The sequence below is a fragment of the Pavona decussata genome, unplaced genomic scaffold (assembly GCF_977016875.1).
Source record: "Pavona decussata unplaced genomic scaffold, jaPavDecu1.1 SCAFFOLD_476, whole genome shotgun sequence".
NCBI lineage: Eukaryota > Metazoa > Cnidaria > Anthozoa > Scleractinia > Agariciidae > Pavona > Pavona decussata.
Genome location: NW_028145812.1, coordinates 1 through 71778, shown reverse-complemented (window position 1 = coordinate 71778; position 71778 = coordinate 1). Strand labels below are relative to the sequence as shown.

Genomic DNA, 71778 nt, shown 5'->3' with positions numbered 1-71778 from the left:
GCTAGAGTTGCATCTTTTTTTTTTTCCACTTTAGAGTTCACATTTTTATATATTGGTTGAGTTCTTTGCTTTTTGAGACCATTTTGATTGATTTTCAAGCCTGCCGACCAAAACCTGCTTGCTAAGAGATCCAAGGAAGACCTTGTTCGAAAATTGGTTTTACAATAAGGGAAAATTCCATCTCCCGTTCTAGGCAGGAGAAGCCGAAAATTTGTGGATGAGCTATATTTTTCGAACATACTTCAAACCCAGACCCTATACTACTTGAGTAAGTTAAGTGTCTAGTAAGGGTGGATCTCTTCTCATAGTGTCACAACATCTAGCATAAAACAACAACAACATCCAGTGTTGTGATAAAATTTGAAGCAAGTAGAAATTAGATAAATGAACTTGTTTTTATTCTCAGGAGATAATGTAAAACTTTGCTTACTTAACATAGCAAAGTTAAAGAAAGTACCTCAACCCAGCTGGCAATTGCGTCACATCCAGATCCAGCAGACAGACGCGAATTGTTATAACTGCGTGTAGGCGTCACCACTACCACGGGAGGAACAAAGAATGGATCTGTAAAGTTGATTTTCTATAAGAGAAATAAATAAATAAATATGCATAAACGTATAGGATGATGATGAAAGTTAGTAATTTTGCTTATTTACTTTCCTTACCTGACAGAAAGCATAGTTATCTCTGTGAGATGGTGAGGTAATGTTTGCAAACAACAGACTGTTCGTAAGGGTAAAATTGTCCAAATTGAGGTTAGTAAATGCCAACCAGTTCTGCAAGAAAGCAAAATAAATGAATGCTCAAGTCAACCTTTTCTTTAATCGAATATAACCCTCTTATTTCAGTTTTTAAGATCTTTTGGGTATTTGACTAGACTGTCTGACAGGCTACTACTCCAGTTTAGACATGCCACATTGGTGTTTCTTTTCAGCTCTGCTGTTGTTTGTACTTTCCTATTCCCCTTTTACCTTTCTCCTCTTAGCCTACGCCTTTTTTATCTGGATTAATGCATTAATTCCAAAACTGTCTCTTAATTTATGTTTTCAAAATGGGACAATGGACTGAAATGGCCTGGGATTTAAGCCATTAATCTTAAGTGCCGCCTTTCTGGATTCACTATCTCATTTGGATTTTTCAGGTTTTCCAACACATCATCAATACATCCAAGAATTGACCTAACAATAAATAAAACCATGGGCTATAGTAAACATGGGTTTCGACTAAATAAAGATAACATTTTATCTCAAATAAAGTTGAATTACTCACAATAAAGTATTCTTTTGTCTTTACTGGTCTTCTCTCCTCATTATTTCTTTTAGAATAGTCCTAACAACGCGCCATTACGATTCAGAACTACATCGCAAGCATTCGTTGAGTCTTGGTAACCGAGCGTCCTAATCAAATCTAAGGCGCGGGTGCTAAGCGCGCGAGTGTTAACTCATAAGGGTTAACGCTTGCGCGCTTAGCGCCCGCGCCTGGGATTGGAATACGACGCGCGGTTACCCAAGACTTAACGAACGCTTGCAGGATATTTTTGAATTAAACGCAGGGTTTTAGAGCTATTCTACTTGACATAAATGGAGAGCAACGATCAGAAAAGACAAAAGACTGCTTCACTATGAGTAATTCAACTTTATTTGAGATAAAATGTAATCTTTATTTAGCCGAAACCCTGTTTCCTATAGCCCTTGATAAAGCTAACAAAATGTAAAAGGAGAAAAGTTCCATAAACGCAATGTTTCATAATCAAAGCACAAAGACATTTTAGAGGAAGAAGCCACATCGTTGTTAAAATCGTTCTTCGATTTATTTCTAAGAGAATCACTTCGCAATAAAGGTTTTAAAACCAAAGTGTCCTTAGATTAATTTAAAGAAAAGTCACAAAGTGTGCTTATTGCTACGTTCACTCCAATAGGCACGAATGTCAAAGTTAAGTTCGGACACTTTCTATTCCCGTCCAACTCACCCTTGAAAAGGGCGAGTTTATTTCTTTATAAGATAAAGAATTACGCTACAGAAGACAAAGGCAATACCTTAAAAAACAATAATAATAATAATAATAATAATAATAATAATAATAATAATAATAAAAAGTAATTACTCACAATTTTTATGTTTTGGTGTAGCCCATCAAAAAGCTTGGTTTCACGGACACAAAGATTGAAATTGTCCACGCTCGGATGTTGGATCCACAGCGCCATGGCATCCTGGGGTCTTTTGGCTAACTTGTGAGAAGGGGTTACTAGAACAGTTGGTGGAGTCATAAAACGCTAAAAAATCAAATAGAAAACAAGATGAAATTAAAAATAATCTAACAGTACTTGGTATCACCATTTAACAATATATAAGTTCAAAAAGTAACTCACTCACTCTCTAACTCACTAACTCACTCACTCACTCACTCACACACTCACTCACTCACTCCCTCACTCACTCACTCACTCACTCACTCACTCACTCACTCACTCACTCACTCACTCACTCACTCACTCACTCACTCACTCACTCACTCACTCACTCACTCGCCCGCCCGCCCGCCCGCCCGCCCGCCCGCTCACTCACTCACTCACCCACCCACCCACCCACTCACTCACTCACTCACTCACTCACTCACTCACTCACTCACTCACTCACTCACTCACTCACTCACTCACTCACTCACTCACTCACTCACTCACTCACTCACTCACTCAATAACATTAGAAATGAACTGCACTCTCTCGTTTCAACATGCGATGTTTTTTTCAAAAACCTAAATGATGAGGATAAGATACGGTATTAACTTACTCTAGAAAACTAAACCACTTCAAACATAGTAGGTAAATACACCTATTTAATGTTTCAGAAGAAAAAAGACATCCTAAATTCAAAATATAATTAAATATAAAAATTTTATACCAAAATGAGGACAATGGAGCCATAACATATCTTTGATAGACAGACAAACATACTTAGGGATATATAAATGACTTGATCTGGTCGTTATATCTCACGCATTCGTATTAGTAAAAAAGCTTACAAAGTTCTTATTAATCTTCAACTTAAACTTTCAAGTTTATTTGGTGCTTGCATAAATATACATGTGCAATTTATCGGCGCCACAGGTAACAAAGCTAATCTAGGCGAGCCAGTATGACAAAAAGAAAGAATGACTTTTACTGCTAAGTATGAAGGCAGACTGAGCTATAATATCAAAGATACAAGAATAAGGAAAGGTTTTTGAGAGGGCTAATAACAACAATAATATAACGGTCGTCCTCTAATTCCGATACGACCACAATTACAATTAAGAATAAACTTTTTTATGCTCTTGTGAAACTTATACTATTATATGAATGCGAAGCAAAAGCACTGTTGAACAAGTCCATATTGAGTTCTGCAAAGCGACAATAAATACACCATGGTACACATAAAACATATCCTGTAGGGCAGAACTTGGACGGAACCCCTTAACTATAGACATAAAGGCTTCAACTTTTAGTTAGTGACAAAGCCTACTACATAAAACAAACAATCCTCTCTTAAATAAAGCTTCTTGTTACGCAAGATTTTTTGATGTATTAAATAGTGATACTTAATACGAATGCCCACCACAAGCAATATAGTGAAGCGACAAAATATCAAGAAGTAAATATACCAAACACGAGGAAGAGTGTTTCATCAGATATCCAAACACTGAGAAGTAGCTTGAAAAAACGAGGCGCAGCCGAGTTTTTTTAAACGACTTCGATGAGTTTAGATATCTGATGAAACACACTTTCGAGTGTTTGATATGGCTTCTCAAATGATCAATAATTCTTGGAGAAATTCAAGGCTAAAGTTGGCAAAATGTTATGGTAATTAGGATCACATATCCAAACCACGGTCACGGTAGTGATTTTCTTTGTTTTCTCTTGATGAACTATTAATGAGTTTGAGAATACTCGTTCCTTCCTTAAGACGCAACTAAGAAAAAAACTATTTTCAAAATTGTCCAAAGACCCGCAGTAACAGTTCTGAAGACTCTAGATAACAATTTACGGACAGAAAATTAAAAACGACTACCAACTAGAAGACTGTCTCAAGATCATCAGAAGCCCAGCACACAGAATAAGTATTACGAAATTGCGACTAAGGGTTCATTCATTGAGTATACAAACTGGGAAATAAGAAAATAAAGGGGCATTAACCTCGGTAGAAAAAAGAACCTGCTTAACATGCAAATTTCATAGAGGACAAACGGCTTTCTTGTTGTGTTTCCAAGAGCATGATAAAATTAGACATGAACTCCATTCTCTCATTTCCAAAAATAACCCTGTTATCGCCAACTTAAGTGATGAAGACAAAATTAGTTACCCCAGACAAGGAAAATACTAAAACAGTAGCTAAATATACTAGTTTAATGTTCCAGAAGAGTAAGAAGCATGTAAATAATAAATTGTTTCACTGTTTTCATATCAATTATTCTATCTTGTAATCTGCTTGTTTTCAAGTTAAGTCGTTATTCTAGTTAACATCGAAACCTTTATTGTAACTAGACCAATATCTCTCTTTAGAGAGTAAGGCGCAATAAAGATACCTTATCACTATCACCATCGCTCACTCACTCACCAACTCTCTCTCTCTCTCTCTCTCTCTCTCTCTCTCTCTCTCTCTCTCTCTCTCTCTCTCTCTCTCTCTCTCTCTCTCTCTCTCTCTCTCTCTCTCTCTCTCTCTCTCTCTCTCTCTCTCTCTCTCTCTCTCTCTCTCTCTCTCTCTCTCTCTCTCTCTCTCTCTCTCTCACTCACTCACTCTCTCAAACATTTGCCATCTCACCTCCCACTCACCTACCCACCCACCCACTCAGCAACTCACTCACGCACGCATTATTCACTCACTCACTCACTCAATCACTCACTCACTCACTCACTCACCCACTGACTCACTCATTCACCCATCCACCCACTCACCAACTCACTCAGTCACAAACTCACTCACTCACAGACTCACTCAAACCCTCAATCACACACTCACTCAATCACTCATTGACACATTCACCCACTCACCAACTGACTCACGCACGCACGCATTATTCACTTACTCAGTCACCCACTAATCCAATCAACCACTCACGCACCCACCTAACCACTCACTCGCTCATTCATTCACTCACTCACTCACTCACTCACTCACTCACTCACTCACTCACTCACTCACTCACTCACTCACTCACTCACTCACTCACTCACTCACTCACTCAAAACCCTAACGTTTCATTGATTTTGTGCCAGCATTGTCTGAAAAGTAGATTAGTAGCTCATGAACTTTTGGACCTGTGTCTGGGTGCTTATGGTTTAGAACAGTGAGAAAAACCAAAAACTATGATTTAGAACTTCTTGCATGAACCCCTCGATAAAACAACTGGAATTGTTAACTAAGTTGATACCGAGCCTAAGCTTCTTTAATTTTTTAAGCATCAGTTAAACAAAATATCGATAACTGAGAGGACAAATAAATTTGATTAAAAAAGTCTTGATTGCTCACTTTGAAATTGACGTCCTGTAAGCGAGAAATTATTTTGGAAAATAAGGTTGGAAATACTGTCCGTCAAACTTTTGGCAAGGAAAGGAAATTGTCTTAATTGACCGACGGTTTCTTTTTCTAAAACTTCTTAAGTTAAAAACTGAAGCGAAAGGCCGTTACTTTTAAGAACCTCTTTTAAAATTTGAACTCTGATTACAAATGAAGCTAGCAGGAGGAGGTCTTTCTACTTTTTTTTTTTTTTTTGCTAAACGAAATTTCATGAAATAAATACTAACATAAATACTAATTATGCTAACCTGTGGGAAGTCAATCCTTTTGCATTGTGTCCCAGTAGTCCAAGAATCCAAGTCGGCAGTTCCTGTTTGAGCCCCAGAAGGAACGGATTGGACAGCAATCCAATTCACGTCTGCTGTTCCATTAGAACCTTCACCGTATTCAGAAACACAAGTGGTGAATTGATTTTGATCTTCTGATTCAACCCAAATAGCTGCACCGTTACCACGAGTTAGGCTTCTTTCCACCGAATGACCAAATGAGGCAAACACTTTCACTTTCTTTCCGCCATTGAAAGGTGGAGAAAACGATATTTTCTTGCAAGCGAACAGTCCTGGACTGGATGTTGCTACGTTTTCTTTTCCGACCTTAAAACTGGCGGCTATGAAAGGAGACAATAGACAAATACTGACTAGGACTGAAGACTTTTTTGTCGTCAGTAAATTAATCCACAAAACTATTTTGCTTGACTGTATAGTCCATCCATGAGCACTCAACCAAGAATTGCTGTTCAAATTAACTCAAACCGCCAAGAAAGCTATGCAGGTGACTTTTAATTTTAAAAAGTGCAATATTTGCTTTCAAAAAAGGTTTAAAGACCTGAAACTATCTTTGAAAATACTATTTTATCTGTTAAAGTCCACAGCGATCTACTTCCGCCCCACCCTCGAATCTTTGTTACTCTTTTAGCTTTAATTAAGAGACAAAATTACGAAAAATACCAGGAAAATGTTAAAATTAAAGCAAATCGATTTTTCAAGTTACCTTCGTTGCCTCGGGTTAGCAGCACAACTGTAAATAACACAAAGCACAGGTGCAGGGGGAGATGGCGCTTGTCAGACATCTTGCCTCAGCTGAAGAAAAACCTTTGTGCGGCAATGTTAAATGCAACACGTTTTCGTGATCATCATATTTATCTGGCTCCATTTAAAGTGTTTTTCTAATAGAAATCCTTTATGTATCGGTTAAGATGTATCCCTTACACGTCAGATTTAAAAGGCTCCTTTCAGTTTAATATATTTTTTTTAATGCCTCTTTAACCCCCAGACATTCACGGGGGATGACGTATTTCCCCACCTTCCCCTCCAACATCGGAATTATTGGTTCATTTTTATTTTTATTTTTCATTATTTAATTTTATTATTTGAAGGAAATTATTAACTGCACTTAGCTTACCGAAATTCCAGCAATTAATCATTTTAGAACAATCATCCTTTGGCCAAAAATTATTGTTTTGCAATTTATTTACATAATAGTTAAGTTATTACTTTCAGTGGAAATAAATAAACCGTAAAGGAAACTATGATTTAATAAAAGAAAAGAATGGAATTAGATAAATCATTTTTGGGGGGAATGACTTTCGGCTAGAGGAATTATATAGCTAGATGGAAAATAAATACATGGCCCAACAGTGAACAACTGCTAAGCATAACTTAAATCGAACGAACATCTGGACATCCACTCTGGGCGTTCATATCCAATGAAAGTCATTGTCTGAAATTTCTAATGATTCATGTTAGATGAGACTGAGGGCTTTATATGTTTTGTAACATTGCAACCGTATATTAGAATACTTATCGATAAGTATTAAAAGCCAAATAATTCACTTTTGTTCATTGAAAGACTTCCCATTCTTCCGGCATTTTTAAAAATCAGAATCAGAGATCTCCAATTTTTCCTAGATTAACCCCCTTCCCCTCCCATCCCTCTTCTCTATTGTGATAAAAAGCGTCCATGCTCTCGCAAGATTGCGTGCTGGTCCAAGTGTTAAGCCGTTTAATCTGTAATTTGTTGACTTTTTGTGGTCGTTTGTTCTTTGTCATTTGATTAATTGCAATTTTTTGTGCTTAAAATAGGTGAAAGTAGAGTATGGTTGTGTCCTCTCTGTGGATGACGCTTAATCTAACCTTCTCCCATATGTTACACCTACCAACCAGTAAGAACTTGTATTTGCGAGCGATCGTCGCTAGGGTTTTTTGTTTGGCACGGAAAAAAACGGTTCCTTCGTTATCCGAACCCCCTTGAAGGACGAAATCAGTTTTGATTAAACGTAACTGTGAGTGTGAGAAAACTTGATCGGCAAGTGATAACTTTGACCTGTATTTTTCAAAGAAAAAGTAAAAGGGTTATGTAAGTGGATATTAAAAGAAAGTAGACGCTCTTTTAGAAACTCAATTATCTTATGTTTAAATTGAGGACAACTGCTTTTTTTCTGGAGTTGTGACCCGCCGATCAAGCTCCGCGCAATCGGTTGTGCAAAACACGTCACGTGGTACCCAATGGGACTTTGGCTATCAGACGATAAGCGGTCGTCCGATTTGATAACAGTCGCCACAAAAGTTTCGACTATAAAAACATACAAACAATTGGTAAACTAGTTAGCGTACTGGGTTATTGGCTGCAATCAAGCAGAGGCCGTCACTGGCTGTTTTGCCTTTTCCACAGTAAAGTAACGATTCAGTGGAGTGGGTCCTCTCGGGATTGCAGGCATATCCGGCGGGAGATAATGCCCTTAGCTGAACGATTAACCTCAAAGTTTTACAGTTGTCATCGGAGGTTTTCGTCTCTGTTCAATGTTATTTTTTCGGACAATCTTTCAGCCTTGGACATTTTCCTCAGATAGCCCGGTCTCCTGATTGCGTTTGTTGGTTTATTCATGTATACAGTTTTCCCTCAGTTTGTTTGTAAAACCATTGCTGTTTCGCAACTTTACAGGCCGACCCAAAAGCCATGCAGTGAGCGGATGAGTGCATTCCTTCAAGAAACGCTTGTTAATCCCGTTCTGGGAGAATTTAACCGTTAAAATTAAGAGTTATGCAAAGACATTAGACATTGTGCACACGTTGGCGTAAGAATCTTTAATGTGTTATTATTAGTAGAGCACCTACTTTTTTATGTCGATTTCATTTTCATGCATGATGACTGAAACGAACGGGGCGATAGCCTATGAGAAAAGGCTATGGCGTCAGCTCTGACAGGCCAGCGGCGTGGTAGGGGGACCCCTGGGAATGTCCTCCTGAATATGAAATCGAAATGGCCCCCTTTTTAACCTGACTTCTAAAATTCAGTTCCCTTAAACTCCAGTCTTATGTTTCAATATTTTCCACATTGAGAATCAGAGGTCCTGCTTCTTTATACAAACAGTTTCCTCTAGATAACCTCCTTCCCTCCCTCCCCTCCCTTGAATTGTGTCATAATGGGAAAAAAAGCTTACGTGTTCGACCGAGGGTCAAGCCGCTTAACTTTTATTTATTTATTGCTTTTCTTTCTGGTGGGATGTTCTTTGTCATTTACGTAATTATAATTAACTTCAGGTCGTTTCCGGTCTTGAAATATGTAGAAACAGAATATGATTGTGTCTTCTCAGTTGATGGCTTTAAATGAACATTGTCCCAATTATGACGCTAACTCTAACCTTCAACGATATGTTAAGGTTTCCAAGAATTGTGAACTTAATCGTCGCAAGGGTTTTGTTGGACACGAAATAAACGATCGCTTGGAAATGTTTTAGATGTTTAAACCCCCATGAACGGACGAAAGGGAAAGTAAAATAATTTTTGATAAAACGCAGCTGTGAAAACATTTGATCAGCAAGTGACGACCTCTTCCATTCTCTTCTTAAAAAAAAAAAAAGCACTGAAAAAAGGCCACATAAGCGAATATTACAAGAAAGTAGAAGCTGTTTGGACAACTCTACTATTGTTATGTTTAAAACAAGAAAAAGTGGAGATATAACCCACTGATTAATTACGCGCGTTGTCATTGGACAAAACACGTCACATGATACAGTATGGGACTTTGGTAAACAGACGGTTAATAACAGTCGTCCGATTTGATAACAGTGGCCCAAACTTTTTTTTATCGAGGAAACAAAGAAACAACTATCAAACAAGATAGCTTGGATGTGTTTAGCTGCAATCACACAGAGGCCATCACTAGCTGTTTTGTCTTTTCCTAAGTAAAGCAATGATTCTGTAAGGGAAGCCTTTTCGGGATTGCTGGTATATCCAGCAGGACATAATGCCCTCGGCTTAAAGATTATCATCAAAGTTTAGCAGTTGCCCTCGGAGGTTTGCTTCTCTGCCAACTGGTTATTTTTCAGACAATCTTCAGCCTTGGTGATTTTCCTGCGACATACCAGTCTCCTGAAGGGGTTTATTTAAAAATTCATTACACACAGCTTTCTCGAAGTTTGTTTGTAAAACCATTTCTGCTTCGCAAATTTGCAGGTCGACCTGAAGGCCATGCAGTGAGTGAATGAGTTTATTCTTTCCCGAGACCCTTATAAATCTCATTTTGGAATAATTTAACCGCGAAAAATATGAGAATGAAAAGTTTTGCTCGACTTTTAATTTATGATGGCGGAAACGAACAAGGCAATAGCCTGCGAGAGACGGCAATGGTATAAGCTTTCACAGGCTAGTGGCGTGGTAGGTGGATTCATTGGAATTGTTTGTTCTCTGGAAAAAAGAATAATAAAAAGCTTCCGTGCTCGATCAAGTGCTAAGGCGTTTAATCCCTTGATCTAATCCTTTTAATCCTTTCTAAAATTCAGTTCCTTTTAGTTTGCACTGGCACGGGGAACAGCAGAGCAACTGGCTTCTTTCAAGAGGTACCGCAAGTATCTGGGATATTGAACAAAGGCAACACTAACAACTACAAGTTCTTCCATAAGTTCCAATTTATTTCATGTTCAACGCATCCTTTTTGTAATCTAACTCACAGGAGGTTTCTTAAACCTATTACATCAAGCTAAACTAGGCTACAACCTACCCCTTAAGTTTGAATCCTATGCAACGAAGCCGTGGAGAACTATTGCATGTGACTCAGCAAAAGTTAAGTAATAATTTAGGAGGCTTTGTTTAGTTCTATTGGTACAGGGGAAGAAAAGGGAACTAGCTAGGAAAAGGGGCACTGAGATTTGGAAGCCGTGAAAACTCAGTGAAGGGTCTGATCTAATGTAATTTTTATTATAATTAGCATGAGTTGTAAGTCTCCTAAGCGGAAACAGAAAACAATCAGAAGAACAGATATAACAGGTGGAAGCGTTTCCCGCGCAAACTTAGAATGAAGGAACTAAATAAATTGAGCCACGAAAATTTATTATTGGCTTCGCGTGCCTAAATCTTAAAATAAAGTATGACTAAACTAAAATATTTAACGTCACAAGTTCACACTAATATCCCAGTATTTTTCACATCAAAGATTCTGCTTCCTCATACAAACAGTTTCCCTTAGATTACCCCCTTGCCTCGTTTCCCTCCCCTCCCATGCACCGTAACGGAAAAAAAGCTTTCGTGCTCGACCAAGTGTTAAGCCGTTTAATCCTTTGTTTATTGATTTTTTTTTTCTGGTCGTATGTCCTTTTCCATTTGATTAATTTCATGTCGATTCCGCTCTTAAAATAGGTGAAAGTAGAATATAGTTGTACCTTCTCGGTTGATGGCTTTAAATGAACATTGTTCCAATCAGGACACTCACTCTAGCCTTCACTGATATGTTAAGGTTTCCAAGAATTGTGAACTTGATCGTCGCTAGAGTGTTTTTGGACAAGAAATAAACAATGGCTTTGTAATGTTTTTTTTTTTTTTAACCCTCTTGAAGGACAAAAGGGAAAGTAAAATTTATATTTTATATTTTTGATAAAACGCAGCTATGGAAACATTTGATCAGCAAGTGACGACCTCTTCCATTCTCTTTCTAAAAAAGAGCAAAACGGCCACGTAACTGAATATTACAAGAAAGCATACAGAGGCTGTTTGGACAACTATACTATTGTTATGTTTATAACAAGGAAAAGTGGAGATATAACCCACTGATTAATTACGCGCGTTGTCATTGGACAAACACGTCACATGATACAGTATGGGACTTTGGTAATCAGACGGTTAATAAAAGTCGTCCGATTTGATAACAGTGGCCCAAACTTTTTTCACCCGGAAAACAAAGAAACGACAGGAAACTAATTAGCTTGTATTTATTTTGCTGCAATCACAAAGAGGAGGCCATCACTAGCTGTTTTGTCTTTTCCAAAGTAAAGTAATGAATCTGTAAAGGAAGCCCTTGTGGCATTGCTTTCATATCCGGCATGAGATAATGCCCTCGCATTAGAGAGTATCCTCAAAGTTTCCCAGTTGGCTCGGAGGTTTTTTTCTCGGTCAATCTTTTAGCCTTGCATGGACATTTTCCTCTGATATACCAGTTCCCCGATGGGCTTTGTTGACTTATTCCTTATAGAGAGCTTTCTCTCAGTTTGTTTGTAAAACCATTACTGTTTCGCAATTGTACAGGTCGACCCGAAGGCCATGCAGTAAGCGGATGAGTGCATTCCTTCAAGAAAACCTTATTAATCTCTTTTTGGGGAGAATTTAACTGCAAAAATTAAGAGATTGCAAACATCTTAGCTCTAAACTAAACATACAGAATACACTGTGCACACTTTGACGTGCGAAGATGAAAAATGCGTTATTGTTAGTAGAGCGCCTATTGTTTAATGTTGATATATAAAATCACGTATAATTTGATCCGCTTCTTGTTATGTTCTTGTTCCTTTTTTATAAAGCCATGATCAACTCAGCTCTTTTAACTGGTAACAGCAGTGGGGGGATTCCATGGAATTTCTATGCCCCCCCCCCCCCCCCCCTGACTGATAGGAAGTTCTAAATGGCTCCCCTTTTCAACTGACCTGGCTTCTAAAATTCAGTTCGCTTTCAATACAGTCCAGACCTGGTTAGTGTTTAAGAATCATAACCGCTTTCAAATGTTCAGACCAAAATTTTACGATCCATATCATTTCTCAAGAAGAAAATTCGCAAACCCATCGCTTATCTGAGGGATTGCTACCCTCCCTTCCCCTCCTTCAAATCCCTTTTAGGGGGGCAAAATAGCGTACTCAGTAACAGCCCGATAATTATTGACATATTTAGACAGAGTTTGTAATCTTCTAGTTAGTATAACAATAATAGTAAAAGTTTAAACTAAATTGAAACTTGCAACAAACTAAATGTAGCCCAAAATTAACACTGTTGTAAATCACGGTTCTTTGAAATAATTTCAATAATTTCATCCAAATGGTCTGCCCTGCAGTATAATTTTGAAATCCACTTCAAGTTCTGATTGGGTCACGACTAATTCCGCCGTTTTAACAAATTTTCTTGTTTAACCATGTGGAGGGAATATTCGGCCCCTGTTCAATACGAAAACAAAAAGCCCCACAAACCTCAATATCTTATTGATTTTCGCACTGAAAGAAACCTTAAGTTTCATACTGTTTGCAATTGTCTGTTTAAAGTGAAAGAGTAGTCAATTGCGTTACATCTGATGGATTTTGTACGTTTTCACTGTTACACAAGCCAGTAAGCGCCTTATGTTAAACGTTTTTACTTCCTGTTTGGTATGTGGATGTTATTCAGTCCTTTGTACGAGCGTCGAGAAAAGTGGTACTGTAGCCACGAAAAGCTTTTGTTCTATTAAAACTGAAATGAACGACCGAGTGAATTTTTGTCGATCCACTTTGCTCGTACGTCTGCGGCTTAAATTTTTTTTTTTTTTTTTTTCGAGGCTGCTTGCGCAGACTTATATTCCACATAATTATTATCGGCAGTGCTGCAAGACTGAATGTCGAGTTTCTATGTGAATCGCCTATCCACTCTTCTGTGTTAGACGTTTCACAACTAAGAGTAAACCATCTCTTAGAATATATACTTTACTGCTGTTCCCAATATGCACAAGCTCACGTTTTTGCGGGGTATGGCATGACCCAAGTGAGGACTTATGTTAAGTGGGCTTTGGCAGTCGAACGACACATTTATCTTCGGTACTTTGATAAATGAAAAATATGCAGTTATAATACTCTATACAGAGAAATAAAATTTTGAAATAAGTAATAATAATACAGACGCGAACAAATTTTTAATACATGGTCTGTCGGTTTCTTTCAATCAACGGCTGGATGTTTGAAGGTGGCTGATTGTTACTTCTGCTGATTTTTTTTTTTTTTTTTTCTATTTTAAGCTCTGGTAAGCGAGCACGTGAAACGTAAACCAATTTCTTTACGGCATAGATTAGATAATGTGCATTCTTCAAATGGGAGAAAAATTAATTTATTGTTATATTAATAATTTCGTGCCGGAAATAACACACGCATATTTGACTGTTTCTTTTTCATCTTAAGTCACCCATTATGTGTTGGCCATTTTCAGGTCCTGAAAATTCAGTTTCCTGTCTGACAGATTATCAATCTTGAACGTGTTACGCGTCTGTAAGTGAGGAGTCGCTTATAATTTAAACGGGCAATTCTTTTAATTTTATAAGCCCATTATCCATCTATATGGATGGATTTGAGGACAAACTATCCTTCTAAGAGTGTGGGCTCTTCAACAACCAAGTGCCGTCGTGTTATCACTTTTTTTAGAGGGATAATTTTTCGGACAAATTAATTCTCCTGAGCCATTGCGGAGAGAAAAGGTAGTCGCTTGTACTGTGCCATAATGGAAAAAAAAGCCTGCATGCACGACTAAGCGTCAATCCGCTTAATTTTTATTTAATATTGATTTATTTTCGTTTTGGTCGAATGTCGTTCTTTGTCATTTACGTAATTAATTGCAGGACGTTTCCGGTCTCAAAATATGCAGAAGCAGAATATGATTGTGTCTTCTCAGTTGATGGCGCTCACTCTTACCTTCACCGATATGTTAAGGTTTCCAAGGATTGTGAACTTGATCGTCGCTAGAGTTTTATTGGACACGGAATAAACGATGAGTTAAATGTGTAAACTCCCTTGAAGGACGAAAGGGAAAGTAAAATCATTCTTGATAAAACGCAGCTGTGAAAACATTTGATCAGCAAGTGACGAACCTCTTCCATTCTCGTTCTAAAAACAAGAAACGAAAAAAGCAAAAAGGCCGAGTGAGTAAACATTACAAGAAAGTACGAAGAAGCTGTTTGGACAACTCTACTAGCTTCTTTCAAGAGGTACCGCAAGTATCTGGGAACTTGAACAAAGGCAACACCAATTTCATGCTCTCTCTACAAGTTCCAATTCGTTTTAAGTTCAACGCATCCTTTTTGTAAGCTAACTAACAGGAGGTTTCCCGCGCAAAATTAGAATAAAGGAACTAAATGAACTGAGTCACGAAAATTTATTATTTGCTTCGCGCGCCTAAATCTTACAATAAAATATGACTTAACTAAAATATTTAACGTATTTTTCACATCAAAGATCCTGCTTCCTCATACAAACAGTTTCCCTTAGATTACCCCATTCCTCTCCTTTCCCTCCCCTCTTTGATATACCGTAACGGCAAATTAAAAAGCTTTCGTGCTCGACCAAGTGTTAAGCGGTTTAATCCTTATTTATTAATTTTCTGTCTGGTCGCATGTTCTTTGTCATTTGATTATTTCATGTCGATTCCTCTCTTAAAATAGGTGAAAGTAGAATATGGTTGTACCTTCTCAGTTGGTGATGGTTTTAAATGAACACTGTTCCAGTCATGACGCTCACTATATCATGGCCTTCACCGATATGTTAAGGTTTCCAAAAATTGTGAACTTGATTGTCGCTAGAGTGTTTTTGGACACAGAATAGACGATGGCTTGGTAATGTTTTGGTTGTGTTTTCTCGGCCAACTGTTTTTTTTTTTTTTTCGGACTATTTTTAAGCGTTGGGCAGTTTCCTCTGATATACCAGTCCCCTGAGTGGGATTATTGACAAATTAATTACACACAGCTTTCTCGAAGTTTGTTTGTAAAACCATTACTGCCTCGAAAATTGGCAGGTCGACCCGAAGGAAATGCATTGAGCGGATGAACGCATTCTTTCAAGAGACCCTTATAAATCTCGTTTTGGAAGAATTTAACCGCGAAAATTAATTGACTATAAAGGTGTTAGCTCTCATTTTCATGCACGAATGCGAAAACGAACAAGGCAATAGCCTACGAGAGAAGGCAGTGGCGTCAGCATTCGCAGGGTAGTGGTGGGGTAGGGGGATTCATTTGAATTGATATGTCCTCCCGACGAAAAAAAAAAATAAAAGCACGCTTGCGTGCTCGACCAAGTGCTAAGCCGTTTAATCCTCTGTTTATCCATTTTGGTTCTGGTCGCATGTTCTTTCTCATTTAATTAATTTCATGTCAAGAGAGGATCGATCCTCTCTTGTTTCATGTCAATTCTGGTTTTAAAATAGCTGACTGATAGAATACAGTTGCGTCTTCTCAATTAACGGCGTTAAATGAACATGTTTACAACTATGACGCTCACTCTAACCTTCACCGATATGTTAAAGCATCAAAGCGTTGTGAACTTGTTTTACAATCGAACGTCTCTAGAGTGTTTTTTTTTTTTTTTTTAGAGACTAGACGATTGGTTGTCAAGCAACCCCTGAATGTACAAAGGAAACTGAAAACATTTTTGTTAAAGTGCAGCTGGACAAATATTTGATCAGCTAGTGACAACTTGGCCCTGTCTTTTTCATAAGGAAAGTGAAAGGGCCATGTAAACGAATATTAGAGGAAAGTATAAACTGTTTTGATATTTCTCCTTATGTTAGGTTTATAACAAGGAAAACTTAAAATTTTGTCTGCTGTTACAAACCGCCAATTAATTTACGCGCGGTAGCAGTGGACAAAACACGTCACGTGATACGAAATCGGACATTGGTTGCGAGACGATAACAGTCGTCTAATTTGATATATAGCAGCTGCCTGATATTTTGGAAGAGAGAAACAAAGAAACAACGTAACAGTTTTAGGTCCTAAACGGCTGTAATTGGATAACAGTCTAATGAAGTCTTGTAAACCAAATAAGCTTTCAGTTATTAGGCTGCACTGGCTGTTTTGTCTTCTGTACACTAAAGCACGCGTGTTGCAGTGTGATCACAGGCTAACCAAGCGCACTATTAGTAATCACGGACGTGACTCTTGCTGATAAGCGGTGTTGTGTTACAAGTATTTCGAAATATTCGATCTATAAGGGTTTGTATGGGAACTCAACGGTTTTGCTTCGAAAATTCATAAAAGTGTATATTTTGCAAATAAAATCAACTTACCCTTTTCCCTTGTGTATTACTTGGCGTTTGCTGGCTCCTCAGGTCGATCTGGTGCGATTTCAGCGAGTTATCGTCATTTTAGTTTTCACTGCCGATACTGTCCACTATAAAAGAAGGGAAGGCTGGAGACCTCTGAGCGAACCCTCGCCACGCGAAAGCCAATAAATTCTAAACAATTCAGCTTCAGCTCCCAGAATTGCCACCAGTGAGGCCGCAGGTTAAAGGTCTACCCGTGAGATTCGTGCTAGCGTCCAAATTCCCTTTCACGGGCTCTAAAAGGGCTCCGTTTTGGAGCGATTCTGACTATCTTCGCTTCGCCATTATGCGCGCTCCCAACGGCTGTCCTACGAAATTCGAACACTCAAGCTTAGCAACCGCGTCACAGAGACAAAATGGCATTCACCCGAGGGGAGGGTCGTTACTTCTGCCCTCGTGCAAATTGACACCGTCGGGGAGCCGGTGCGTGTAATTCGAACGTGTAATTGCAGAGTGTTGACGTTATTATCTGGGATGAGGCAAGTATGTCTAGTGCACGAATGCTGGAGCTCGCAAATGCCGCACATCACGCAACTTCTGAAGGATGTAATTTTCCGTTCGCTGGTACACAAATGATCGTAGTTGGCGAGTTCCTGCAATTGCGGCCAGTGCCAAATATTTTTGATGCCGGTGAACTGATGTTTCTTTCTAATGTCTTTAAACATGCAATACCGCACCGATTCCAGCTTACCAAATTGTTGCGACAGTCGGAAGGCAACAGCAGTTTTTTAAAGGCGTCTAGAGGAATTGATTATCTGCGAGAGATAATTTGAACAGTGTCTGAACCGTTGAAACCGTTAACGAGTTGCTTAAATCCGTGACAGAGGAATAAAACCTTTTGCGGTTTCAAGTTAACTTTCAAGTGACAGGTCACGCGTGTGGTCTCCGTTCGAATTACACGCACCGGCTCCCCGACGGTGTCAATTTGCACGAGGGCAGAAGTAACGACCCTCCCCTCGGGTGAATGCCATTTTGTCTCTGTGACGCGGTTGCTAAGCTTGAGTGTTCGAATTTCGTAGGACAGCCGTTGGGAGCGCGCATAATGGCGAAGCGAAGATAGTCAGAATCGCTCCAAAACGGAGCCCTTTTAGAGCCCGTGAAAGGGAATTTGGACGCTAGCACGAATCTCACGGGTAGACCTTTAACCTGCGGCCTCACTGGTGGCAATTCTGGGAGCTGAAGCTGAATTGTTTAGAATTTATTGGCTTTCGCGTGGCGAGGGTTCGCTCAGAGGTCTCCAGCCTTCCCTTCTTTTATAGTGGACAGTATCGGCAGTGAAAACTAAAATGACGATAACTCGCTGAAATCGCACCAGATCGACCTGAGGAGCCAGCAAACGCCAAGTTATACACAAGGGAAAAGGGTAAGTTGATTTTATTTGCAAAATATACACTTTTATGAATTTTCGAAGCAAAACCGTTGAGTTCCCATACAAACCCTTATAGATCGAATATTTCGAAATACTTGTAACACAACACCGCTTATCAGCAAGAGTCACGTCCGTGATTACTAATAGTGCGCTTGGTTAGCCTGTGGTGTGATAAAATAAATAATCCTCTTTCCGGCTCGGCTGGTATATCGGATGATATATTTCATCAGGTTAAATATTGTCCTTAAAGGTTTCAATGCCACCCTCGAAGCTTAACTGTTCGTTTCTCTGCCAACTGTTCTTTTTAGGACAATATTTCACCCTTGGTCTTTTTTCTTCGGTATCAGTACCAGCTGCCTGAAAGGATTTAATTACTAATGAATCAAATACAACTTTCTCTCAGTTGCTTTGTAAACAATTGCTGTTTTCACTACTTCGTAGGTAGCCTGCGCAGCATACAATTCTTTTTGGGCGTTTATCGCTGTTTGACCGCGCGGAAATTGCGCGCATTCAAAATACGGAAAGCAGAAAACTTCACGGAAACGTTTGCTTCGCAGGTTACTTCGCCGGTCAACCCGAATGACATGCATAGAGCAGATGAGTGCGTTCTTTCAGACCTTTATCAATTTTGTTTTGGGAGAATTTACCTACGAAAATTAAGAGGATACAAATTTACTAGACTTGTGCACACGTCGGCGTAAGGATCTTCAATGTGTTATTATTAGTAGAGCACCTACTGTTTTTATGTCGATTACATTTTCATGCATGATGACTGAAACGAACGGGGCGATAGCCTACGAGAGAATGCAATGGCGTCAGCTCTGACAGGCCAGCGGCGGGGTAGGGGGATTCCCGGGAATGTCCTCCTTTTTTTTTAATACCAAATTTAAGAGGATACAAATCTATTAGCTCTAACTTAAATTGACAGTATGCATTGTGATACGCTGGCGTAGGATGAAGATCGTAAAGGCGTTAGCATTAGTAGAGCGCGTTTTGCTTTTAATTATGCGTATTTATAAAATCCACCTGTTTATCTGGTTACTCTCTTGTCTATATATACTTTTACAAATCTGTGATCAATGCCCTTTAGGTCGTTTAACTAGTATCAGTTCAGCATTGTTCAACAGCCTAATGCTTCGCGTTTCCTGTTGTTGCAACATCGCTGGTTAGCATAGCTGACAGTTTTCATGCATGATGACGGAAACGAGAGTGAAGATAACCTACGAAAGAAGGGCTGACGGTGGGTGGGGTGGGTTGGAGGTATTCATTTGAATTGCTATGCACCCTGAATATGAAATCCTACATGGCCCACCTTTTAATCAGACTTCTAATATTCACTTCGACTTTAGATAAATTCTGATCAGTCATTACATTTCATACTCGTTTTGGACTTCCAGACCAAATGTTTTGAGATCTATAAACCTTTCGTAGCAGGCGTAATTGGGGAGGGAGGTGGGCGGGGGAATGGGGAGCGAGAAAAAGTGAAAGAACAAAGCAGACTGGAGAGAGGGGGAAGGGAACGCCTAGCAAAAAGGCCCCCTTCGATTGATTTCTCCGTTCGCTGCCGAACGCATATTTCTGATTGGTAAATTTTCGACAGAAATTAACGTCTATTGACAATTGAAGCAATTTCTGACAGAATAATATGGCGTGCGACGAGTACATCAAGTTATCGAAGGCTTTTACAAGCTTATCTTTACTTGTTTGTCAGGTTGAAATGGGAGCTAGAGGTGGAAGTAAGAGCTCTTTTAGAGGGAAAGGATGTGCTGCCGGTTTTGCGGACCGGTTATGGTAAGAGCCTCATCTATTAAATGTTCGGACTATGAACTGGGTGGTCAGGCAGCCATTCTCGTGATTCCCACGTTTATCAACATCATCAAGAATCGAATAAGTAAAATGAGACCACTTGGATATTCAGCGATTACGATCACCTCCATTGTGTGGAATACTAGAATGCACCGAGCACGTGATTAGCTGAGGGTTTCATATTCTTCAGCGCCAAATTTGTAATTTGGGATTTCGCCGATTTCTCAAATGATTTTCTAACAGCGACGTTATCATTAGGATACATATTTACTACATTAATATGAGTTTCTGGTTTCTCCGAAATATCTTCTACATTACAGTTGCTATTTAGAATATCTTTATCTTGTTTATTGTATATTGTTTCTTGTTCTGGTCAGAGCATAATTTTGATTGAAAGGAGCTGTATTTTTTCTTCGATTCTGCTGATTCTGCTGCTTCATATCTTCAGTTGCAGAAAACAGTTTCTTGGCAAACCGGTAAAATTCTGCTGCATTTCTCAGTTCATGACTTCATTGTTTTGCACACTCAGACAAAATTTTTGTTGTCGTTGTTTTTAACTCGGGAAGCCCGATTGTGCTAAACATTCGGCCAAAATCGGAGTGGCACTTTCCTCCCTCGTTGTCACGAATTAAAGCAAATTTTGAAACAACATTGTTCTTCCCACGACTCAAATTTTATGCCACAAAGTCTACAGTGCTTGTTTCGATTCCCTCTCTTGAGGGCCTCCGCCCTCTCTTACAAACTTTTGTTGGCATTAGCGAGATTATGTTTTTTACACTATTCTCATAATTTTCTGGTCGTGGTTTCTGAATTTACAGTTCCAGCATAAATATTGTATTTTTATACTGGAATATTGGTATCTGATGTACTCTTCAACAGCAGAATACACTGAAAATGCGTTCTTCCACCATCATAGCTATTCTTAGTTTCAGGAAAGATAGTGAGGGTTGGGGCGAGCTAAAAGTGGATTCCTGTTTTACTCGCCCCATTTCACGGTCAGTTTTCGATAATAGAGAGGTTTAGCTTCGCGTTTACGGCAAACGCCAAACGGCAAGGGTCAAACCGCTGTTTGTTCTAAAATGCATGGTTTCTGAATTTCCATGTCACTTGAGAGAAGCGACAGCCGGATTTTACGTTTCCGTTCCCAGGCTAGGTAAAATAGGCCCTGGCTCTGGCAATGGTTAAGGGGGCAGCTTAGGGTTTGTACTTAATAAAGTGTTTTTTGAATTAATAGTTGTAACATTTAAGTCAGTTTACAAATACGTAGGTTAGAAAAAGCGCGGATTTCAGTTGCTAAATTTATATTATATGTTTATATCATTTTTTACAATAGGAAAACTCGTCTTAAGACGGAATTACCGTCTGACGGGTATTTAGTAAAGAAAGGTCACCACTTCACAGCTTCTTTCCCGAAATTCGTTAAATACGAAAATAAACTGAGAGGTGCTTTAAGAATTTTCCGCTTTTAAGGTTACCCGGTACCTTCAGAGGTGTCTTCAGAGGTGTCTCGCGTCCAAGCAATGTAGCGCGTCCGGTTTAAACTGTAGATACCTGAACCCTTATATCAAATTAAAGCTTATAAAACTAAAAGAATTTTGAAATAAAATGAATTGCCTAATTTTTTTTGCGCTGTTTTCTCCAATAAATTTTTTTCACTTGAAGGAGCCATTTCAAAGAGCTAAAACTCAAAAGGAATTTGTTCGTTTGCCTTCAAATTCAGACAGTAGCTAGTTTAACATATAAACAACAAAAACCTTTCTGCGAATTTTTTATTTCGAAATATTTTTTCTCCGAGAGCGATTTTTGTACGATTACTCCACATTTTTTTCATCCTAATTCGAAAATGCTTTTTAACTTTTGACTACGATTCAATATGGCAAAACGCAGACACGTTTTTTTAGCGCTTTGGGTCCGGAAACTGAGGAGCAAATTAAATTAACAAAAAACAAAATTCACTTTGACTTGTAGCTTTAGAGAGGTGATTCGGACGCTCGCAATTAGAGGTCGTGAAAAATTCGACAATTCATTTTATTTCAAAATTCTTGGTATAGTTTTAATAGCCAGCTCTATAAGCTTTAATTTGATATGGGATTTTACGTATTTACAGTTTAAACTAGACGCGCTACATCGCTTAAACGCGAGACACCTCTGGAGGTACCGGGTAACCTTAACAAGCTTTGCGTCTTGGTCCTTATTTTAAAGTAATGTCTCTTTGCTTAGTTTGGGATCGTCAGCAGCTTTGACAGCATGGCGATGGCAACGAGAGCGTTACAAATGAAAGGATTACTTAGCAAAACAATGGCAGTGTTAGGGCTGGTAATGAATTTAGTCAAGAGAGGATGATTTAGTACATTTCTCCAATAGACATTAGGGTCCTTTAGATTCGAGCACTATGTTTCCTTGTTTAGCGAGAGCCAGAGTCCTGGGAACCTGAGTGGTTTGAAGTTTTGAAAGTCTTGCTCGTACTCAGTCCTGTACTTCCACACAAATCTAAATGAGCCCAGTGGCGTGGCATGACCATTAGCAATCTTTTGGAGAGCGCGAGCATTTGAGTGAGTTTCAACTCATCTCGTTGGTGGCTCTCCCACGATGAAAAAGTTGAACGAGTTAAAACACTCGCAAAAAATGCGATTTACACGGTACGACTTTGTCGCATGCGACGAGCTTACGACAGGCCTACGACATGAATTGTTTCGTTTAAATCAAACCTACAACTCGCTTACGACTGTCGTGTACGTCACAAAAAAAAGGTGTCGTAAGATTTTAAAACATGTTTTAAAATCCTACAACAATCGTAGGTATAGGCAAGAGGGTTGTGTGCGATTTGCTTTGCATGCATGACACGAGCAGCGCGCGCTCCAGAAACCGCATGCGACAGTCGTAAGCAAAAGTTGCACAGTCTAAATTGGCTTAAAGAAGTCTAAACAGCGCGACTCTCTCGTTGGCGCTACCTTTGCTGTTACTTCTTAAGCTGATAGGTCCCAATATTACTGTTTCTTGTATATTAATTTATGACACCAGAACGTCTTTTAATTTGGAAAAATTTTACTTAAAATGATATATACTTTTTTTTAGTTTCGTGACCTCCATTTTTATTAAGTAATACTGTATGGAGAGTTGAAATCTTGGTCACCATAGACGATTTTTAATACAGTCGAACCTGTATATAACGGCCACCTTCGGGACTTGAGTAACTGGCCGCTTAATACAGGTGGCCGCTTAATACAGGATCCCTAAAAATGCTCACTGGGCGTGGTCTAATGTCAATTTTAATGGCGTATCATACAAAAACACTTCATGCAAGGAAGCAAAAGGACCATTAACACTCTTTCAAGTGATCAATACTTTAAACAAAGTTCATTGCCAACTTGTAACTTAACGGTATAATATACGTAACGTTGTGTAAAAGTACTATACAATAAATTGTCCTCTACTCTTCTAAGGTATACAGTGCTCTATTTCTATGACTTACAGTTCACAACAAAATATCTCACTCCGTCATTTCATAATTGTTACGCTCAATGTTCAATGTCACATGGCTGAAGAGCAAGTTAATTAAAGAGGAATTTCTTGCTAAAGAGTGAAGCATATTCAAAACAAACGTTCTTAGCGTTCGTGATATGGTACTGTACTTCAGCACATTGCGGACGTCTGAAAAGCGTTAACTATATTAAACGGCCGAGTATCAGCTTACAGTAGCTTTGTACATGTCATTTCTTTATAGTGATGCTGGATCGCATTTTACACACGATAAAATACCACATAAAATAACATATGGCCCAGTTTCCGTTCAAGGGTGGCCGCTTAATACAGGTAAGAATAACAAAGAAGGACAAACATGGGACTGCTACAGGATGGCCGCGGCCGCTTAATAGAGGTGGCCGCCTAATACAGGTAACAAATGCAGCGTTTGTATGAGCAAACAATCGGGACTTTGAAAACTGGCCCCTTAATAGAGGGTGGCCGCTTAATACAGAGCCGTTATATACAGGTTCGACTGTATAACATCATTTTGTTAACACTACAAGAATCATTTTTTTTCGTTTTTTGTCTAGACTTCGAGCATTCCCCCTTTTGCTAAAACAAATTGGCGGGAAGAACGAAAAAAAAAAAGGTGAGCGGGTACGACTTATTCGTGAGGCGAGCGGCTAACTTTGTAAGCGCGCTCGCCTTCCGGTTCCCGCACTACTCGCGGATTCGCCACTCGCCCCTCAAATATCGTGTCGTTCAGCTTTATGCGTTTATCACCGCGGATTTATGAGCAAAGAAAAAGATTGCTCGCGGTCTATTTTTTGTTCTTTTTTAAACCTCAGAGGGATTACCAAATTTATATCTTAAACAAGTAAATTTCTTGTACTTGCTGTAAAATGTTCTTCTCGTGGAAATGGTGTGTTGAGCTTCAAGGCTTATGATTTGTGGAACACAATGCTGTTAGACCAAATGTGTTTGGGACGAGTTTGTAGTCAAATTCGGCTTGGGTTTAGACGAAGTAAACGGCAGTAATAAACATTCAATTAAGTTATTCCAGACATTGAAATTGTAGAGAACAAGGTCGGGCAGCGCACAAGTTGAATGAAGGTTAAAAGCGAGGGTACACTCGCCCACTTCTAGACTCTTTTCATGTCCTTTCCTAGCTTTGCTCTCCACGATGGCCGCTTTCACGTGATACTGTAATATCTCAGGAGGAATAATTCGTCCGTCCGAGTGTGAACACGGCACTTGGTTATTGAAGAGTCCATAGTACCCTAGCTTGCTAGGATAGTCTGTCATCAAATCCATGTGAATAGACATATAATGGGGCTAATAAAATCAGGCGAATTACCCGTCTAAATTACAAGCTGACCCACCCATTCACTTATAGACGCGTAACAAGTTCTAGATGGATATGTCAGACAGGAGAACTTTTAGGACCTAAGAATGGCCAGCACATGGTAGGTGAATTTGGATGAGCAGGAAGAAATAGTTAAATAAGTGTGTGTAATAAATTATTTAATATTTAATATTTTTAAAATAAAGTTCAGTTAGGGGACCTTTTATCGGGATAACCTCGCGGTCCTCCTTTTCAAATATGTATCTTACATCATGATTATGAGCATATATGTATTTGAATAAATTATTATTATTATTATTATTATTATTATTATTATTATTATTATTATTATTATTATTATTAATGCACTGTATGTAATATCAGCGTATCTTTTTTGATCGAAATAGAGACGGTCAACTTTTTTCTTCAATTTAGAAGGAGTAAAAAAAACCTTGTGAGTGTGTATGAATTTGCCAATAAACGACTTTTTTAATTAATTAAGTGTGTTGTTCTACATATTAGATGTTATTTCTTGATGGATGTTGAATTCCTCGCAGACGTTTTAAAACACTTAACACTTCTTTACCTAGCCTCAAGGGACTAAGAACTTGAACTTGAACATTAATATTCTTGTTATCTGTTGAATATTATATTTTGACCTGATGATGGTGTCATGAGGACACCGAAACGTTGTCTTAAATATAAATATGATTCTACCGGTAATTTTCATTATCAAATCGAAAACATTATCATGCCAGCTGATAGGTGTTGTTGTACATTTCGATTTTTACCATCTTGTGTAAATCTACGCTCATCCATAGCAGAAGCTGTCTCAATGGTGTCTAAGTTAATAAACCCTTTCGGGTGGCTAGTTTATTGTGGATAATAATTGCTGGAAAAGGAAACATTTGTTCCGAAGAGGGGTTAAAATGCCTAAAAGAAACACTTGAATGAATAATTTGTAGACCAAAGTAATGAGTAGTAAAATAAACACCCTCATCACTACTTTCATACACTGTAAATGGTTTAATGACTCTAGCTCCTATTCCTCAGCATCGGTGGCTCCTAATATTGCTTTTATTCTGTAGTCACCTGTTCTTTACACCCTATTTTCTCAATAAGGTAGGACACAGTCCAATGTTTAATGTCCCTTGACAAACGCGACTTGACCATCTTGATCCCGACCTCAATAAAAACTACCGAGTGATGTCGTGCCCATTTTTCCACTCCTACACAGTTTTAAATCCTCATAACAAAGTTAAATGAACAGGATTGAAAAAAAATTCGGAAGGGGTTGAACTGACTTCTGAAATAACGATCAAATGGGAAAGCACAGAGTGATAGTCTTAATTGTAAAACTGTTATCAGTTTGCCGGGAATGTCCAGGTGGTGCTCGATGTAATGTCCTATAGCTTTAAACGATGCCAGGTGACTTTTCAATCAGACTATAGCTTAAAATGATTTATACTCAAAGGTAGATTATGTTTCAAATAAAGCGACGTAGGCAATAACAGAATTGAGGAAGGGGGATTGTGTCCCGAATCTCGTTTCTCAATATCCTGTATCTCATTATCCCTCCCACCCAACACCCATTCCTATAATCCCTAATGGGCCCTCTTATTTTATGTTCTGTTATTTTATTTTATTTTTTGCGAACCATTGATGCTTCTTTTATTTGTAGTGGGTGTAGAGGTGAATTTCTTTAATGACTAAATTTAAAGCCATGGGTGCTTCTATATATAAGAGTGAAGGGAATGCTCGTCAGAAGATTTATATAGAAACCCTAAAAGTACAAGAGACTAATTACGTTTGCCCTGGTACTTAGTTGAATTTTCCCTCAAAAAGTACCAAAAGAAGACTAATCGTGTTCGTCCAATGTTGTGCATTAGTCTGAGATTTATAAATCAGTGAGATAGATCCCTCATACTTCTTTTACCCAAGAAGGGAATCCTCTGGGTGCAAGAATAAGCAGATACATTAAAACCAACTCCACAACAAATGAAAGTACACACCCATGGGTTATTGGTCTTTGTTCTTTTTTTGAAACGTTTGTTTTTGCGTCTTAGCGATCCTTAACTTTGATAGGATATCTTGTCGAGAATTAGAAGTATTTTCATTTTCTAGGTTTGCATCTCGCAACACCGCAACTCGCATTCTTCGCATGCCCAAATAGTAATATTAGCACTTTATCCACAGTTTCCCCAAGATGATTTTATTTTTTGCTGCAATTCATTGCAGTAACGCATATATTTCGTTATATACCTAATTGCTAAACAGTAACAGCTTTAAGTACTGAACGTACACTTAAGGTAATGAATAAATGATATCATCACTTGAGGATAAGTTAACACTCCAGTTAAGCTTACTTTAATATACCGGTAAATCAGAAAATGGTTCGCCCTCAGCATCCCTGCGGGATTATGGCTCCTGGTTGAAATACAATTCTTGATTCCTACTACTGGCAATCTGATGCTTCTATGTTTTGGACCATATCGTCACATTTAAATCACATAAAATTACCCATGGTATTTGTTAACATGTTTTCCTTGGTTACTTTATGTCACGAGAACGTGCTGTTTTGTAAAGACAAGAGAAGATCCTCCCTTGATCCTCTCTTGGTAAAGATTATCATTGTGCTGTCGCGTTATAAGTGAACTGGACAGTCAGCGACACACCTGTTGACCGGATTCTATCTGACTGTTCTCATACATTCCACAATATAATTGTTTGGCTAAATTCAGTTATACGTACACTAACGTTTTATTTCATTAACTCCCCCTACGCCGTTTTTTTTTTTTTTTGTAATGCTGCTGTAGCAGGGAGGGTAATTTAACACCCACCCTACTCCCTCCTCCTCCATATTTTCTCACGAGTAAGAGCTATACCAGTGAGACTCTAAAGGATATATAAAACACCCAAAAATGTTTGAGGTCCGTAACGAGAAGTGATAGCGTCATATGGTGCGGGATTTACGCAACGATTCCAAATTGGCGGCCAACTTGGGAACGCTATCTTGAATTACCATATAACGCAAACCACAGAAAACCGCCAAAGTCAGCCATTCAAAAACTAATCAAAATACAAAGGAAAACACGAAAATGACATAAAAAAAATATGAACTTAACTGCAACAAAGTTAATTTTTGAACACTGAAAACAGGAACCTTTTTTTTTTTCAGATAAATTTCTAAGAAAGTCATCAATTTTCGCAATGTTTGCACCACTATCACCTCCATCACCCACTACTGCTACTTTTGCTGCTACTGCTACTGCCGTTGCTGCTGCTGCTTTTGTCCTACTAATATGCGTCAACAACAACAACAACAATTACCAACTAGTTTGATCGCGTTTTTGTTCGTGTTCACGTCAGACAATAGGGAAGTTAAGAAGCAACGACGGCAACCCCAACGAAAAAAAAAAAAACATTTGAAATATAACTTCATGTTTTAAATTTGTATCTTCGCAATTATTCCAGTTTGTTTGACTTGCAAAAAGAGCGGCAAGCCAGTTAGTTAAGAGTGAATAAGGTGAAGGCACTATCGTATGCTCACGTTGTCCACAAAACGTGGACTTTTACTTTTAAGAAACTATCAAAATCTCCATCATATTATAAGAAAGATTTCCTGGTTTTCTATTGTCTTTAATGGGGGTTTAGTCAGTGCCACAGTAGCGGTAATGGCAATAACCCATGCTAATTAGGTAATATACATAGTAGGAACCACAGTTTCTCACTTTGACAGAAGAAACTGATTCAAAGCAACAGTTTCCATTATAGCTAAAGCACACACGTCTTGTAACCTCACCATCGGCAACCGATGGATGTTCATTAGTCAGCCAGCTGGTTCCGTGAGTGCCACACCTACTACCAGGAGTACATGAAGTAGGCATTCTTGTGCCAGCAGCTCCTTCAAATCGATACCATCTCGGAGTAATTGAATTGTCACAATAATCACGAAAAGTGGTGTAGGTTATCTTCCTATCAGCACTGTTCAAACTTTGATAGTTTTGGCATTCTGAGGAACAGAAGGTCAGAGAGTTGAAACAAAAAGGCATATTGAAAAGTACATAACGAAACAAAATGACATAGACTGCTTTGCGCACTTGGTAGATAAAAATAGTGGTAATTTCTATTCTAACGCAAAATATAAAATAGAATACCAGACGTTTCGAGGCTGTTGCCTCTTCATCAGTGGTATGTTGCAACTGAATAAAACGCGCGCGTCATACGAAACAAATTTAAATAAATTTAAATTGATACGTGATGTAACTTGCGCGCGCCGATTTGAGAGTCTTAAATAAAGTTAAAGTCAGTATTGAGGCCAAATGGATGTAAAGTCTGTTGTTTAAATATGAGTTTGGCCTCAAAACGGCGCCTGTCCAAGGTGTTTTGGAAGCCTGGGCGGATTGCGGAAACAAGCATGTCCTCAGTGGAGTGGCCAGGTGATGTAAAATGGCGTGCGACTGAGGTCCGTCTTAGCAGTTCTAGTTTAACGTAGATGTTCACGAAATCTGTCTCCCAGACGTCCACAGGTCTCGCCAATGTATAGTTTGTGTTTGTAACAAGCCTGGCAGTTGATGACATAGACCACGTCGTTGCTAGTGCACGTGATTTTGTCGCTAATGGTTATACGTCCCCCAGGACTGTCTACAATGCTGAGGCGTTCGTATGAGTGCAAGTATTACACCAGGATCGGCCACATGGAAATGTGGTTAAATGTGAATCCCTAAAATGTGAAAAATGTGCATCCCTACACGCAACCTCCATTTATAACGAAATGACCCGGACACCACAGCAATTTTCCAACCTTTGCGCATTTAATTTTATCTGCCTATCGTCGCGATAGCAATCTGCGTGACTCCCTGGTTAGGAGTACCCTTCAGACCGTTTTCGATGATGACCGTGGAACATTTCCATTTCAACTAGAAATGCTAACACGGACCTCTCAGTTGCACGCCATTTTACATCACCTGCATGGCCACTCCACTGAGGACATCCTTGTTTCCGCAATCCGGTCGGGCTTCCAAAGCACCTTGGACAGGCGCCGTTTTGAGGCCAAAATCATATTTAAACACCGGACTTTGCATCCATTTGGCCTCAATACTGACTTCAACTTCATTTAAGAAACGTATGGTATTTTATTTTATATTTTGCGCTAGAATACAACTTACCACTATTTGTTATTCAAAAGTAAATGCCTAATTACTTCTGACAGTCAAATTATCATTATGAGAATAATATAGCTAAAAAGGATGATCATGTTCATTGCAATTGATGCAAAAATCACTATTCTATCGTCGTTTTGGGGCGTTGAATACTCACAAAACCGTTCACCTTGGTGAACGTATGGTCACTAACAAGCATTAAACAAGATGGTGTTTAACGAAAAGTAAATAAACGGGCATGTGACAATTTTTTTCATCAATTATTCGACGGTTTTATGCAGGTCATTTTTCGGCACCTCAAACGAGAAACATCGCATTGGTGATTATGTCACTTAAGGAGGCTTGTAAGTGTTTTTGATGAAAGATTACAAAAAATTGCGTCAGTCTGATCATGTGGAAAAACTATAAACAGCTTTGTAACTCAGTAGTTGGTACCTAGTAGATCTTGTGTTATTTCAAAAAAAGCATTTTTCACAAACAAAAATTTCTACAAGATAAATTTATCCTAAACATTTCTATTTGAGGTGGCATATTGAATGTGGCATGGAAGTAAAAAAATTCAAGATAGGCAAAAACAAATGTTTCCTACAGCCTTTATTTCCTGTTCGGGTGATTTTACGCTGAATTTCCACTTCCGGAGTTCTGCGCAGGCAAATTTGATTGACCTTTTCTATTCATTCTGGGTTATGAGCGCGCACGAGGCTAGAAAACCTGCCGAGCCTCATTAACGTAACGACAGTCTAGCTACCAGTAACAGGTTATCAATTAATTTGGCTCTCCGCTGTATAAAAATGATTGTGAGGTATACGAAATAGTACTGTAACTACTGATCGAGTAGTGACTTCTTACGATCTTTGTAAGTAGCATTTTCCCGCGTTCTTTTTCCTCAGATGTCATGAGATTGCTCTCACCTAGTGAAGCAGTTCTTTGGAAAGGTTCTTACTGATACACAGGCTATAATGTTCTCAGTTTGTTCTCGTTGTGGTGTTTTATTTCTGGAATATGAACATCCACTGCCAAACCTTGCTTTGTCGTGATATTCCTAATTATTCATATAACTAAAGGCCGTACACCCAGGGAGCGAGGAACTCAGCCACATTGTTGACGGAGAGGTACGGATGAGATTAGGATAGGAGGATATGAATTACTAAGATAATATATTATATAATATATATCTGAGCTGATTTTCCAGAAGGTGGCTACAGAAATTAACCCCTTTTTGAGACTTTCTAGGCTGAAGGAATATGCTAGTCATTAGCAAAACTACAATAACGGTTCATCACAAGAAAGTAAGGTCAGAGAATACTATGCAAGAGAAAAGAGGGGCTTTGCTTTGAAATTAGACATGGCATTGACTTGTGCATGAAATGTAACACGACCTGTGATCTGACAAAACAAGTGTGACATTTGGCAATTATCAACGGCGCCAATGCATCTTAAATCTGACCGAGAACTCGGTCAAGTCTAGCTTTCTACAACAGAATCGGCTTAATCAGAGCGAGACAGCGTTCTAAATTGATTTACCATCTGCATTCTATATTCATGCTACAAGCGAATCACGGCGATGGAACATCTGGAAATTATTTATGACACTTTCGAGGGGAAATCCCACAAAAAATGACACTTCAGGAGTAATCGATCACTAGCCTAACATCGCTGCAGTTAAAAGAGCAAAAAATAATCAAATTGCCCTCCAAAAAACTCACGCTTTTCGAAACAGAAAATCCTTGTCACGTCTTGCTTTTGCTTGTCTTTTTACTTTCAGTCCCAGATGTTGAAATCAACTTTTGAACGAGTGAGCTTCTAAGCCTGAAGTGGGCAGCTTCTATTGCTCGATAAGCGCGTATAGGCCTGTGGGTGAGGCTGACGAAACCTTATACCCATATGAATTACTTTGTAATTTCGAAACGACTGATCAACTTCGAAAAGAAAAAGGGTTGATAAAGGGTTTTTGGACAGGATATGGAAAACGGAGAACAGCAACAACAACGACAACAACAACAACAATTGACTTTATCCACGTGCAGCCTGTGGTTCATTTTTTGTCCATTTGGTTATCTTCATCCGACCGCAGTTAAAAAATTAAACAATTTGAATCCGAAGAAAATGTCCGTTATTTGGTATAAATACTATACCTAAGATCCAAGCTATGGACGTTATACCACTAAAAAATTCTCTGGTTGCCAAATTATTTTACGATAACAAGAGGTTTTATGTTGTCCCTTTTTTCTTTTAAAAATGTTTTGTAATTTAATATCTCATATATTCAATCTCACACCCTGAGGGAAGTAGGACAAATAAAATAGGCCCTACCCTAATCCAAATACATCCGAGCGTCACAGTTTCGATAAGAATTTTTAATCGGACTTAGTGACGAAAACAGCAGGCTAAACAAATTTCGCCATATTCCTCTATCCTATTTCCTTGATTACTTTATACCGTATCGGTGGAGATATTGAGGGCAGTGGGTCGACGTTTTTCGTTCGGAGAAACACAAACACAAGATGAAAGTAAAAGCGCCAGACTGAAAAGACCTTCCAGTGAATACCACAGAATTAAATCATTGATCGTTCACTCTTCCTAAAAAACATCTGAACTAAATAACATTTAAGCAAGTGGGTGGCAGGTTTACTTGTACGGAACGGGAGCAAATCAGGAAAAAAAAAAAAAGACCGCGAAAGAATAAACCTACTTCTTATGTGTCCTACCAAGTGGGTAGTTTGGCAGTAATCTTGTGGGTAAAGAATTTTCTTTTTTTTTTATGACAGATTGCAGTTAAGTACAGCAAATGGTTTAACGGCAGATTAATGGCACAAGGTCAGAGCAATGACACAACGACAGAGCAGGCATAAAATTTTACCCAGTTGGCCTTACGTCTTTGACTACAAGAAGAGGATAATAAGAAGAACAGATGTGTATTTTGTCTTTTGAGAAACCTAGATAGCTCTCCTCCTCAAAAACACACAAATCCAGCAGTCGCACACTTGCAAAAAAGTGTTATGAGTTAATAACGGAGATACTAAACTTAAACGTTATTTTAAATGTTTATTTCCGTAGCGTTAATGCAACGTTGATTTGAATGTCTCGTTACAGAAACAATTCCCTGTATTTTAAATATTAAAACGATCACACAGTAGACTCCGGCTATGTTCACACGGGACCGGTCCCAAATGGATCCCACCCCATCCTGGAACGGACCATTTCTGTTCACACGGCACCGTTTTTTTTTTTTTTTTTTTAATCAACTTCAGGTCACATGGCACCGGTCTGTTATGATTCGGTACTGAATCGAAGTAAGAAAAGCAGCTGTTTCTACCAGTTAAGCATGCGCAGAATACACGTTGGAGCTTCCAAAAATAGCGCCGAAGAAGGGTAATTCGACAGAGGAAGGAGATAAAGCCTTCAGCTGAACGAACGATGAATTATCCCTTCTCTTAAAAGTTATTATACATTACAAAGCCTGGCATTCCTGTTTTTGTTTGTTTGAAAATTACGTGAGTCGGCTAGCAAGTTCTCGTATCTTCGTTTTCTGCTTTGATGGATAATTGTATTAACAGCCATTTGGAGGACGGTCAGCTGCCTTAAGGCTGTTAAACCAAGAAGTGTGCCGACCAAAACAACGACCATTTGCCTCCTCATGTTCTTCTCGACTGAATTACGATAAATCCAACTAGTACCCAAGCTTAGTTGCGCTGCTAGTGCCAAAAGGAACCGGTACAGGTGTTTAAATCAATCAATAAATCAATAATCAATCAATCTTTATTTAAACACGGTAAAATCCATCAGGAGTATAAAAATTAGAAATAACCTAACTATCCTAAACAAAATTCAAAACCTGACTAAAACTAATCTAACTAAAACCTGTTTTTCATGAATGCCGTGTGTAACATTAAAAATGAACATTAACTAATCTTTTAAATTGACTAAGAGATTCAGCTTCTCTCACATGACAGGGTAGGCTGTTCCAGAGAACTGCTCCGCTATAAGAAAAGCTGTTTTTCATGAAATTAGTTCGCGGAAACGGGACAAATAGTTTGTTAACAGAGTCCCTCAGGGAGTAACGCGTTTCATTTCGTTTAACAAATTTAGATGATAAATATTCAGGAACAAGACCATTTAAAGACTTGTATACCATTATGGATTTCTGTATTTGAAATTGAGTGCTCAAGTCTTTCCAATCGAGTGGTCTAATTAAACGGTTAGCATCAGCATCATAGCTAGAGAAGGTTAAAACGCGAGCGGCACGGTTCTGAAGCTTCTGTAGCCTGTCAAATAATGTTTTACCACAATTACCCCAGACAAGATTGCAATAATCGAAATGAGATTGAATTAGTGCGTTGTATATATAATGAAGGGTAGGTGGAGGGACAAAAGGTCTAATTCTTTTTATTGCTCCTATTCCAGAAGCGATCTTTTTAGATAATTTATCAATGTGTGTTTGCCACCGTAGATTTTCATCAATAAATATTCCAAGCGATTTGACAGAGGAAACGTGTTCTATCGGAACATTATTAATCGAGAGCTCAAGTGGGTTCGCCAAAGTACTCAATTTTTGTCTGGAGCCAATTAGCATGAATTCAGTTTTAGAAGTGTTCAAAGTAAGTTTATTGGAAATAAGCCATTTGTTTAGGTTATCTAAATCGTGATTCAGATTTAACTGTATTGAAGTCACATCAACGCCATGGTGACAGATCCATTTGGGTCCGAAACGGTCCCAAAACTGGACCTGCTTTTTTGGAAGTCCAGTTATCGGACCTGGGGCTCGTTTCTCGAAACTCCCGGTAACTTACTGGGCCCGATAAGTGTCTTTGGTGATAAATGTTTCTTAACGGAAGTCAATTTTTGTTAGCTTTGAATACTAAATTTTAAAACCTTACAATTTTATGAAAACATTGGCCAAGTACCATGTCTGTAATCACTGCAATCGGCGCAAAAAAACATTTTAAAATATACTTATCGGCCCTGGTAAGTTACTGGGACTTTCGAGAAACGGGCTTCTGATCGGGAACGGATTGACGGTACGGTGAGCAGGTCCCGTGTGAACAAAGGCCTATACGCCACGATCTTTAAATCGGAACCGTTTGGAACCGGTCTCGTGTGAACATAGCCTCAACTTGCGTGGGCCCTTATGATTGAGAGTTGAGGATTGAGCCAATGCTTTGGGAATATTTTGTACATTGCCTGCACTTCTTTCAAGAATTTTGCTATCTGAACAACTAATCATTTTGAGAACTATCATTCTGCCATTAAGTTAAAAGTTTGTCCATATTAACAATGGCGATCAAATTATACGACTGTTCACCCTTTACTTTGTACAGTTTTTTTTTTTTTTATCATTATGAATATTATGATTATAATTATTATCTTAACCTGTATAATCCTTTCTTTGTTAACTGTCTACAAAAACGAGAGCTTAGAATCAGCACGTTCTGATTACGTTTATCAGTAATACGGTTACAGAAAATCTGCGTGTTTTAGCTGCCTTTTTTATATTAAATAATAAACAACTAACAACTAATTAACAACTAAGTGGAGGTGACTAGCGGTAGATATTCACCACTAGCCACCGACAGTAAGGTGAATTGTTGTTGTTGTTGTTTCTTTTTCCACAGATAACATGGCACGAAAAAGATGGTCTATAAATCATTGATTCCTGTCAACGATTACAATTTTCTCACGATATATTTGCATTTACATTGAAACCAAACGCGTTTTGACCGGTTTCATCGATAAATTTGGGCTTATAAGGACCAAGCTTAACCTGTAAAAACAACCACCCAAATTTCGCCGCATTATTAATGTTGGCGGGAACAGCCCCTTCGTTTATTTGTGAAATTGATTCGTTTTTTACGGTAGGAGATCGTGAAGCCATTTTTCTCGTAGTTTACCTGAGCTTCGCAAGTTGCTTGGAGGTGAATAGCATTTGCTATACCGAGTACCAGTAGCTAAACAGAGCCCGCCAATGCACAGTTTATAGTAACATACAATATCTCTGGTAGTACAGGAGAAACCCAGAGCATAATGAAAACGAGTTACGGGATCTCTCCACGAACTGACGTGAACTTTGTGTGTGTGATTGCTTGTTTGCAGAATTCAAGTATATCAATCAATTATATCAGATGATTGTCACTTACCTGGCGCAGAGTGCGTGCAATTTTTCCCACTTCCTACAAAAGGGTGGTTGCAGGAACAATTGTAAGATCCCAAAGTATTCGTACATGAACTAAAATTGTGGCAGTCGTGAAAGCCGCTAGCACACTCGTCGATATCTGTGGATAAAAGTAATTAAATCAAGACGCTCATTACTGACACATAATCAAGTGCCTTTCAGGTAGCGTTTACACGAACGCAGTTTCATTTTCAACCACATCGTTTTCGTTTACACCGGTTTACGCCGGTCGAGACCGTTACCGAAACCGGGTCGATTTGAAATCCCACTTCGGCGCGAACATTAAAAATGGTGAGCCTCACACGGAGTGCAGCGCTGGCTTGATATAAGTTAAGTTATGCACTTTGAATGGGATTTCTACTTCGTCATCAGCCCATGTGTCCAAGTGAATTTGCGCTATTTTAGCCATGTTGACAAAAACAAAATAGCGGGCGTAATAATCGAACGCAGGTCCCTTTTCTCAATAATGAGGAAAGGTAAGGAGTAGATCTTACAAAACAATAACAGTACGTAAACTTACTAATGAAGATCACTACATCCTTTAGCTAGTTCTTTCCATCATTTTTTATTTACGCAGATAACGACAAATATCGCATTTCCCGTATACATGGCTGACAAACAGCAATGAAACAACGCACCCTTCGAAAATATTGCCTTTATTTTTGTTTCCTGAGTGAATGGAATCCTAAGAAAAAATTGAAGCACCCATTTGTTTTTTGTTTTTTTTCGTTTTACTGAAAAACGTCTGGGTGACCTATGGCTTCGGGTGGTCATTGATATGTGTGTTACAAATATTTTTCTTGGAGGTGAAAATTTATGATGTCTAAATTAAACAATAACTAATTTAAAGTTCTCATTTAATTTAAAAAATAAAATTGCTAAAAAATTCAATTGAATTGTTGAAAATTATGGTGTTAGGTGTCGCGTGCGGGCCACACTAATCATACTGTGGGTTAACCCAATCCAAGTGGAACTCGTAATTAAGTTATATCTTCAACCATGCCATATAAAAACCACTATAAATTGAATAATCACTGGACTATGGCACACAGGTTCGAAAGATACTCTCACTGGCCTTGTCAAAGGCTTTTCGTGTGGTGGATACTCTGGAGCACGCTAGGAGGATTTAACAATGACGTCAGACTTACACAGTGACGGCCCGTAAGAGATAACACCGTCTTTTAGGTCGAACACGAAAATCTGAGAAATACCAGTACTGCCCCTCATCCTTTGAAACTAGTGCGCGCTAGAAAATAAATTAAAGGGGAAGTATCATGAAAATTTCACGTCATTTCAAAACCCAAAAATGTTTGTCTGACAACAGAAATAAAATATAATTGTCTAGTTTGGTTATAAATTATCACCCCAGTGTAATAAAACTGTCGATTAGTGCCCTGGCCAGAGAAAGAGTAGGTCGGAATGGATTAAAACTTGAAAAATATTAGACTAATGTTTTTCAAGTTTTCGCATTTTTGTTTCAAAACTGCGCTAAAACAGAGTACGAGTTGTTTCTGTTAAGAATTGGGTTGATTTCTCTACTCTCGTTGTTCTAGAATTATTTTGTAGGAAAGTGAAAGTCTTATTTCACCTTTTTGAACAAAAGAGGTCAAAAACCTCATGATACTTCCTCTTTAAGGTTTTAAAAACTCTTATCTTAAAACTTGATCACCCCTTCCGTCAGCAATAATGCAGAATAATGTTGGGTATTTCCAGTTAACATCTTATCACCATCAGTGACTCATCTCAAACAGACATTAAAGCTACGTTTAACAAGTTAACCTAAATTTTTTTTTTCGTTCCATTCATGGTGACCTTATTGCATTGATTAACCGTATAACACATTGCAAATCTTGCGCACCTTTTGAGCTTGATCCATAACTTTTGCGCGTTGATCCATGGCGAAAGACAAACTTCACTCTCCTAAATATATTAGCTTTTTGTTTGAGGATAGTGATTGAAATACTGCATTGAAGTTTCAAAAGGTCTTAATTTGTTGACTTGATTTAAATTAATTTCGCTTTTACTTTTCCTGTAATGTTATTGATGAGAATCCGGCACAGACAACACAGAGTGAATCTCAGAAGAGGAAAACTACATGATTATTATTTCAGTCCATTAAATATACCTTGCAGACCTTGAAGGGCGAATCTTGACATTGTTTATACCTGTGCTTTTCGCGCGCTTGTGCATCACGTTTCACTTGTCACGCAATGGAAGTTACTCGCGTTGTTTAAAACTTTGAATCTCTAATATGCGGATTTTGAGACAATTTTCAGCCTTGCCTCGGGGATGTGCTATCGCCAGATATAATGTGAATAACGATTGCAGACAAGTAAGAGCATTTCTTTATATCTAGTTTTCAGTCGTGTTATCCGGTTGTGATTGAATGAGTCAAGTAGTCAGTATAACAATGTTGCACTATTCTTCAGTACTTTCGACAAACACACAGAAAAACAAAAGCTTGGTTGGCAAGTGTATTCATACAGATGGGCATAGAGAAGATTTTTTGTTTCTACTTTTTGGTCATAAATGTATACAGAGGTAAAATAACGGACGCGTTTCATTCATGTGGCAAGTTGAGAAATGGCTGATGTTTAAATTTTATACGTCGGTGCGCGATTTTCTCCGTGTTTTCTTGCGGTGGACTTTATTCGTAATATTTTAGGCAAATTCTGTATAAGGTCACGTAAAAAGGGAGCATTTAAACTTTCTAGCTTAATAATAACGGTAGTTTGGAAGTGTAGCATGATACGAGAGACAAGGTATTAATTTCACTGATTTCAAGTTATTTCAACAAGAAAATTAACGATAATAAAATAACATGACGTTTCGACGACTTCATATCGTCATTGTCAAATGAGTAAAAATGGAAATAACGGAAACGCATATTTATAGGTATTGAAAGTGAGAAATTAAATTAGCATGAAAGCATTCAGGTAAAGAGTTTCGCGCGAATGGAATCCGCTTGCGTGTTCAGTTTCGGTCTTTTGTTCTTGATCCACAGCATTTCGTGGACCAAACATTCAAATTTGTCACGGCATATGCGTTTCCGTTATTTCCATTTTTACTCATTTGACAATGACGATATGAAGTCGTCGAAACGTCATGTTATTTTATTATCGTTAATTTTCTTGTTGAAATGTTTCTCAAAATCGTTTCTCTTCAAGTTATTTCCCTGGGAACGGCTCTTTCTTCTCGCTTGAACGGCTCAATATAAACTCGAAAATTTCACCTGAAAGGAATCATTTGATAACTTAATGCTAATATGGGGAGCACTCAAGTTTGAAGCTAGTTATTTACTTGTATAAAAGCATGAAATGAACACAGAGACCTTGGCTTTTATCTGAAAGCTTCCGTGAAGTGTATTGATAGGTGCAAAGTAACAGGAGAAACATGAAGTACTGAAATGGCGAATTGTGTCAAAGTGCATTCCACACATCTCGACCTAGCGCGCTCGCTCTTCTCGGGCCAAACTAAATATTTTAATATGATAAATAAGAAAACTTGCCCGTTCAAAAAAGTTATTTCATTACCAGTATATTTGTATACCCTTAATGATATGGTCATCTGAAATATGGCAAAAATCACTCTATTTAAGGAATAGCAAACATTGTATTCTTTACGTGGGCAACTTTAAATGAAAGAATGCTCAGGTGGAGATAAGATATAGTTTGGAAGCAAGCTCAAGGGATGTAAAAACGATTGTGAAAGTGTGCAAGCTGTTCTTTGGGTATATCAAACACCGGTCTTCCTCTTGCACCAGTAATTACTTGTTGTGCTTGACACGATGTGGAAAGGTCTCCACGTCTCGATCCATAAAGAAATTCTCTAGCTTTTTTAGACAGCAAACTATTCTCGCGTCAATAATTCCAGCATCAAGGTATTTTACCGTTGTGTGATACAGCCAATTAACAAGATACTGTAACCTGTCGATTCGATCAAAAGTAAGTGTTTCTCAAGTGAATTTCCTAATGATGACACCGACTGAATTACTTAGAAGACGTGTTATCATTTTTTGGTTCGTCGGCCAACTATGACTCATGGCATCAATTAAAATATAAATATTTTGGCGGGAAATAAATTGTTGTGTTGAAAACTCGTTACTGAGTGTCGTGTCTAACTGCATGTTACCATGTCAAAACACTAAAATAAAATGCACATCATGGGAATGACATAACGCAATCACGAAACTGCAGGTTTCGCTGTTGGAATAGCAAAATATCAGAACTGAATAACAGAACTGCATGTCTCAATAGTAGAATATCAGAACTGAATAACACAACTGCATGTCTCAATGGCAGAATACTAGAACTGAATAACAGAACTGCATGTCAGAATAGAAAAATACCAAGTATTTATTTTGGCGGTAATGACACTTCATACTAACACAAGGTTATGAATACGCGGGCAAATAAGTGGAAATTAGCAAGTGCTATTGGAATCCCAAATTAAAACCTTGGCTTAAGCAGGTAACTTTAACTTTAACATATTATTAACCCTATTTATAGTGTGGAGGGCGGGGGGGGGGGGGGGGGGGCTCGGATACTGCCCATGCCAACAATCGTGAATGTTTGTAACATTCATTAACGTTTAATAAATTATTAATAACAACTAATTTTTTAAATTTTTCTACTTTAAATGAAAAGAAAAATTAGCTTTCCTTCAGTAACTTGTTTCATATTTTCAATCGCTAAGAAAACATAAAAACTAAAAAAGTGTTTTTCTACTCTTTTCGATGTGTTTCGGTCCGCACTTTTTGATGAATATCTAAAGTTTCAGTAAAATCATGATGTAAATTACAAGTGAAATGAAATCGTCACTTCCCTTTGTGGACCTAGCTAACCGTTTTCGGACGTGATGTTTTTCCTTTAAGTAACATTTGCATAGATTTACTATCAAAGTTATGGGGGAAGGACGTAATCTGAGCAGCCTCCCAACCCCCTCTCCCGTTATCTTCAACCAAAGAAGAGGTACAAAATTATGGGACTGCATACGAGTAAGCGGCGATAGTGCAAATAAGCCTTAAAAGACATGGAATGCAATGTACATTTTTCCCTAATTGAAAAAAAAAAATATCTCTGAAAATGCATGGTTATTGCCATCTTCCACCATTTTTTTTTTTTTTTTTTTTTTTTTTTTGATTCTAATGGCCCTTGCAAATTACAACGTCTGGCAAACGTGGACCTTGTTAATTCCTCTAAGACTTATGTATCGATGAACGATAAAAGTGGTTAAATCTAACATAAAAATATCATAAAATCTAAATTTATATTTGAAATCAGGCGATCATTTTTAATCAGGAAATAATAAAGTACACATTTTCCGATGCCTTAGATCGAGTTATTCGTGAATCAGTTATATGAAGGTTGATTATCTTTTTCAATTTTCAGTTCATCTACATCGTCAAAAGCAAACTACTATTCCAACTGTCTCACTCCCACAGTTTAAAATCACCCATGGTATGTTATGAAATGCATTTCTAAAGTTTCGCACGACTAAAGGAAAACCCAACCATCAAGCATACCCCGGGAATTTAATCTTACCCGGGAAGAGGAGAATTTGATGTTTACCTTATTTGAGGGATTTGGGGATTTTTTAAAGGAGAGTATTTCGCCTTTGTAAGCAAACGCGTTGCTTCAAAGAGGATTCAAAAGAGTTCTTGAAGATTATATTGTCATGCATGAATAGGCCCTGATTGGAGCTGAGCATTTGTCCTTCAGGAGAGGCATTTGAAAACATAAACGTAGGACATTTGAACGAGGCGTTTCGCTCGAGAAGGTTCAATAGGGGGAGGAGGGGGTAATGCTTGATCAAGCCAATCTTCAAATTTTAAATGCCTGAGGTGTTGCCTGCGGAAACGCCTCACATGAATCAGTACGTTAGAAGAGCTATCCTCTGGTACATTTCGTGATACTGTAGAAAGATAGGAACGAGGTTGCAAAATTCCGAAGCTCGAGATGCATGGAGGTGAAATAGATGTAATATTTAAAACTGACATGATGCCTAGTTAATCTTGACTTTATTTGGCTACTTATCACCAATTTCACTTGCAAATTATATTCACCTGTTTTAAAAAATATATAATTTAAGGGTAATCATGCAGGTCTCATTTAAAATTTTGTGGTACGTTGTGAAAACACGATGATATCTAACAACTATCCCGCAAAATGACGCGGAATATCAACTGACACTTAGCCGAAGAGGTCGTAGGCTAATTGTTTTATTACTCAAACATTGATAACAAAGCACACTTTTATTTCAAAAAAGCTGGAGGCAATCTTCCGAGGTCGTCACTTGTTTAAAACGGTCTGACATTTTTTCTCTGTGTATGGCAATATATCTATTTTGTGCGGATTACGAATATTGAAATGCACCATGGCCATATTTCAATAATAAGACTCAATGTGCCTGAATCCATGCATTTATTCTAGTCACTACCACAGTAGCGGAGCCTACAGGTATTAAAAGTACCCGCAAGGTAATACACGTAGTAGGAGCCGCAATTCCTTACTGGAATTGTAGTTGAATAGTAACAGCAGTTTTTGTACGCATGGAAACACACCACCCTGTTTACTCGACCATCAGCAACACTAGGGTGCCCCCCACTCAACCATCCCGGAGCGACAGTGTTACACATGTATTCGGGTACGCACGAAGTAGCCATTCTGTTGCCAGCAGCATCTTCAAATCGGTACCATAGGTGACTCATTCCGTTGTCACAAACACCTCCATAATTATAATAACGTCGAGTTTTGTAGGTTTTCTTCCTGTCAGCATTGTTCAGAACTTTGTAGTTCTGGCATTCTGTTAAAAAAAAAAAAAAACATACAAAAAGTCAAACGGGGCTATTGTCAATATATCGGCAATCAGAACTAAACAAGATTCAGTTTGCTCTGTCTTTCCCACCATCTATCATGATTAATAACATCCGTAATGCTAGTATTACCACTGATAACGATTAACTCATTTAACCCTTTTAAATCTTAGTTCAAAGCAAAATCGCAACTTTCGTTGAATTAGGTGAAGTCACTTTTCCTTATTGTAAGATATTGCATAAAAAAGTCCTCGTTGTTTTCGTCTTAGAAAGAGCAAAACAATTCGCAAAACTTGTACCAATTTTGGACTTGTTCATGCGATAACACACGAGTCACAACATAGAACAATTTAATTTGTATGTCAGTTATTTACTTGTACAATGCATCCACGCGTGCAATTCTTCATTATTGTAAGTATCGATGTAGTTTTATCTAGCGATGGCTCCAAGATCCACTGGCAAATCCAAGGACCACCCCAACATCAAAATGTTACGTCACAAGATAATGCCTTTCAAACAGCGTAAAATTAAATATAACCAGATCAATGTGACTCACTCACCTGACGCAGAATGCGTACAGTCTTCTCCATTTCCCACAAAAGGATAGATACACGAGCAACTGTAGGATCCTATGGTGTTTGTACATGTAGAAAATCTGTGGCAATTGTTGGGGGCACTGCCGTTACACTCGTCAACATCTGATAGAAATAATAGAAATGAATGAATGAATGAATGAATGAATGAATGAATGAATGAATGAATGAATGAATGAATGAATGAATGAATGAATGAATGAATGAATGAATGAATGAATGAATGGATGGATGGATGGATGGATGGATGAATGAATGAATGAATGAATGAATGAATGAATGAAAATGAATGAATGAATGAATGAATGAATGAATGAATGAATGAATGAATGAATGAGTGAATGATTGATGAGTGAGTGAGTGAGTGAGTGAGTGAGTGAGTGAGTGAGTGAGTGAGTGAGTGAGTGAGTGAGTGAGTGAGTGAGTGAGTGAGTGAGCGAGCGAGCGAGTGAATAAATGAACGAACGAACGAACGAACGAACGAACGATAAAAGAACGAACGATGGAAACGAACGGAAAACCCTACACAGAAATCTGTATCTCTGGTGAGGGATTTTTTTTTTGTTTTGTTTTGTTTTGTTTTGTTTTTTACAGAAGATGAAGAGATTTAATGTTCTTGAAGTTACAAAGGAGAGAAGGTAAACCCCCTCCCCTAACACACCCTCCTCCTCTAACACACACACACACACACACCCACACCACCACTACCACCACCACCACCACCACCACACAATTCCACATCCACCGCTTGCTTCACAGGATTATAAAGTCAGAGGAAGCCTTAAAAGGGTTGAAATCTATTTTTAGCTTATTTCTGTAAACTAAAGTGAAGAATGATCAGCCTACCAGTACATATCTTCCCATCTCCTGAGTAGCCAGAGTTGCAAGCACAAGTATACGATCCGTCGGTATTTCTGCAGGTAGCATTCGCATCACAGCTGTGAGAGTTGGTGGTACATTCGTCTATATCTACGAAAGTGAAATGATAGCACGCATAAGTAACAGTTATTACACTAATATTTTGCTTTAACAGACGGCTTTAAAAAAATTACGGGAGTTCTATTTGCTCTATTTCCCTAAGTGTTCTTTTATTCTATATTTCTTTGTTTGTTATTAATTCTTTGTTGTTGTTGTTGTTGGGCCATTTTATACAATATATACGCTGGGTTATTTGAATAAAAAGCAAAGGTCATCATCAACATCATCAAAAAAAATTTCAATTAAAAAAATAAGAGTTACGTGGAACTAAATATAAACTGCCATCACAAACTTTCTGTTCTTTAATATGGAAATCTTGCACTCTATTTTTGTTAGTATGCTGTTTGGATTCTGTGTGCGTCCGGTTGTGTGAGTGAAAATAGAGGGGGGGGGGGGGGGGAGTAACTTGATATAGGGTTTTGTTTTGTGTTTTGTACATTATTACTTTTATTTTATATTGTGAGTATTGTAAAGTAACGTTTGTAGTGTTCAGTATTATAAATATAGTATTGTAAATATTGTGGCACGTAAGGGTAAATAAAAACAGTTAAAAAAAACATCACCATCATCATCGTCATCGTAAATAGCCAAAATCTTGATCATTATTTTAATAATCATCATCACCGCAACCGTAATGATAATGATAATGATAATGGTAATGATAATGATAACGACCATCATGATCATCATCCTCCCCGCACTCCTTATCATCATCACCATCATCACTACTGTAACAGAATTTTTATTTAGAGTTATCTTTCTATCTTACCCGTGCAAATTCTGCCATTTCCTAAGTATCCAGTTTTACACGTACAGGTGTATGAGTCTGGAGCATTTTTGCATGCGGCATTGAAGTGGCAGTCATTGGTGTTTGAAATGCATTCGTCTAAGTCTGAAAATATGCATAAGAATAAGAGATAAAGGGATTAGTTTCTAAGGAACACAGTGTGGTGCTGCCTTGGTGTAGAATGGAAATGGATGTTTTAGTTTATCAACAGAGTTGATAAGGTAATTTGTTCAGCGTAAAAAGATTCGAGTGCTGTTGTTTCCAACATTAACTCTTCGCCAGACCGAATCCACAGGGCTGAACTTCGCAACGTCGGAACTGGAATCTCTTTACGGTGACTATATTTCATAATTGTGCTCTTCGAACTGCGATTTTAAATGTAAAGCCGTGCTGTGTCGTTTAAATGCATAATGTCCGACCTGGAATTTCTAAGTGGAAGTGTGTTAAACAGGATTTGATTATAAACATGATAGGTCCACTTCTTAGTGGTTTATGACTGGAATTTCAAGAGAAGTACTGTGGAAAGTATACCTGAAAAACAAGTAAAATTGTAGCATTTGTCGCATGACACATCATTCCATGTGTAACCATGATTAATACCAAGAGTATGCACACAGTCTTGGTCTTTGAAGTCATTTGGTTGTTTTGGGGCCCAGAACCTAAAACTCTCCAATTCTCTGTTGGTCCAAACAAACGATCCTTCAACACTTCTGTCATTCAAACCAATCCAACTTCGCTCGCCGTTATGTCTATGCTGGATGTAAACATTTTCTTCTTGGTTGTGAACAGTCACCAGACTTGAACTCAGTGCAGAACAGTTTGATGCTGCAAGCAGCCACGAGGCGCATGCGCGGCTTGTGAAGTAGCAGTAACCACCGAAGTAACTCCAACCTGGACGGCAAATGTCTACAGACGTTAAAAGTTGGTGTGAAATTCAGTGAAATAATAGCGTGTGTACTCAATTAAGTGTAAAAGTGTTTAAAGGACCCTAGTCAGCCTCCGCCATTTTCGATGCCATCGAAATTATTGATATTTCATGGCGAATCGAAATCTTATGGCTTAACTGTAAGTTGTGTTCCTGAAAGTACGTTTCATTGTTTTAGTAGTTTCGCATTGATTTCGTTCATTTTAACATGCGCTGAATAAAATATAATAGCCAAACTCTCGCAAGGAAACAAAAACAAAGGTGTGGCTGCATGACTAGGGCCCTTTAATTCCAGGAAAAATGATCTACGAATTATAACGAGACTAACCAAGCGAGAGCAATAACAAAAAGGAACAACCACTAGGCATGTTTTGATGACCATATTTGGATTTGCCAAGACTCCAAATGATCTCAACTCTCACTTAAACTAGGTTGACTGTACTTAAAAACATGCCTTGTACTATAAGCCTAATATAGGTGGTTCGCAACCACTCCCTAAAGACCCAAAAGACTATGGTGCGGCAGCCATGCTGGATGACAGAACCTTTTGTTTTGTCACCAAACATGGCTGCCATGTAATTGTCTTTCAGGATCTCCATGGATTGGTTGCAAACCAGCTAAACCTATTAAGTCAAGCCTTAAAGCGGAGCTCCAGAGTTTTGTTTTTATTAGCATTAATATAAGTCTGCTTATCGTATGAACGTTCTGACCTCACAAATTTCTCATCCTTTCAGGAGTTATTTATATTTTTTGTGCATATGTGGCAAAGTGATAACGATCAAAATCAAACTACCGAATGCTGTTAAGCATAAACCTTATTCCAAACTGGCTTCCATTTTAATATTCTTTTATGTGCATTCCAATTAGTCCTTCTTGCCTTGTTCGATGATTCTTTTAATTATGGAGCTTGAGAACGAGGTGAGAAGGGCTAATTTGAATACGAACAAAAGAATATTAAAATAGTGTAACCGCATGAGGCTGAGAAGAGTTAAAGGGAGGGGTTCACATTTCAGCGCATGTGCATGAATCTAAATGCTTTTTTCTCTTTCTTATCAACTTTATGGCCTTAAAAATTCCACTCACATGTACTTCAGTAATCAAATTCTTTAAGTAGTCCAAGCAAAAGGACTGATGGCCAAGATTCACAGAAAATGATAGCGGATTGTACTCATATTGTCGATATTGAATTTAGTGTTGACCCGTACGATTTATTCCACGGTTGATGTGTTTACAGTTATTTGCATGCGAAATAACTCAATCATATGAAACAATTACCACCCGAGTTACCTATTCCCTTCCAAATGGTTAGTAAACAGCGAATTAAATTAAACAGACTTGGGTCATAGCGAGCAAAGGCGAAGAAGTATTTTGATTCATGGACATGCGCAGAACCGTGAACCTCTCCCGTAAGAGATCCACCCCAATGCCAGTAAAACTGTTACAAGCTTTTCGACATGCAAGTGCTGTGAAATTCAAATCATCAATGAAAACGAGTTCTAGCTGTAATTTCTTCCTTAACAATTAGTTTATTTTAGTTACAAGCCAGAAAAAAGGTAAGTTTAATGTTTCTTGACGGTAGTTGGATAATGCAACTTTTTTTCCTATTTACTCTGCATATTATTCTGAGCATGAACATGATCAAAACAATGACATACGCAATAACCTCGTAGGGTCTTGAGACAATCTTTAGGAACTAGCTTTAATTAATTTAATATTGGAAAAAAGTTTTCTTACCTGACATAACGGTATATGTTACTGAAAGGGGATCATACTTTGACGCATACAACTCTTTGAAGCAAACTCGTACCTCTGTCTTGGTAATGTACTACAAAATACAACAAATATAGCAGTCTATCTTTGTCCATCATAGTACATCTTTCCAAGCTTACTTCTTGTTTTGAAATCTTTAATTACCAAGACCACTAAGGGAAATTTCTGTGAGTTAAGAACATAATCGATTAAAAAGAAATGTAATCAGTGAATTAAATAAATGGCATTTCATGTCTTTTTGTTTGTTTGTTTGTTTGTTTGTTTGTTTACACCCTAGTAATACAAATAGTAATAGCAGTACATATACAAGGAGTATTAGCCGTTTCCGCGTAAATGGCCATATTCTTTAAAATACTAAAGACGTCTTAAAGGTCATTCTCTTGAGTTACATTTTTTTTTTATTCTTACGGCACATAATTTCTCTCTTCATTATATTTAGCGCGCGCTTAACACGTGCGCAAGATCGAAAACACGATATCTTTCCTTGATACTAAACCCGTGCAATTAATAAAGAAACGAGCAAGGTGTTCTGTCATGTCTATCTCGTTAGTTTGACTTTGATATTATCCTCTTCATGTTTTTATATATTTTTCGAAGGAAAAAAAACACATGACAGAAATATGGGTTATTGCCAGAAATAAGAGCTCTCCTATTTCCAACAAACTCACAACAAAATAATATTTCAAAAAAAGAATTCATTGATTTTACAATAAGGATCAATATTATAGATGTAAGTTGTCTTACCTCCACCCAAGCAGTTATGGAATTATGCAAAGGATCTTGATTGCCACTAGTCGATGAGTGGTTTGCTGATACAAACACGCTCGGGGCATTTTGATATACTTTAGTGAAGCGAATATCCTAACAGAAAAGAGTAAAGTACTTGATAACACCTCGCAAATGGTTTTATCAGACAGGGAAAGTGTTCCTTCATAGATATCAATAATTACAAAATAAAAGCAGGTGAAAACAGTACTTACCTTGCAGAAGGCGTTATTATAATCCGCAGGAGGAGGCTGAGAGTTTGCAAAATAAACTGAACTGTGTTCCGAGAAGAGAGGCTTGTGAAGAGACGAAAACGCCAGCCATTTCTACAAACAATGTAGTGAATTCAAGGTGGAGTTGGTATGAAAACATTCATTTTAGATAGGTTAAAAAAACGAAAAACGTGAGGGAAGTTGAAACTGAGATCTAATTGTAATGCCAATTAGAATTAGGCATGTGTTTATCTATGACCCCCACAGACCGTGAAAAAACGACTTCACTGTTTAACTAATATATAATAATATGGGTGTGTGTGTGTGGGAGGGGGTACTGAAAATAAATTGACGTACCGGTTGTCCGAAAGGACTTTATATGTTCTGGGACAGCTTTATTTTAAAATCCATGAAAGCCGGTAAGACGTTGGTGGCTATTTTTGAAATTTATACGCACTGTAGCACTTATGAGAAATGGGTGAATTTTCTAATATTCTTTTTTTTTTTTTTTTTTTGTCTTCTGTCTTCTGTTTTGTTTTTTTGTTTTTTTTTGTTTTTGTTTTTGCATTCAATACATTCAAATTAGCCCTACAAGCCTCGTAGCAACTCAAGAACGTGGCTGGGAACAAAAGGATATGACATGTTACAGTCTCAGGGTATGTGGGTATAGATTATCCTGTTAATTAGCCAACGTCAGCTTTTGTCAGTTTTGACCGCCCTCATCCACTGTTAACTATATCTACTTTAGAGAAATGATAATTAATCCCCTCAAATTTTCTTGGAGTACTCTTATAAAAATTAAAAGCTACTCACTTTCTACTTCTATAGTCACTAAGGTCTACATGTGCAAGTTTGTGACCATTAGTTTGGTTTAAAATAAACAAAGGACCATCATAAGAAGAGGGTATCAAACTTACAACGTAGATGTCTTCATGAGATCCTGCGTAATTTTGGAGTTCCCTCAGACATATTTTTACTGACGATTTCGTGTTGTTCTCCAACCATACACTGGAAGCGTCCCTCTTCAGACCAGGGTGATGGTGTGCTGCGGTTACAAAGACCGAGGGTTTCCTTGAAAATGCACCCTGTGTGTAATACAAGGAGGATGGTGTACTTTGAGTCAAAGGCGTTTCTAATCCGGAAGATTAGATTTTTCTCTTATAAGTGGTTGGCATCGGCGAAAACAGCAACTTAATGAAAATTGAGTTTATAACTTCACGATGGTAAATAAGTGCATACAATACAATTGTGCATTAAAATACATCCATCTATACCCTAATCTACACCGGTGGAAGAGGTATTTTTAATATTACAGCAAACAGCATAAAACTGCAAGGCTTTTTGAGATATTTATCTATTTATTTGTTTATTATTTATCTGGGAAAAATTGATGTGGTCATTTAGTGTTCACTGACTTTGACGTTACCATACCAACCGATTGTTTAGTTTTTTTTTTCCGGCAGTGTTTGCAGAAAACGGAAAACTCCTTTTTAAAATAAAGAAGAATTACTTTTATCCCTGAAAATTCCATGTTTTTGGCTCGTATAAGTGTTCCTTTATTGGTCCTGATTACTTTATGCTCAATTTTTGCGCTTTCTTTAAGTTTTGGGGAAATCCAGCAGTGCAAGTTGGCGGATCTTTGAAGGCCTGCATTCGACAATCATGACGTAATCACTATTTCATATGGTCTCATCACTTTTCTTTGCGGACGCCAAAAGAAACCACTTTGGGCGTGCTATCTATCCTTGGAGCTTCATTGTCAAAGCGTTTATACCTGCGGCGTTCACCCAGTTGGCATACATTAAGTGAGCACCAAAAACAAAATAAGATGTAGTTAAACTACGTTTTTTCAGAGCACGGGAAATATTATGAATTCCATTCACAGAAACGTCAAATAAATGACTTGCCGATGGAAAATTCACAGTCTGACATGTCGTCCCAGTCCACCACTGTGATATGCGCGTCTCTCCACTCACACCACCCACCGGAGCTCCCTGGTAACCCAACCAGTCAACTGTTATATTAGCATGGGATTTACGCTCGTTAAAACCTGCCGCCATCACACAGGCAGTGAACTGGTGGTAATTTACGTTTTCGACCCAAGACACCGCGGCATCATGGACATATGACTTGTCAGTTGTATCAATGTGATTGACAGTAATTTGCACTTCAATGGGTTTGTCAGGATAGAACACGTAAGGCTGGAAAGGAATCACTTCACAGTGAGAGTACCCCAAAGACGGAATGTGTGGCATATGGTGGCGACCGCGCTGGAATGGAAAACCTGTCAAAAGAAAAATAGATATGTATGAATAAAAACTGAGATTCATAAAGAAGGAATTAACTGAATACTTTGCGGAGGTAATTTCCAGTCAGTCATACACTCGTGAGCTGATACTATGTAACTTGTAATCCCAGGCACACGAATATCACATTCCACCGGAAAACCGTTGGCATAGTTATGCGTTTTCTTCAACATTAGACGCTTGAAATCTTGAGGTTTGTGTCCGACCTACACTTTCCAACTACTTGGATTTTTCCCTACCCGCTTTACTTTACGAGGTAATCGCTAGAGCAGAGTGATTGATTTAGTCTACATATATTAGTTCTTTGTTTTGGTTCTAAGGCTGTTCGGAGGTACAGCTATATATCAGCTGTACATAGTATAATTACGCTTACCTTCACAACTACCAGGATGTCGCATTGTGAAATTCAGTTTCATCAGACACATTTCTTGTTCAAACAGGCACTCGTTATCATACGTCGAACCATTAGAAGAACAGATTGGTTGCTGGTAGGATGGACAGCTCTCAATGCTTACACAACGACCATAATTTGCTGCAAATGCCTTACATCGACAGAAGTAATCGCATCTGACGTTTAGACACGGATGCAAGTCTAAATAGAAGTTCAAAGGAAATAAATATGTATTTTTTATTGGTCAAGCAAAAAAGAAGGCCCTCGGATGGCGAGAAGAGAGGATGCGGGCGCTAAAGTCTTAAAGGCAAAAGACGTTTCCCATTCCAGGTTTAAATCCTCTCGACCGGCTAACCATAAAAGGTATATATGGCAATGAGGCTGGTAGGATTGATAGTACTTGAAAAATTGGTTGTCATGGTAACATTAAAGTTTACTGAACACTAACCGACAACAGGAAATTTTTTCCCAGATAAATTTCTGAAAACGTCTGGCACTCCTGAAGTTTCATGTTTTTTTGGGCAAAAATTTTATTTAATTTCAACGTTAACGCAGGCAAAATCCTGACGTCCAAATGTTTCTCCTCTAGCGACACATGATCCAGTAGCGGGGCAGGGCCATTTTAAAATAATTGAAAAGAGCAGCATAGATTAATTGCTACTTGTTCTTTACTTAGATAATAGATAGATTTTGCCTACCTCCAATGATCACGTAGTCAACTATAATGGTTTCTTTTTTCTTGGAGTTCCTTTCATGGCTTTTCACGCAAATCTCCGTCTCTGTGGTTGACATGTACTGAAATATCATAGTAAAGTGTTACGTAATATCTGTTTTAGATGCCGTTGGTGATGTAAAAAGGCTCATTATGCGGCCAGGATGGAACTCATGATAAAATTGACCACGCTGTTTTTGAACATGTTTTGTTCGTTGTTTTTTTTGTGTGTGTGTTTTTTTTTTGTTTTTTTTTTGTTTTTTTGTATTATTTTTGAACACCTAAGCATGGTGCAACACATTGTGTCACCTAGCATCACATTACATTCCACAGCTCACCTAATGTGATTTTTCCCTGGTAGACAAATATTGACGAGCTTTTTTTATTAGATGTTGCCTTCAGAACGCAACAGACAGTTTTGCCACAACTTTATAAATTTTACATGATACTATTGCGTATTCATTGGAGAGCAATGATGGTAATGATGATGACGAGGAAGATTATAAAATAAAAGAGAAAAGTAAAAGAAACTCCTACTTACTTCAACCCAGGCGGTAATTGCGTCACAACCTGTTCCTGCAGACAGACTTGCATTGTTAGAACTGCTTTTTGCCGTCACCACAACCACAGGGGGAGGAAAGAGTGGATTTGTGAAGTTAATTTTCTGTGAATAAAAAATACATTATTCTAATATGAAAGCAATGCGAAGCCTTTTGGATAAAAGAGAAACGTTTTTTTTTTCAATTAGCGACACATGTATACTCGAATAAACCTATGCAGATGTGTTGTACATGTGAAAGGAGTTTGATATTATATTTTTAGCTAGCCTATTGAATAAATGATATATGTATTCACTGACTGAAAAAAAAAACCTCTATCACTAATTTTAGTTCATTTTAGTTCAGCTTTTATAACGGTCTAGATGACAGTAACGAACCAATCTACCAATGGGATGTAGGACGTTAGGATTTTAGTCATAGAATTATAAAATAAATCAATCAACCAATCAATAACGAAAAGAAGAAAGAAGATTGTGGCCGTTGATCGTCCATCTAATCCCTTAAAGTTTTGAGTTTATCTCAGCTTTAGCGGCTCTGTCGTGAGATTTGGGCGGATAACTTCAAGTACCCATAGCCCATCTCGTCCATTTTTGAAACATTACATTTCGCAGCCCTCTTCGTTGTTACTTGCGCTTCTTCCCAATAGCTTATTATTATTATTACTTTTTGTTACTGGAGTAGGAATTGGATTTCAGCACCAACTTAAACAATATGCGGTATGAATGAGATATACCATCAGCTGTCAAGAACAAGAGTCAGTGAGGAAATGATGGGACTGACATCTGAGAGATTGTGCTGGATGCCTAGAGTTGGCGCAGAATCAGTATCTTCGGAAGCACAATGATGCATTGAAATTCTGAGTGAAAAACCACCGATAATTTTAGAGAGAAGCAGTTACCCTTTAGATAGGAGCCTCACTGTAATTACAACAATGCTGATGTGAGAATACTAGGGGATTGCACTGTCTCTATGTAAAGACGCCTGGAGGAGGAGAGAAAGAGACCAGACCTTGTTTTCGCTGATAGAAGGGAGAAAGTAGTTAATGTTGCAGATTTGGCGTGACCAAGCTGGAGAACCAGGCGCGAGACCGACAACCGCAAGGCAAAGAAATACAGAACGGTAAGGAGAGAACTGATGGAAAGAAATGAGGATTTTAGAGTCCAACAGACGAACATTGTCGTGGAGTTCTCGGGAGGATACGATGGGAAAAAGAAGAATGACTTGAAAAGTTAGCTAGGAAGGTCTAAGACAAACAAAATCTTAAGTAGTATACAGCGAACCATTCTGCTGCACGCAAAAAGAATTATGAACATAACACTTTCACACTAGATTACGCTACGTTACGCTGTTTTGGTATGTTTGTCTTTGTGCACCCATTGGTACCCCATAAAAGGTAAAGGAGCTTGGTATTAGCTTCCTCCGTATAACCTAGCTCCAACCATGTAACTGATAACAGACAATTGTCAGGAAAGAAAGAAAGAGGGAAAGAAAAAAAAGTTAACTGAAGATTTGCACAGATAGACAGAGAGATAAAAAACGATATTGGATGAATAGATGGCTACTTCCTCTTACTTGGCAGAAAGCGTGGTTCTCTTGTTTAGATGGAGGGTAATTATTAGCAAACACCAAACTGTCGGTCACTGTAACGTTTCCAAGACTCAGGTTGGTAAATGCAAGCCAATTCTGCAAGATAATTAGAAGTTGTCATTGTTTTTTATTGTTTTCCTTGTTTACTTTTTAACCTTACTCAATAGGAGGGGGTGGTGTGGGAAGGAGTGGGAAGAAACAAAGATAACTTAACATGGAAGCAAGCACACTAAAGTTGACATAATAACTTATTGATCATATGCGTTCATGTTTCAATACCAACCTTTATGAATTTGAATAAAATTGTCACTGAGACAACTTAATATGTAATTTGTATTTCCAGGGATAGCTTGCATTCAGAAAATGTGTGCAAATTTTAGATCACTGATAGCATGAAATAACTCAAGCGTTTTTGTTCTGCAAATAATTCACGTGATTATTAGTGAACCGACTAAAAGTAATATATCATTTTATTTTCTTAATGCAAAGAATCAATGTATTGGTTTTCAGGATGACGTGGTTATTCACTATTGGTATCATTCTTTTGAACTGTCTGGTTGATAATGGGCATGAACCTATGCTCTAACAATTTATACGTACATATACATGTAAGGTATTGTAAGGAGAGGATCAATGTTAAACACTAAAATAAATACAGTCATCATTAAGTAAGACTGATGGGTTCAGCATGCTTCATGGAAATGAGGCCAGTACATGTACTGCAGGCTGCAAGTTAAAAGGTAATTAGAAATCATGGATGTGCAAAGAAAATAACAATAAAAAAAAAAAGATAAAGAATTTTATATTACTGCACTATGCCTATTAAAGTATTTTGCTGGTGGCAAATATATATACCTTTTGACCGAGTCCCACAGACTTTAGGCTTTTGTGTCTTTTTTGCACATCAACTTTAATTTAAGATGCAAGCACGTAAATGGCTATTTCTATCTACTTCCGCCAATCTTTTTTCCTGAATACATTGATTATTTTCGAATTGATAGACTTGTGTTTTCGCAATGACTTCAAACTCGTTTTATGCGTGGTCACGTGTCTTATGACGTCACCAATCTAAATGTGATATGAACGATACTTTATGATAAGTGTTCTGACCATGTGGTGTGGCATCCCCCTTGGCTTCAATTTGACAAAGCCAGTAAGTCTTCAATAAGTCTTTACCTTTTTTTCAGGTGCAAGGGTCTCTGGGAAGGCTTTTATTATAATTTTACAGTACTTTTATGACTACCTCCGTAAAATCTATTTTGTTCTACTAATATATGAAAATTTTGGAATAAGATGCTGATGCACATGCGAGTTGTAAACATTCATTTGTGCCATGAATTGAATAACTCATGAAGGCGAGATTTAACCTGCTTGTTGAATATCATGGTATGTTATGTCGTACATTTAAAAAAAGAAAAACTACTCACAATTTTTATGTTCTGGTGAAGTCCATCAAAAATTTTGGTTTCCCTTAGACAAAGTTTAAAACTTTGCTCACTCGATTCCTCAATCCACACTGCCATAGAATCCTGAGGTCTCTTGGGAACCTGATGACTAGGGGTTACCAAAATAAATGGTGGCGACAAGAAACGCTGCAAAATCAAACAATAAATTAAAAGCTATCTTGGAAACGTTGCACGGTTGGCTCAATAAACGGATTCTCTTACCGAATTAAATAAATTTCTTGGGTTACAAAACGATTTTGTTAACATAAATAGAAAAAAAAAGGAAGAGCAAACAAAAAGAGCAAAAGACAGAGAGGAAGTCAAAAGAAAGACGGACAGTTGGATCGTGGACGGACGGATGAATGGATGGATGGATGGATGGATGAATCAAGGCATCAATGAATGAAAAAATAAATGAATGAATGAACGAATAAATGAATGAATGAATGAATGAATGAATGAATGAATGAATGAATGAATGAATGAATGAATAAATGAATGAGTGAGTGAGTGAGTGAGTGAGTAAATGAATGAATGGATGAATGAACGAATGAATGAATGAATGAATGAATGAATGAATGAATGAATGAATGAATCGATGAATGAATGAATGAATAAATAAATGAATGAGTGAATGAATAAATGAATGAATGAATGAGTAACTGGATGGATGGATGGATGGATGAGTAAATGAGTAAATGATTGGTTGAATAAGTGAGTGAGTGAGTGAGTGAGTGAGTGAGTGAGTGAGTGAGTGAGTGAGTGAGTGAGTGAGAGAGTAAGTGAGTGAGTGAGTGAAGGAGGGAGGGAGGAAGTGAGTGAGTGAGTGAGTGAGTGAGTGAGTGAGTGAGTGAGTGAGTGAGTGAGTAAGTGAGTGACGGAGGGAGGGAGGGAGTGAGTGAGTGGGTGAGTGAGTCACAGAGTGAATGAATGAATGAGTAAATGGATGCAAGGATGGATAGGTGGATGGATGAGTAAATGAGTAAATGATTGGTTGAATAAGTGAGTGAGTGAGTGAGTGAGTGAGTGAGTGAGTGAGTGAGTGAGTGAGTGAGTGAGTGAGTGAGTGAGTGAGTGAAGGAGGGAGGGAGTGAGTGAGTGAGTGAGTGAGTGAGTGAGTGAGTGAGTGAGTGAGTGAGTGAGTGAGTGAGTGAGTGAGTGAGTGAGTGAGTGAGTGAGAGAGTGAGTGAGTGAAGGAGGGAGTGAGTGAGTGAGTGAGTGAGTGAGTGAGTGAGTGAGTGAGTGAGTGAAGGAGTGAGTGAGTGAGTGAGTGAGTGAGTGAGTGAGTGAGTGAGTGAGTGAGTGAGTGAGAGAGTAAGTGAGTGAGTGAGTGAAGGAGGGAGTGAGTGAGTGAGTGAGTGAGTGAGTGAGTGAGTGAGTGAGTGAGTGAGTGAGTGAGTGAGTGAGTGAGTGAGTGAGTGAGTGAGTGAGTGAGTGAGTGAGTGAGTGAGTGAGAGAGTAAGTGAGGGAGGGAGGGAGGGAGTGAGTGAGTGAGTGAGTGAGTGAGTGAGTGAGTGAGTGAGTGAGTGACGGAGGGAGGGAGGGAGTGAGTGAGTGGTTGAGTGAGTCACAAAGTGAGTGAGTGAGTGAGTGAGTGAGTGAGGGAGTGAGTGAGTGAGTGAGCGAATGTGCTAGTGAGTGAGAGGGCAACAATAAGACTACTGTTAATCGTTATTGCGCCTTACTCTTTAAAGGGAGGTATTGGTCCTGTTACAATAAAGGTTATGATATCTACTAGAATAACTAATTAATCAAAAGGTGATACAATAACGTCTAATACAATTGGTATTAAATTACTATATTTTATTATATGTGTTGACTTTGGGATGTCTTTTCTCTTCTGAAACATTAAATATAGGTATTTAACAACTGTTTTTGGAGTGGTTTCATTTTCTACGGTAAGTAAAAAGCGTATTTTATAATCATGTTTTAGGATTTTGAAAGTAAAACATCGTGCGTTGAAACGAGAGAATGCAGCTTATTTGTAATGTTATCGTACCCTGGTTAATACATCAAGAAGTGCCGTTCGTTCTCTTTATAGCCTCTTTTGAGGAATAGACACGTGAGTGAGTAAGTAAGTAGGTTAGTATGGGAGGGAGGGAGCGAGGAAGGGAAGGAGGGAGGAAGGGAGGGAGGAAGTGAGTGAGTGAGTGACTGAGTAAGTGAGTGAGTGAGAGAGTAAGTGAGTGAGTGAGTGAGTGAGTGAGTGAGTGAGTGAGTGAGTGAGTGAGTGAGAGAGTAAGTGAGTGAGTGAGTGAGTGAGTGAGTGAGTGAGTGAGTGAGTGAGTGAGTGAGTGAGTGAGTGAGTGAGTGAGTGAGTGAGTGAGTGAATGAGTGAGTGAAGAAGTACGTGAGTGTGTAACAGTACCAGTAAACCTTTATTGTGCCGTACTCTCCAAAGGGAGGTATTGGTCTTGTTACAATAAAGGTTACGATACCTCCATCTTTCTTGGTCCATCTATCTTACACTACGCTCAAACAAACGATATATGTGAGCAGGGCTTGATGGGAAGTTTTCTGCCTAGTAACTCTGCGGTTTGGCTGGTGTATCTTTAGGTTGCGTGATAGCTGCGTTTACAAATTCATGAATCAATGAATTTCTGGGTATTTCTTTTTGTGAGGTTAGGACTTCATATTCATGTGGGTATCTGGAACTGGAACGAACTGTGAGTGTAAAAGTTTTCCGGTGCGTAATAAAAATTCAACGGGTATGGTTTTGTTGAAGTGGGAAGTACATTCTTGGTTAAGTGTTACTTGGTGCAAGGGTGGGTAATTAAGTACGCCAGCTAGTGAACAAATGTTTGTTGTGATTTACATGCTTGCATGGGTAATTGATCTTTTAAATGTGGGATAAGTTTGTGCAAGAGCAGATGAAATGCATCAAGGTTCTATGCGTCTACAACATACAATACTTAAAAAAAAAGAAAAGTAAAGAATCTGTCAAACCAGAAAAGTTAAGACATGCCACTTTAAGAAGAGAAATATTGTGCTTTGTCAATCGCGATTTTTTACTAAATAAGAAAATTTTTGTAAAATAGTACCTGCGCTTTTACTCTTTACATGTTTTAGTTTAAACACCGTTGATTAAAGACAAAAGTAAATACAAATAGCTGACTAAAATGCAGATATGCAGGTTGTGTGATGTAGCTTAAAATCTGCCTATTTCTGGTCGCTTTCTCATTATCTCTTTTCTTTCGCTATTAAGGAAGTTGCCTCCTTTTTCTATCGCGCATACGTTCGGTGCATCTCGGAATGATCCGAGGAGCTCTCATTTCTTAACTGTTGTGCTTCCTAAAACAGATCTAATTGTTGTTATTCGCGGGATAAATAGATCTTGGCAAGGGTTACTAGAATCCAACAATGAGGGGGAACTTTCACCATTTACAGTGTCTCACATCATAAGTCTAGAGGACAAAAGAGCAAACAACAAAAACATTCTCCTGGTCACAAAAAAATCTACAATGGAGCTGGAGGTTTTCTGGGTTCACTGAAAACAAAGCTTAAAATATGTGTAGACCTACTAAATATATAAGGGATAACCAAGCTTTGTTCATGGATAATTAATTTCGGATTAAATCAATTTGAAAAAAAAGTAACAAATACATACATTGTTTTGTATTTTAACGCTTTTACAATTGTTGTGTCTGGATTAGGTCTGAAAATGCACGTTTACCTCCTTTTTCTTGGGGGGGGGGGGGGGGGGGGGTTCATTAGCCGTTGCTACGATCTGTTCTTCTTGAATATGCATAATCTGCAAGGCGACACTTTCCTTAGCCTACATTTCCGTAACGTTTGGCTTTTCATTGTTTTTGTTTTAGTCGTGTCTGAAAAGCAGTGACCTGTGGACGTTTTGCCTTTAATGCGTGTCAGGAAAAAAAAAGTAATATAACAAGCAGATCTGTTAACAACTTAAATAAACACATAGTCTCAAAGTTTGCTGTTACAAACAACTGGCATTGGCACCACGCCACACATGGACTAAGCAACAAATTTTGCAGCTTGACAAGGCAAACCAACTTAGAGCGATAAGTTCAAAGTTTAAAATTGTAATTTTGACTCCCTTTGAGCGATTATTTTGGCAAATAAACTTGGCAGGTTATGCATTTTTAAAGTTGTTGACAGCACAACCGTTTCGACCGATCGACTGTTTCTATTTTAGGGTTCACCAAACTTGTCAAGTTATATTTTGTGATTGTGATTCCGAGAAGAAAAAAAGGGTATAAAATTAAACTAACCTGCTGGAAGTCGATCTTTTTGCACTCTGTCCCAGTAGTCCATGAATTCAAGGTAGTAGTGTCCATTTGAGCACCAGAGGGAACTGATTGGAACGCGACCCAGTTCACTTGAGCTGTCCCATTGGAACCGTCACCATATTCAGAAATGCACGTTGTGAATTGATTATTATCTTCTAATTCCACCCAAAGAGCAGCACCGTTACCACGAACAGGGCGTTTAACTGAATGCCCAAATGAGGCGAACACTTTAACTTCCTTTCCAACATCAAAAGGTCTTATGAAGGAGACTTTCTTGCAACCGAATAGTCCTGGACTGGACGTGGTTACATTTACCTTTCCCGCTTTGTAACTTGCCGCTGTAAATAATAAAAAAGAGCACGTAATGTAAAAGTTTTTTAACTCAAGCAAATCATTACCTTTTGAAAAGACAGTTTAGTATTCTCCACCAACTTTGCGCAAACCATTGATTTGCTGATTAGTTGAAAACTAAAACCCAAATATTCTGATATGTTTTAAAAATATACTTGGTGCAATCCAAAATAATGTGAAGATCTGGGTTAAGTTCGATGAAATAATTTCATACGGTGTTTTCCTGCGTCTTTAGCTTAGTCGATTGCGCCCCACCCCCAATAAGTCTTTGTGGTTCTCTTGACGCAAAATTAACCATTAAATCAAAATTACAAAATTGCATAAGCTAAAAAGTGAGAAATTCGTCGTTTTCAGATACCTTTTCCACCTTGGGCAAACAGGGCAAGTGCGAAAAGAATAAGGCAAAACTGCAGCGGGAGATGGTGCACGTCAGACATCTTGCATCAACTGAAGATAATGTCCTCCCTTATGGATATTATATCCATGAGTACGTGATCAATAATTTTATTTATGTGGCGAGAATTTAAGCCAGGAGGCAGTATGGGTGGGGAATGAAGTGGCGGTTGGCTTTAGGGAACCGATACTAGCCAGTAGATTATAAATTTGCCCTCCCGTGTCAAGGCTTAGTAGGTAGCTATCGGGTGGGCCCCCCAGCTTCTACCATTACTCAACACTTTCAAGTAGATAGCCATCGATAGAACCTACTGAGGTCATCGCAGAGGTTGCTTTTGTTTCTACGTACCAGCATGTTTCAGTGACCAAGGTCGGCAGTAGAAAGAAATTGCATTTAATCGTGCTCTTATTTGTTGCCGAAAGTTTGCAGTAAAGGGATTTAAAACAATTGTGAATGGAATGACTTTTGTATTTAATATAATCTCCTATCGGAATTCCCGAGCACCGTTAGTTTCTTCGCCAAAATTTGTTTGTTCAGTTTTTTGTCTGTTTGTTTTCATTTAGTGTCGCTTTTAGCTCTTATCAATCACAGGATTTTCTGATTGCCGAAATACACATAGTAAAAAAAAAAGAAGGAAGAAAGTATTTCGTCATATTTGGAATGAATTTTCAAAAAGTCTTTTTCTTTCATATGTCAGTTATACTGAAATTGTAAAGGGATTCCATTTGTACTGGCTTGTTCCATTGTCTTACTACTCAAGTTTATGAAAAGACAGTTAGTCTTTCCATAAATACACAATCTTTTGTTAAAACTTGTTATGAATTTCTGATGTTCTTGTCATAGTAACCTTTTGCGGCACTTTGATATTGTGTCATCCAAAGGCGACAAAGCCTTTGAGCACTATTAGTTTCTCCGCCAAAATTAGTACGTTTGTTCCCTTTTTTGTTTTCATTTAGTGTCACTTTTAGCTCTTATCAATCACAGGATTTTCTGATTGCCGAAATATACATAGTAAAACAAGAAGAAAGAAAGTGTTTCGTTATGTTTGGAATGAAATTTCAAAGTCTTTTTTTCTTGGATACGTAATACTGAAATTGTAAAGGGATTCCATTTGTACTGGCTTGCTCCACTCTTAATGAATTCACAGAAACTTGTCTCGTCATACGTAACCTTTTGAGGCACTTTGATATTATTGTGTCATCCAAAGACGACAAAGCCCTTTTAAGAGCATTTTTTGTTTTCAATTTTTGTTGTTCCTGTCATGATTAATGGTTTGCAGATCTGAATAGCAAGTTAAACGAATATTCTTTCCCTGTTCTTTCCAACATTTTGCAAACATCTCTGTAAGATGAGAGAACTATTTTTCTTTTAGTTTCTGAAGAGGTACCACATGTGGGTGGGAATATGGAACGGGCATAGTCCAACCGTGAGGCACGAAATTATCGTGACGACTGACAATTAAAAAGCGAGATGTGTTCATAACCTGGCAAAATCCCTAGTCACTTGACACCGCGCTTACAATAATATAGTGGAGTGGATTTAGACCGACTGCGCGCCTAGCTGTGTGGTACAGTTCCAATTTAAAGGTGGAAGTACAGCTGTAGTGTTAAATTTGACCTGCCGTTAAACAGATCTGGTTTATTTACAAATTGGAAACTGGAGCACCGTACCAAAAGATGTAGCCTGATTCTCAGACGGTCCAGGTCGCTCGAAGGGAGAGAGTGTGTAGGCGAGAGCGACCAGGACCGTCTGAGAATCAGGCCTCAAAAATGCTGATGGTCCACAAATCTCATTTAATTCCAAAGTGCTTTATTTGGCCACGTTTCAGCATCTGCAAAGCGAAAGTCTAAAATGGGCATATGGTCGCCAATGTCAGCGGCTCACTGTCAGCGCTTTATGTTTTTTTTTTTCTTTTTTTGTTTTATTTTTTTTAATATTTATTGTCTTGGAGACACAAACAAAGAAAGATAAGCAGAAACGGGCTAGCTTTGTGTGTAATGACTTCCCGTTGAAAGGGGCAGTATCATGGGAGATATCATGATTTTTGGCCAACATTCACTAAATTAAAACTTTGAACACTGTGTTAATTAATTTCTCAATCGCTAATTTAAAGAAATATTAATAGTGATTCTAAGACAAAAGGCTGAACCAAAATATAGTACAGCCGCCGATTTTTAGTGCGTTACAACAGCGACATTTGAAAACGTCTGCCAGACGTTTTCAAATTTGAACCCCTCTCTATCTTGTTCATCTGCCACCGAAAATATCCGTGGATTGTTTCTTTGCATTCTGATAGTCTTTTAATGGAATTTTGTCATAATCTTGGCTGCTATCGACCGAATAGCGTCTTTCCGATTTTCAATGTGTTACTAAAAATAGCGTGATACTGCCCCTTTAACTGGTCCATTTTAAGATATTAAGATATGAGCCTATGTACAGAAACCCACGATGTTTTCAATTATATTCCGTGGTGCTTCATCAAATGAGAAATCACCTTTCCATGCTTTTATGACGGGGGTATCTCCAACAAAGTGATAAGAATCTAGGAACAATATTTTGCGAGAAATATTCTCTTTGTTTTGTTAAAAGGCCACTTCAGTGAAAAAGATTTGAATACCTTCGCGGGTGTCCTTCCCGAAAAAAAAAAAATATTTGCGCACTGTCTTAAACGCAACAACTATAAACTATATATTAGTACAAAGCTAATGAAATGTACTATCCAGTTAAAATTATTTCGCTTTGATTTTTTTAACTGTAAGGAGAGTGCGTCCAAAAAGCCCAAAACGACTGACGTCTCTTTGAGCGAATTTATCGGGTATGGAATTTGACCACAAAATCAAACTTCCCGCATCATATCAATCACAAGGCATTGATGTTCAAAATCGTGAGGTTTTTCCGATATTCCTATTGGTTGCTTCGTCGTTTTCTGTCAATTTTGATGATCAAAAACTTACCAATACGTTTTACGACAAAGGCCATTACGGGAGATCAATTTTACAAAACGGAAATCCCTCGCACGTGTGCGTGTGTGTATGTAAACACCGTTGTGACGTTACGCATTCTGTGTCTCCCGGCACAATTTGTAAACATTTCAAAGCTTTCGCAAGACTAGCAAAGTAATTTCAAGTACAACTGTTAAGGAAATAGATAGAATTTCCCCAAAATTTTGATTGGGATTTGCCTATCTCTCCCCCCCTAAGCCCGAGGGGAAAATGCAGAAGAAAGAACCACAGTCCATTGCCTGCATCGATGATCATGAGTGTTTAGGCTGTCAAATTTGCATTAAATGTATTTTCTCTAAACCGTTCTCAACGTAAAAATCGATCTACTATTACTATTACCAGCAACAACTTCAACAATCTGCACCCGCTGCTTGTCAAGGCACGATGCGGTTCGAGCGATTCAACTTCTCATGTTGTCAGGCTGCAAAATCGGGAAAGTTCACGTCACTTTCAAGAGCGACCAAGCACAGTCGCATTCATTTTTCAGCTTAAAAAAGCCTCATCTTAAAGTTCTTTCCTTACAGAATCGTAAGTTTTGAACATTGCGTCTACTTTTCACCGAACTTTCAGTATTTTTCTTTAAGATTTACGATGATTCAAAGCTGAAAGCGCCGTCATATACGTCATAATCTGATGTTTTACTGTTCATCACCACCTGCAGAGCACCTGCCTCCCACCAATGCGGCCCGGGCTCGATTCCCGGACTCAGCGGCATATGTGGGTTGAGTTTGCTCTTGGTTCTTGTCCTTGCTTCAAGAGGTGTCTCCTCAAAAAGCAACATTTCCAAATTCAAATTCGATCCGTTAAGTGTCCCCAATCACAGGCGGCCCAAGATCAAGCAGTGAGGGAAGATCATCTTGGGTAAAAGCAGTCACGGCGCAAATATGAGTCTGTATGGGAATATTTACGATCGGGTTTAGGAGTTACAAATACTGAAAAGTTTTTAATAAAGATGACGTACCCTGCCTCTAAGGAGTCTATTGTCTGTTGCTATTTTGTGTTGGTTTCCTGTGGGAAACCTAGGAAGTGATAACTCGCTAAAATGGCCTCGAATCAGCACAAAATAGCAACCAGACAATGGGCAATACTCCTTAGAAGGAAGGTATGTCATCTTCATTCAAACTTTCCAGTATTTGTACCTCCTAAACCCCTTCGTAAATATTCCCATAACAACTTTTGTATTTTCGCGCAGTGACCACTTTTACGCAAGATGATCACCACTCACAGCTTGAGCTTAGGCCGCCTGTGATTGGGGACACTTCACGGATGGAATTTGAGTTTGGAAATGTTGCTCTTTGAGGAGCGGGGAAAACTGGAGACCTCCGAGAACTTTCCTCTTGGAAACCTAGGAAGTGATAGCTCGCTTATATGGCGAGGTAAGGTATGTCATCTTTATTAAAAACTTTCAGGATTTGTACCTCCTAAACCCGATCGTAAAAATTCCCATTCGAACTCTTATATTTGCGCCGTGACCGCTATTACGCAAGATGATCATCCCTGACAGCTAGAGCTTGGGCCACCTGTGCCCCAATTGATGTCCTGTGCTGAATACTTTGACACTTAAATAAAGTGATTTATTTTGTTTTTAATTTTTCATTATAGTGGAGGTGGATACTGGTGGAAACCTACAACTGTTCACAGACGCTAACCTACTGGATTGTTACTTTAGTGTACATCAAACTAGTGGATAGCCAACCGCAAATAGCCACTAAATATCTGTCAAATTGACGAAAACAAAACAAAACTCATAGTGGTTCTATCTGGACTTTTTAAGTAGCCAGTCAGAATGTAGGAAAAACATTATTTGTTGGTTTGGTATATGTAGTAATCAAACAACAGCCTTGTTTATGTTGCATGAAGGACTATTATCTGACAGTTGCCCTATGGAAATCTGATGTTTTACTGTTCATCACCACCTGCAGAGCACCTGCCTCCCACCAATGCGGCCCGGGCTCGATTCCCGGACTCCGCGGCATATGTGGGTTGATTTTGTTGTTGGTTCATGTCCTTGCTTCAAGAGGTATCTCTCCGAGTTCTCCAGTTTTCAATCACGGCGCAAATATGAGTTTGTATGGAAATATTTACGATTGGGGTCAGGAGGTACAAATACTAAGAACGTTTTTGATAAAGATGACGTACCCTGCCTCTAAGGTAAATTGCCTATTGTCTGGTTTTTATTTTATTAAAAACTTTTCAGTATTTGTACCTCCTAAACCCGATCGTGAATATTCCCATACAAACTCATATTTGCACCGTGACTGCTTTTAAGCAAGATGATCTTCGCTCACAGCTTGATCTTGTGCCGCCTGTGATTGGGGACACTTAACGGATCGAATTTGAATTTGGAAATGTTGTTTTTTGAGGAGACGGGAAAACTGGAGAACTCAGAGAGATACCTCTTGAGGTAAGGACAAGAACCAACAACAAATTAAACTCAACCCACATATGCCGCGGAGTCCGGGAATCGAGCTCGGGCCGCATTGGTAGGAGGCAGGTGCTCTCAGCACTACGCCATCCCAGCTCCCCCAATAATAATCTAACAGAAATTTGATTTTGAAAATGACAGGTTAAATCAATCGGCATCATGAAGCGAATAGACACGAATAACTAAAACAATTTTTCCACGGTAGACAAATCATGTCGTGGGGTTGTGGACGGGGCAGGAGAATTCCAAAAGGCAACTGTTGCTCGATCCGGCTACCTTCAGTTGCAACGACCTGCAATTGAAAAATGCCCACCAACGTTACTGAAATAAATAACCACTGCTCGTTCTTAACCAGAGGCAAACGCTTCAATTTCAGCACCCATTGCTTGCTCTTAACCAACAGGGAACCCAACACTTCCACTTATAGGGAAACTGGAATCCGAACGTCCTGTAAGTCCACGGATACCTGAATGCTAGTAACCGCTCTGGCGAATTAGGAATAGCGACATCGACGCCGTGGAAGTTTATTCTCGCAGTGGGTACAGCCCACGACAGTGGGAAGGTCTCCAATGTGTGATGGTATCTCACCAGATAATTGTCCCTTACGAACGCTGGGTAAAATTTATGAAGCATTACTTCCGCTTTCTCACCAGCTGTTCTGTTCTGAGCTTTCCACCTAACGAAGTCAAGAGACACTTTCCCATAGCTCGCCGCTAGTCCATTTGCATTTATACCAGACATAGCTAATTCACGGAAGGCTTGTGAAGGGTTTGAACTCAAGAGAAACGAAATATCTGCGTCATGATCGTGAGGAAGAATATCACCCGAGCGATAAGCACCAAGCAATGTCCCTGAAATTAGAAAGTGAAAGGAAAAGGTTGTGTTATTGAAGCTTCCCGCTTTGTAAAGTTGAAAACACACTATACGCCCGAGGGTAAGCAATGGAGTCAATTTTTGCGTCACTAAGTTTATCAGTCTGTTTCACCAATAAAAACGTCATTAAGACAAACGTAATTATTCCCTAATATAACGAAAATAAATAGCTCATGGTTTTCACATGAAATCACTACAAACAACGATCAAGTAAAAACGCGACAAGCTGCGATTTAGTGAAAAAGCGATGGAATACACCGAAGAAAGTTGAAGACCCTTGTTCACCTAAGTTCGAAGATGCCGGATTGATAGGGTAATTGTAACTTCCATGACCGTTGGCGATCGCTAGCAATTATTAGAGAGCTTAAGCAACGACGACGGCGACGGCAACGACAACGCCGCAAAACAATAGGTTTAATGAGCAAAAACAATCGCTCTGCACGTGCGTTTACATTTTGATACATTTCTTTGCCGTCCTCTGCAAAACAACCACGTGAAATCACCAAATTTAAGATTTTGTGGAGAACGTGAACGCACGACGGTGAATTGTTCATTTTCTTTCTTAACTTGTACCCCGCTCTTACTAATTTGGTTCCTGGATAGTTCGCCATTTTTGTAAAAGTTGAGCGAGTTGAAACAATCGCGATTAGTAGCACAAATGAAATAAAGATATATTTTCAGGTGACGTCTTCGTTGGCGCTGCCGTCGTCGTTGCTTAAGCGCCCTAATGAAGGGGCGGCCAAACTTCAGACTCATTGCGTAACGACTAGACTGTGGTACCGAGGCACGACCGACTGAAAACTAGTAACAGCGATCGCTGGTCTCGACACCGACTTGATCCCTTTGCCCGTATCGCTAAATCCTTTGGATTCAGAGAGAAGCCTTAGATACCCTAATCCTTTTCCCCCAAGTAAAATGAATTGCCAACGTAACATTTTATCTTAAACAAGTTTTATGGGTCACATGCTCTGCTGATGAGAATATTTCTGAGGGTCAAATCTTGACCGCTTCCGGGCTTCTTTACTGGAAAGCGAGTCCTTCCATACTGAACTCTCGGCTCTTCTTTAGCGTAGCGTAATGGTTAGGGCACCATACTTAATTCGTGGGGACCTTCATTGACTCGAATTTATCTTGGTCTAAGCATATCAATGAGATTGCTGGAAATATTTCTTCTGGTATAGGTGATCTTACGAAGGTTGAGGCCATTTATTTCTGAAGAAACGACCATACTGCTACATCGAGCTCTTATGGAACCACATTTTAACTACAATTGTTCTCCCCTGTGTGGGAGGGTCTAAGTAACGACTTGGCCGATAAGTTGAACTACAATCTTTGACAAGTGATGAATGAAAAGGGCGAACATGAAATATATATATATACAGCAAAAAGTGTGACAAAGCAAAATTATAATAAAAACAATGGAAATTCTTAGAATAAAATGCTAAACTTTTATTATGAACTTCAGCTTAACATTTTTTTCCCACTACGAACTTTTATTGTTTTTACTATAATTTTTCTTTTTCACACTTTTTGCTGCATATATTTCTTGTTCGCGCTTTTTATTCATCGTTTGACAAAGATTGCAGACTGGCAATCGGAAGCTCGTTTTAACCTTCTTTTAACTTTTAACCGGAGAACGCTTTAAATAAAATATTATCCTGAACACTGCTAGGATTTGAATGTTGATAGGTTGTGTACAGCTTTTTCAATTAACGTTGTCGGATCAAAGTTCAAAGCTTAAAGACATCTTCAAAAAGGCTGCCACCTCACCATTTGATATCCTAACATTTCTTTCAGTTTCATCCAAATGGCTCGCCATCGAATATCTTCACTGGACGGACGACGAATTTTGTATCGACAAATTTTGTATCGTAAAACGCCATGGACAGCTTGTGATTATAAAAGTGACAATAGTAAGTTTGTCAAGTCCATTCCTACAACTTTGAGGTTAACCTTCCACTTCCCTCTCAAAACAAGGACTACAACTTACCATAGTCAAGCCAGTACACAACGCCAAACTTGTCAAACGCCCGGGAAATATTCTGCACCATGATTCTAAGCATTTGTAGCTTCTCATCAGGTAGGAAGCATTCGTCGTTATATCCTCCACTGACAGATGGTAACACAACAACGTGGAGACCGGCAAGGGCAGCCATTAAAACAACCAATAGAATTATTGGCAGCCTTGTCCATCTTCTTGGACGCAAATATTGGCCGAAAATGCCAGTCATTGTTGTTTAAAAATAATTCTTCAAGTCGTCTTGTTCCATAATAAGCGTCTTGATGAAAACGCAACGATCGATCTCTGAAAAAAGAACGTCGTATTCAAATGTTAGGGAAGAGAAATTCGAATTGCTCGTAGAAGTAATAATGGAGAGCGCTTGTTCCATTGGGGTTTCCAAACCCCGGCAAGAAACAGATGAAAGCACGACCCCGGAGACTAGTTCGGGATGGTGGAGGGGGGGGGGGGGAGTTATACCTCGGGATATTTAATGAATGTGACACTTACAGTCAACTCCCGATAACACTTGCTTTCTTTGCCTTACGTCATTTCACAGTTTGGGTGGTTTTTACACCGACAACATGCGATTAAATTTTACTTTATAGTTCATCCATTGTATAGTTGCAAACGCTGAGACTTGGCCGATACTTTCCTGTGACATGGTCAGCTCTTGATACTGAAGTACGAAATATTTTTTTTTTTTTTTTAATAACCATTTATTTGCAAAAACAAATTACTTACATTACTTACATTACGGGCTAAATACATCACTAGACAATACAGTATTCTACCAACAATACAGTGCTTACTGGTTACTTACACTTGTCTACTAACAATACAAGACTCTAATTACAATTCAACACATATCAGACAGTAAAAAGGCTTTCGCTCCTTACAATTACGGCTACTTACAATATATACTAACTTACGACTAAATTTAAACTACCTAATTACATCCAATCGTTACTTCACATTATGTACAGCAACATAGCTTACAGCCTACTTACTAATCTTCGTTATTAACTTATTGGATTTTAATTGATCATTTGGGACTGGAGGGCGTTTTTCAATGGGCTCCATTTCTTTTTAAAAGAATTTAGGGTATTATTATCTAAAGCGATTATGCTTTTCAATTTTCATGGAGTTCACGAGCAATTGTTTTTATAGTTGCACCTTGGGTATGGTGTTTCTCAGTTTACAGTTGTATATATAATGTCTAGCAATAAGAAGTGAGTGATGCAAAAGTAGATGTGAGACATCGTTAATTAGGCCTAGACAGAGAGTGGGAGAGAGAGAAATGTCTTTCAAATCTTCAAGGTGTTGGGATATCCATTCAAATAAACTTTTCCAGAATGCCTGAGTATGTTTGCAGTGCCAAAACAGGTGAACCAGAGTTTCAGTAGTTTCACCACAAAAGGAACAAGTGTCGACTTGTTTTATACCTATCTTGCAAAGAAAGTCGTTTGTAGCAATTCGTCTATAAAGAAACTTAAACTGGAATACTCTAAGCTTTGTTTCTCTTGTACAGAGGAATGGTAAATAATAAGTTTTTTTTTTTCCAGTTAATGATCGAATCTTAAACTATACTCCCTTCAGAAAGCCATTTTTCTTCACTCCGCAATGGTGTGGAAGCCTTTTTTTGGACAAGGCGTCTATAAAATTCTTTGCAAATATTTGAATGAGACAGAAGAATCGCTATATCATTTGAAAGAGAGTTGTGTAAGACTGGTGAGCATGATTTTTCCTCGCGAAGCGAGGGCCGAAGACCCGAGCGTAGCGAGGTTAATAAATTTGTCGGGCCGAGCCGGCCCGAGCGGAGCTAAGCCGCGCGAATTCGAGCGAAAAAAAAAAAAAAAAAAAAAAAATATATATATATATATATATATATATATATATATATATATATATATATATATATATATATATATATATATATATATATATATATATATATGTTGATATATGTTTATATCTTTGAAGGTGTCCGCACAATGACGTCAGACTGTCTGGCGTTGTCTGGAGCAAAATTTGCATACACCGAAAAACATATGCGTGCATGATCAAATTTCAACTGCAATGTTCATCAATATTCACTGGATACAGAACTATCTCTCCAGAATCTTTTCCCTTTCTTTTAGAAATCTTTTTTGTGAAATAGTGCATTAAAGAAATTACACGCTTTGTGGCCGCGGTAAATAATTTTCCGTGGGAAATAAATTAATCGAACACGACAGCGCTGCACGCCCGTTGTACATTACGTCGCGACAGAATAGATTTTCAACCGCAAACTAGCCCGTGGAACTACGAAAACACTATGCTCATAAAAAAAAATTCTTATGCGCCTTTTAATCTCCTCGTTTGATGCTACAATACGTGTAAAGAGGGCTTTCCACCCAGCCCCAGCTTCGCGAGGTTTTGCGAGTCACGTATTTCTAGTTTAAATTGTTTTAGCGCCGAT

General features: G+C 38.4%; 4 protein-coding genes across 10 annotated transcripts in view; all 4 read right to left on the bottom strand.

Moving 5' to 3' along the window:
* The window catches only part of LOC146450219 (uncharacterized), a 69644-nt gene extending 62883 nt beyond the window's left edge, over window positions 1-6761 (bottom strand). For 2 of the 4 annotated variants that reach the window (XM_085100600.1, XM_085100602.1), the window contains exons 1-5: window positions 6544-6751; window positions 5802-6160; window positions 2109-2273; window positions 666-776; window positions 458-580 (exon numbers count right to left, since the gene is read on the bottom strand). In XM_085100600.1, the coding sequence (XP_084956726.1) occupies window positions 458-580; window positions 666-776; window positions 2109-2273; window positions 5802-6160; window positions 6544-6622 (837 nt within the window). In that variant the 5' untranslated portion in view covers window positions 6623-6751. Of the gene's footprint in view, window positions 1-457; window positions 581-665; window positions 777-2108; window positions 2274-5801; window positions 6161-6543 lie in introns of those variants that run through there. The other 2 variants (XM_085100599.1, XM_085100598.1) reach the window with 2 other exon arrangements.
* Window positions 6762-27069: 20308 nt separating this feature from the next.
* On the bottom strand, window positions 27070-37402 carry LOC146450218 (oncoprotein-induced transcript 3 protein-like). Its single transcript, XM_085100590.1, has 3 exons — window positions 37324-37402; window positions 36141-36275; window positions 27070-28856 (listed from the first exon to the last, which is right to left on the bottom strand). Exons 1-3 carry the CDS (start codon window positions 37400-37402, stop codon window positions 28495-28497), a joined length of 576 nt encoding a protein of 191 aa, XP_084956716.1. The 3' UTR covers window positions 27070-28494.
* A 5011-nt stretch (window positions 37403-42413) lies between these two features.
* Window positions 42414-61101, bottom strand: LOC146450217 (uncharacterized). 2 transcript variants are annotated; one of them, XM_085100595.1, is made up of 17 exons: window positions 60983-61101; window positions 60256-60611; window positions 56003-56167; window positions 54561-54671; window positions 52970-53092; window positions 52415-52511; window positions 51699-51917; window positions 50927-51303; window positions 49937-50104; window positions 49023-49133; window positions 48787-48903; window positions 48007-48097; window positions 45879-46253; window positions 45330-45452; window positions 44429-44551; window positions 43550-43687; window positions 42414-42979 (listed from the first exon to the last, which is right to left on the bottom strand). In XM_085100595.1, the coding sequence occupies exons 1-17, from the start codon at window positions 61059-61061 to the stop codon at window positions 42603-42605; spliced, it is 3150 nt and encodes a 1049-aa protein (XP_084956721.1). In that variant the 5' UTR covers window positions 61062-61101; the 3' UTR covers window positions 42414-42602. The 2 variants fall into 2 exon arrangements, with proteins under 2 accessions (XP_084956721.1, XP_084956722.1); XM_085100596.1 differs by lacking the exon at window positions 54561-54671.
* A 3222-nt stretch (window positions 61102-64323) lies between these two features.
* Window positions 64324-69622, bottom strand: LOC146450216 (ribitol 5-phosphate transferase FKRP-like). 3 transcript variants are annotated; one of them, XM_085100615.1, is made up of 4 exons: window positions 69309-69622; window positions 67096-67296; window positions 66531-66737; window positions 64324-65951 (listed from the first exon to the last, which is right to left on the bottom strand). In XM_085100615.1, the coding sequence occupies exons 1-3, from the start codon at window positions 69547-69549 to the stop codon at window positions 66724-66726; spliced, it is 456 nt and encodes a 151-aa protein (XP_084956741.1). In that variant the 5' UTR covers window positions 69550-69622; the 3' UTR covers window positions 64324-65951; window positions 66531-66723. The 3 variants fall into 3 exon arrangements, with proteins under 3 accessions (XP_084956741.1, XP_084956740.1, XP_084956739.1); XM_085100614.1 differs by having other exon boundaries at window positions 64324-65947; window positions 66528-67296; XM_085100613.1 differs by having other exon boundaries at window positions 66531-67296.
* Window positions 69623-71778: the final 2156 nt, after the last annotated feature.

Excerpts from the sequence above, each read along its gene's own strand:
- LOC146450218 (XM_085100590.1), bottom strand. The coding sequence starts at position 37,402 with ATGAGGGGCAGTACTGGTATTTCTCAGATTTTCGTGTTCGACCTAAAA. Across the intron at positions 36,276-37,323 it reads CTCTTACGGGCCGTCACTGT|ATATCGACGAGTGTGCTAGC; the intron begins GTAAGTCTGACG and ends TTTTATCCACAG. Across the intron at positions 28,857-36,140 it reads TTGCACGCACTCTGCGCCAG|AATGCCAAAACTATCAAAGT; the intron begins GTAAGTGACAAT and ends TCTGTTCCTCAG.
- LOC146450217 (XM_085100595.1), bottom strand. The coding sequence starts at position 61,061 with ATGTCTGACGTGCACCATCTCCCGCTGCAGTTTTGCCTTATTCTTTTC. Across the intron at positions 53,093-54,560 it reads AGAACCACGCTTTCTGCCAA|AAAATTAACTTCACAAATCC; the intron begins GTAAGAGGAAGT and ends TTTTATTCACAG. Across the intron at positions 45,453-45,878 it reads CAATTTTACTTGTTTTTCAG|ACTTAGACGAATGCATTTCA; the intron begins GTATACTTTCCA and ends GCATATTTTCAG.
- LOC146450216 (XM_085100614.1), bottom strand. The coding sequence starts at position 69,549 with ATGACTGGCATTTTCGGCCAATATTTGCGTCCAAGAAGATGGACAAGG. Across the intron at positions 67,297-69,308 it reads TGTGTACTGGCTTGACTATG|GGACATTGCTTGGTGCTTAT; the intron begins GTAAGTTGTAGT and ends TTCTAATTTCAG.